This window comes from Equus przewalskii, chromosome 5, assembly GCF_037783145.1.
Source record: "Equus przewalskii isolate Varuska chromosome 5, EquPr2, whole genome shotgun sequence".
Classification (NCBI taxonomy): domain Eukaryota; kingdom Metazoa; phylum Chordata; class Mammalia; order Perissodactyla; family Equidae; genus Equus; species Equus przewalskii.
The window spans coordinates 84,355,472-84,427,560 of NC_091835.1; the positions used below are offsets into that span (position 1 = coordinate 84,355,472).

The window sequence follows — 72,089 nt, forward strand, 5'->3', positions numbered from 1 at the left end:
ATGGCAATTTATTAAAATTTAAAATGTATACACTCTTTGACCCAACAATTTCATATTTTTTGATACACAACTGTTACATGCTGAATTGTGTGTTCCCCACCGCCCCCCCCCCGCCCCCGCTGCCACAAAATTCATATGCTGACATTCTAACCCCATTGTCTCAGAATGTGACTGTATTTGGAGACGAGGCCTTTAAAGAGGTGACTGAGGTAAAATGGGGCCATCTGGGTGGGACCTGATCCAGCACAAGTCGGGTACTCATAAGAAGAGGGGATTAGGACACAGAGAGAAGACAGTCATCTAAAGCCAAGGAAAGAGATCTCAGAAGAAACCAACCCTGCCAAGACCTTGATCTCAGACTTCCAGCTTCCAGAAAATAAATTTCTACCGATTGAGCCTCCCAGTCTGTGGTGCTTTGCTATGGCAGCCCTAGCAGACTAATGCAATGCCCTGGCAAAATGCATGCCCATTTTTACAAGGCAGCTGTTTGTGGGACAGTACTCAGAATTTTAGAACTCGACTTCCAGGAATCAGAACAAGAGAGGACAAAGGAACACAGTCCTGCAGCAGACGCTACCAGTGCCCCTGCCTGCCCCCGACCCCTTTAGTGCACCCTGCTGGTCTCCAACCACTGCGCCTGCTCTCCTTGGCGAGGGCTTTCTCGTCACTTCCATGGCAGGAGTTGCGAGGGCATTGATGCTGTTGATGCTTATTACTTCCCACCCATCCAGCATCCTCCAGCCAGTGACTGACGGGTGCTCCCAGAGTGTCCCCAGCTGCACCAAGCTCTAGCTACTCAGCATGGTGGTGGTTTAATTACACACTTCTTCCCAGATGCTTCTCTGATAAATTCCCAGGGTGGATGCATGGCTATACTTTCAGTCTTCAACACAAAAGCATCCTCTCCCCTTTCTCTTTTTTCTAACTTGTCTCTCAAATCCCACTTAGCTGGGTGGCAGAACAGCGGCGGCGGGAGCATGCTTGAGGCCCAGGAGATGCCACCACACCGGGGTGCGCCTGTTGGGGTTGGCCCTACTGGCCCTTAGGCCACTGCCCTAACTTCCTGTCGCAGTTGCTAATTAAAATCTCTTAAAGTACTAAGTTAAAATAATTTTTATTCCACCCAGTGAGCCTCACCTCCTTTAAAATAGAGCAATTTTAGGAAATAAGAGAGAAAATAACACTAATAGTTACAATTATTGAGCTCCAACTGTGAGCCAGCCTTAGTGCTTCACATGCACGAAATTATTTCTCAAAACCATCATTCGAGACAGCTTATGATTACTATCCCTATTTAACATATTCATCAACTGGAGCTCAGAGCTGCTAGGTGACTTGCCCAGGATCACACAGCTAACAAGTGGCAGAACCAAGATTCAAACATCCTCTTGTCTGAGCCAAGAGCATAAGTTCTGTGTAAAATGGACATTGATGGGTATTTCTTTTTCCCAGCTTCTTGGTGATCGTTTTAAGGTTCTTAAAGAAAATCTATTGTGGGAAGACTGTGGAGATTGAATCATTCACCCAGAGAAAAATACGCTAATATCCTCTGACACCTTTGACCTTGTACCGTCGCCATATCTGGACTTGAGGTGACCTGCAGAGGCCAAGGAACAGATGAGTTCTAGAGTAATAGCTGCCCTGGACCCACAGAAAACCAGGAGGCAAAGACAGGGCAAACCTTCCTTAAAGCAGGTTGGTCTGGCAGAGAGAAAATCATTCAAGATTTGTTATATTTTTATTTTATTCTTGGTGAACAAAGAGGAATTGCAGTGGTGACACAGGGTAGTGTGTCGGTGTCATCAACACACATATACACATGCTCCCGCGCACACACAGATCGTGCATACCGCATTTACTGTGACTTAGATGGCTTGTTGATATTAGCGACTGGGACAGAGTTTTACCCAAGGCAACCTGACACAGGAAAGAGGAAGATGCCCTGGCTGGCTGTGTTGCCCTTCAGAGAGGAGAAGAAAATGGAAATTAGTTGTCACAGAAAATTTGAAAGTCCATGCAGCACGAGTGGAAAATTATCTTTTTCTTTATAGGAAATTAACAAAAAACAATAGCTAAATGTCTAGTAAGTTATTTTGTAACTTGCAACTCTGACTTGTTTAAGATGAAGTGGATTCCTACCTAAAGAGACTCTAAGATTAATGTAATTTAACATCATTCAACATGAATGAACATAAGCACTAAATTTGTGAAATAAGGAGAGTTATCAGATGTGTTCTAGGAGCTTCTCCGATCAAAGTATTCAGCTTCTACGTTTCATTTTTATTATATTATTATTTAAGCAGTGACTAGAGAATATACGTGTTGGTATGTTAATCTCTACTATTCTATATTTTTAAATTTCTTCAAATTATAAAAACAAATTTGAATAATTTTTTTTCTTGGTCCCCATATTTTGATCCTGAATGATGAAAGAAACTGATGAGTTCCTAGAGTGTTAATCCGTGATATTTGTAAAGTCTTGGCAGCTACGATTTGCAGTAATAATTTAAGCCCTCACTAGGGTGTTTATTAAGGTTACGCTAATTAGTAAAACCCTTAGGATGTTTCATCTTTGCATAATTACAAGTTAAACTTTGTAACATTATCGGTTCTTTATGGAGTCAAAGTGTTAGTGCTGTCGTGCAAACCTATTTTCAATTTTCTTTGGTTTCTCCAGAATCTTAACAGTTATGACCTGAATAACTTCTTAACGGGAACACCAAACGCTAAGCTACTCACTGTGGGCAAACTTTTCCTGAGTGACACGCCCCAGCTCTGACTGTAATTGAATTTATGAGTGTGAAGCATCTACATTTTCCCATAAGGTGTAGCATTTAGGTTAGTTCATATTTTCTTCCTGAAATTACAAAACTCTGTATTATTTAATTCACTCTTTAAAAAAAAAAAAGCCCATAGCAAACCTAGGAAATCTTTGCTGTTGGCCACATTTTCATTCAGGGACCAAGCCTGTCTATCTTTCCCTTCATCAATGATTATTGTGGGTCCTCTCTCTCCGCCTTGCCTGACTCACACTGATAACATCTCCGATTCAGGGCTCTAACACGGTTTGCATATATCAGGTACCGATTCCTTCCACCTTCTAGAGTCGCTGAGTCACAGCACTGGAGTAGCAGTCTTTTCTGCTTTACCACACAACGGAAATAGACCAATCATTTCGGCACCCCTGCCCCAAGCCGCCTGGGTGTGAGCTGAATGTAGGTCAGCACAGATGGGCTGGGATGCGAGCCTCCGCAAGGTCAGCATGCACTGCCTCCTAGATTTAAACTTAGCCTCTCTGAAACACACTTTTTCCCCCTGTTGTTTTGATGCAAATTTGCCTTCAACACAATATAACTAACATTTTGAAATGAATTGCATTTCAAAGCATATTTGAAGCACCCTTACAGACCCTGAGCCATTGAATCCTAAATCTCACAGATGAGGAACACAGTCTCAGCGACGTTTCACAGCTTGCTCAAGGTCAAGTTGGGATTAGACCATAGCTGATTATAACCCCGAAGCTAGTGGTTCCCAAACTACCTGAATATCAAGACCACGCATACAGGTCCAGGCCCCACCTCCGGGTAGTCCCACGGGCGGATCATGGGTGGTCTCCCTCTCTAGTCTATTATCTGCTATTTGCAGCTTGTTATTTTCTAGGTGGACTTTGGTCCAGAAAGGAAACTAAACCCAAGTACTTTATTTTTACAAGCCAAGGAAGATATGAATGGTATAACAAATCTTATAGCAGCTTCTCTTGGACTGCCTCTTTTCTCCTTTCTGGAGTGGACTTTATCAGAAAATGACATGGAAAGAAAAGCAAAAGGGGCCGGCCCAGTGGCTCAGGGGTTAAGTCTGCATGCTCCGCTTAGGCAGCCCAGGGTTCGCGGGTTCAGATCCTGGGTAGGTGCAAACGTACGTACTGCTCATCAAGCCATGCTGTGGCAGCATCCCATATACAAAATAGAGGAAGATTGGAAACAGATGTTAGCTCAGTGCCAATCTTCCTCAAAAAAACCAAGAAAGAAAGAAAAGCAGAGATTGGCGTAGCGGCTGCGGTGGTAGACTTGTCAACCTCCTCTGGGGGTTGAGTGGGGAGGAAGCCCTGACGTATAGCATTTGCTGATTTCCGTGGCGTAAATACTCCCATCATGGCCAATTTCAAACTACAGATGGTTCAACAACCTGTCACAAAATTTCTGAATATTTAACAATTGGCCCAAAAGCCAGCTCCAACATACTACTGAGTGTAGAATACGTAGGGAGAGACTGAACAATTTCCCAATGTTATCTAAATTGTCCATTACGTGGTTGAATTGGTCATGAACTCCCCAAACATCACTCTATCTGTTGGCCTCCGTGCCTGCCCCACCCTCATGTCTCGCCCACTTTCCGAGGACGCACTCTGATACGGGCCTGAGGCACAATGCAGCACGGAGGGGACCAGTGAGTGGGGCGTGTGGTGGAAGGAAAGTGGACGTCATCTTTAGGACGACTGTTCCTTCCCTCCCACCCGCCTTATATCAGGGGTAGTAGGTGGGGGAGCTGCCCTCTGCTGGAGAGAGGCTGTGGTCTGTGACAGGCCTCGCAGGAGCAGGGTGGGAATGAAATGTGAGATGGGGTGTAAGGAAACTTGGCTCTCTACGAGAGGAAAAACAGGGCAGGGTCTTTCTGGGCCCCCAGTTACCGGAGGGGAGACACTAAGGGTCACATCAGAGCGCAGGGTCAGCAGGAACGTGAAGTTGGTCAGCATGGGGCTGAACATAGCACTGGCCTGCCGCTTTTAATCCCCAAATTAAGCTGGAGGGAAGGCTGGCTCCCCGGAGCCCCGCACGCCCAGGCCCGAGGTCACAGCCGCAGCTAGTCCCCTGACAGCCACGCTTCTGCCTGGACGGGCCTTCGTGCGGCTGACTCATCTAGGGAAACAGTGATGATGGCTGTGTGACAGAGACGGGGCCCCGAGCACGCTAACATGACTAACGCCACCACAGGTAAAATACCAAAGAGATATTCCAAAATCAAACGCAAAAGACTCCGGGGTCACTTACACTGTAGACTGTTTGTTCTTTGGTAAACTTCCAGAAGCCAGAATAAATATTTCCCTGGTGTCTACAACCACCACCAAGGTGCACAATCCATCCTCATGCCCCCTGGGTAGGCAGCGCCAACACAGCCCACATAAGGACAGACTCGTTTGGAACGTTAACCCACTCCCGTTCTGGTTGAATCCATTTGTACAATCCAATGCCCATATATACTTTCTCCTGACTGGAAAGGTAGGCGTTTCATCTCTCTTCCAAGAAGGCGAAGTTAACAATTGAACTCCCAAATGCATCAACCAGAGAACTGAGTCACAGCAGGACCACGATTTTAGCACAAATACTGCAGAGGAGGCAGCATGGGTAGATTTTGAGTGAGAAGATCTAGATTTAATTTCCAGCTATGAGATCTTGGTCCAGCCACTTCATCTAAGAGAGCTTTCGCATCTGTAAAACGAGGATACTTACACTTCAATCTCATGATAACATCTTACCGTGTACTACGCACATTTACCAACTTCTCTATCTGTAATCCTCAAAATCATCCTTCAGGGGCCCTTAACTTAGAGTTCAGACTCCCACAGACACCCAGAGATGAGACAGACATGAACGCACAAAGCCTCCCATACACGTGTATTCGCACACCTTTATCTGGGTTCTCGTCCAGGGACACGTGGGAATCTCAGCATCTGGGGTGAAGACGGAGGAAGGGAGGTGCTAGGTGTGCACATTTTTGAAAAACCTTCCGGTGTGATTCTGAGGTTTGCTCCCCAGTCTAACCTGTGAGATAGCAATTTCAACAAAAAGACCAAACCACTAGTTTGTAAACTTCCCGTGGGTGTGTGCTGTCTGGAGGGGCGGGAAGAGCTGCAGAGGGAAGTGAGGGAACTTCCAGGATGACGGAACCGCGCCTCGCCTGTGGTGGTGTTCCACAGATGTATACATTCTTCCCAAAGTCATTGAGCTGTAATTTTTTTAATGATTGCAGTTTATTGTACTTAAAATTATGGCTTAATAAAACTGAGTACAACATTGAATTAACAATCCCAGCTCCTAAAAGCCAGCAAATCCAATGGAACATTTCTCATAAAAACTACTTACCCACCAACCCAAACGCACGTCCTCCGAGTCGCTCTTTTAATGTGAGCGATGCAACAGCACTCATCCCTCAGCACTGTTCTCTCCCCAGGCCGCCGAGACGGGCTTTTAAGAGGAGGTCAGCGGCACAGCCCAAAGCTGACCCGTCACGCAGAGCCTGGGTAACCACCTCGGCCTCATGAGAACCACACCCGTCACCTAAAACCTGAGACACATTCGTATAGAAGCCAGAACGATGTGTTCTAAAATCCAATCACACACTAATTTCTAGCTTTTATTTGCCTCTCTAGGGCCTCAGTAACTTTTTTTTAACCAACAAACTGTTTTAAAAGGTCAGTGGAATATAAGAAAACCTCCTGAAATCTTTAACAAGAAAATTTATTGTGAATCAATGATTTGCACAAGCACTCTTGACCAAATTAAGCATTTTAGAACAGACTGTTCATTTGTTTTCTAACCAAAAATCACAAATATTCTGTGTATTTTATTTTCAGTATCTTCTATGTACTATTATAAGGATCTTATGTCATATTTTATGAAATCCATATTTTTTAGAAAATTAATGATTTGTAAGATAAAGAGTAAGATAAGAGAACATGTCCTATGAGTGAAGACATCTAGTTAAAAAGTTTGTGTTAAATTTTAAAAAATGAAGCTGTCTTGGAAATTCTGTATTTGTCTTGCATTTGTGCAAAAATACTGTAGACTCAGTTGCATTGCATTTGGACAGCTGCAAAAGTAGTATAACATTTGATTAACCTGTTATGAGCGGAATGTTTCTAAAAGATAATTATTTGTTCCATGTAATAACTTTCTGGAGAAGCAAACAGAAATGAAACACTTGATCAATTTTTTATTTCAAAATGTCTACAAAGTTTTAATTCTCCATTATACAAATAGTTTTTCAAAATTTAGACATTATTCAAATGTAAGCCAAAGTCCTTATACAAATAGAATACACACAAAGATCAAAAATATACATATTCTCTCAGCAAACTTTGTTACATAAATAAGAAAAATATATACAGCTGGTATTTTCCATCTAAAATACAATTATCTTAACATTGCAGCCACATACGAAGGTACTACAGTCAAAAGAAACAGCACAGTGACGCTTAAAGGAACGAGAAATTCATTTTATGACGTCTCCAATTATAAAGGTACGGAGAACCAATCTTAGGGGAGCGTACACCTCACACGTGGGTCCTCATTTTTACTTCACTCTGTTCCTGTTTCAGAGCATTCTCAGGATGGGAGAGCCACAGTCCTGCCAGCGATCCCGACCCTGACACAGTGGTCAGCGTGTGTGAAGAACCATGCAGTCTACGCCTTTGTCCTTCGGCAGAGATGTAAGAGAATGCTTGAAAAGTTAGATTTGTATGAACCTGTGTTAAAATTTTCCAAGGAAGCTGAATTGGCTATTGAAAAAAATCAAACAAATCTTTGAAAGTAGGAAATGTTAGAGAAAAATCCGAACACTTGAAAAGTCTTAACATAGCAAAGCAATAAACAAAAATTATGCCAGTGGTTCCCCAGACAAAAGCAACTCAATCAAGTGTACGTATAATTATGTTTTGCCCCAGAAATTCTCCTTCCTTTTTTGAGCTCGTGCCAGAGTCTGAAAAGCCCGGAGACTAGAAGCTGCAGAGCGAGCGGAAATCTCAGATAATCTGTCCTCATCTGCAATGAAAAATTACATTCAGTGCAAAACAGTCTCTCCTATAAAAATATGTTTTATAACATCAACAGAAAAGTAAAAGCTTCAAGCTTTGTAATGTCAATACTGACTGTCAGAAAAAAAGCAATCTATTAAAATGTAAGATACTGACATTTTCAGGATAGCTTACAGTAATCTTACAAGTTGACCATACTTAGAAATCAAACACTTCAATGTTAAATGAGCATTCTGTTTCCTTCCTGAAATCCCACGATGTCACTGCCTGAACAAACGGCCTATGATTTCAGTATTACTCGGAAATACGCATCATCATACTGTTTGTCCTACTTTAAAACGCACAGCTGCTCTGAGCAAAAAGCTTTTTTAAACTTTTAAAAACAAAATGCCATAGTTTAATGTGGAACTTACACCACATTTCTAAAGTAATCTCACTAAATGTAGAAATAATGTTTGACTTTAAGATGCTACCTTCATCATTACTGAAATTCCTCATTCTGCATAAGCAAACCTATTAGAAGGTTATTTGTAACACTGTTCAGTTAAAAAGAAAACAGAACTGGATTCAAAGTGTCCAGATACTTGCATTTCAAAACATGACAACTTGATTTCTAACTCACTGAATTCGGAAAAATTCTAAAAAATGCTAAGAGGAGAGAAAACCTTTAATGGGTGTGAATGTATAAAACATAAACTATTAATTCAAATTTATTTTCAAGTCCACAATTTATAAGTTCAATAATTTCATGCTTCTTAGGATGACTTAAAATAGTAACTTCGATTGTTCATATCAAGAATTCAAAATTTCTCCTGCCATTATTGGAAGCAAACGAATTTGTCAGAATGAAAACTACAAAGGAGAAAAAAGCCCATTTTCCCTAATCATATTTTCTGAGAATCGAAAATGTACAGGAATATACAGGCATTTGAAAAGAATGATGGCTATAATGCTGGGCCAGATTCCTGAGCCCAGCGAGCCAGGGTGGAAAAACAGAAAGAACAGCGACCTCGCTGGGGCATGAGGCACAGTCTCGCACCAGCTGTCCCCCTAGAAAAGAGGCCTTGGTCTCAGTTCGCTCATCTGTAAAACCGGGATAATCTGACCCATCCCGGGGCTCATGGATCCCATGAAACAACATCCATGGAATCTGCTGTAAACCACGCACACAGAGCCAGCCAGACCAGGCCCACGACAGCACGCAAACTGCCAGACAGCACCCCAACACTCATCTCATGATACCGACTGAGCAGATACCTTCGTCGTTAAAGGCTCCGCGCTGAGGTAACTGGAAATTGTTCATCCTTGCTTTTCCCACTTAAAAAAAAAAGGAGAAGAAATTATCCTTCAAAGCTATCTGAGAGGCTATCTTATTTACAGTAAAACCTTAGTGAAAGGAGTTGTCACAAGTTCACTGATTTTAAATCTTTAATAGAAATCCCCATCAAAGGGCCATTCATTAAATTATAATGTGCTTATTTAGCAAACATGTAAACAAACAAGGGATGATCTCCTAGAAGTCTTATCAATGATGACACTGATCTATTCTAACTTCAGAGAACGGTAGCAGGCTTCTGCTTAAAGATGGTGGGTGGACTACACACGTTTACAAAACTGACATAAACCCACAGGACAAAGAAAAAGAGAGACAAAAACAGCCACAGAGTTTTGGAAAGCGGAGCAGCTGGAAGGGCAGTGAGCATGACCATCCCCCACTGTGGCCAGCGGCCTAGTGGTTAAGTTCAGTGCACCCCGCTTTGGCAGCCTGGGTTCGGTTCCCAGACGCAGACCTACACCACTCATCTGTTACTGGCCATGCTGTAGCAGCAGCTCACATAAAAAAAAAAAGAAAAAAACGAAGATTGGCAATGGATGTTAGCTCAGGACAAATACTCCTCAGCAAAAAAAAAAAATTCAGAGAAATTAAAAATATAGCAACATTTTTTTTAAACTCAAAAGGAGGTGAAAAACAAAAATCGGCAACCCTTTCAAATTAAAATAAAAAGGCAGAGATGGAAAATAGGAGAGCAAGATAGGAAAATAAGATCGTGTTCAACACATCCAATATCTGAATAATAGGAGTACCAGAAAGAGGAAACAGAAAAGGGAGGGGAAGAAATTAATGACTAAACAATTCAAGAACATTTCCCAGAAGTGAGGAACCCAGTTTCCAGATTGAAAAGGTTGATCAAGCACTAGCAAAATGAAAAGAAACCTACCGTAAAATTTCATACTATTAGGTACAAAGAGAAGATCCCAAATACTGCCAGGAAAAAAAAAGCCACATACAGAAGATCAAAAATTAAAAAGAGCAGCAGACTTCTCAACAGTAACAGCGGAAGTCAGAAAAGAGCAGGGCGATGCCTAATAAACTAAAGGAAAATAACTATGACCTCAAACTACATCCAGGTAACACGCGCAAGGTCTGGAGAGGGCCTGGGCCACAGCTGGGGCAGAGGTGCTGGGCACCCAGCGGATGCCTCCGAGTGTCAGGGAAGGAGCTCGAGAGACGCGACACACCCCCAGGTGGGCACCTGGGTACGGCACACCCGAGTGTTCCAGAGACGAGGCTCTTCCGATTTAAGGACATCTATTATGTTAACTAAAAACGAAACGACCTACTTTGTTAACACGCAGCACATACTTACAGCCTTTGCACCTATCACTACAACATTTTCATTTTAAAAGACAAAAACCAAAACCAAAATAATTACCATTATGCTGGAACTCGGGGTCTCTCAGAGAGCCCTGAATGCGACGAGAGGGATGCCAGTAGGACGGCGCGTGGGCCGGAGGAGACTGCCCCGCGGGGCTGGCTGGATAGTCGGGAATTTTCGGAACTGGAAGGGCTGGCTCAGCACATTTGGGGATACTGGTTTCAGAATCCTCCCTCAAAGGCAGAGGATCAATCGTTTTTATACCAGCAGCTGGAGAAGTCAGGAGAGCTACAGCGTGACCTTCTTTCTAAACCACAAAAGGAGATACATATATACAGGTGTACATATATAAACAAACATGTATTTTAACATTTAAACACAAAAAAATATAACCATAAGAGCAGTAGGGGAAAACACAGGGAAAATTTATGTAACCTGCATGTGGGGAAGATTTTATACGCCTAACATGAATATAGACAAACACATTTAGCCATATAAAATATACGTATAAACATTAAAAAAATAAAAGAAAAATGACAAACTTAGGCCAAACATACACCTTATACGACTGACAATGAATTATCATCATTGCTACAAAATACTTCTTTAAAAAAGATAAACTTAACTAAAAATCAAAAAAATGTGGAAGCAATTCATATACACACAAGTTACAAACAGTAAACATATTCCACTTCACGAATAATCAAATAATTTCAAAATAAAAGCACTGAGGTACTAATTTTCCACTTAGAAAATTACAAAGATTAATTTTTCAAAAAATGAACTATGATTGCCAGAGCTGGCAAGGATGGAGAAAATCGGCACTCACACAGTGGGGTTGCGAGCATCACCTTTCAGGGGAGCTGGCAAAACATAGCAAACACATTAAAAATTTGTGGTTTTGACCACACAATAATACTTGGGGAGTATTTACACAAAAAGAGAGAACAATATGTACAAAAATGTAGCTAAAGGATGGATTTCTTTACAGCATTTTCCTAAAAAACTAAAAATAACAATAGGCATCTAGTTTAAAAAAGTAACTATAGATGGCATATCATATCACTATTAAGATTAGATTATAAATGATATTTAATGATATGAAGTGTGTTCACAACACATTGCTAAGTGAGAAAAAACAGATTACAAACCCTTATTTACTATATAATAAACAAATACACTATATACCTATGTAACTCAAAACTCAACAGAGACGTCCCTGAACAGTAGGGTGACATCATTCTTTTCTTTTAGTTTGGTCCACAATGATAATGTAGCACCATCACAAGTCCCTGTATGATTGTACTTTTGGGCAGACGCAACCAGTAAAACCAAACGCAGTTCCCAACTTTCCGGATCATCCCTGTAAACTGTCGCCTTTAGTTAACAACTCTGAGCGTATCAATGCCACATCCACACACTGCTTTCCGACCTTAGGGATCATTTTCTGCCATGACAGAGCTTCTTGTTTCAACATGGAGAAGCCTGGGGTCTCAGCCCACAAACGCACATTTTCAAATCAGGATCTGGGATAAAAACCACAAATCTTCCCTTTTTAACTCCAAGGTCACTTAGGAAAATTCTTCCTCTGATTTTTTCTTTTTCTACGTGTATATATGGAATTTGGGATCTCAGTCAAGTTGGTTTTACTAGTGCTGGAAAGACCTGAATGAACTCAGCAGGCTGGTCTCTCTGTACCTCCTGGGGTTCCCAGGTTCGATCTGACTGATGTCCTGACCTGCGCTGAGCCTAAAGCTCCTGCAGGCCTCACTGCGTGCAGCTCCCCCGCGCAGCCCCTTCTCCACTGAGCATCAGATCACATTCACTGTGTTGCTTCAACTCCCCCAAGGGCGTCCCAGTGCCATCAGCCTAACAGCCACTCCTCCCAGGCTCCCCTTCCAAGCCCGTTCCCTCCCCTCTGCCCTCCCCAGGCTCCAGTCACACCAGCCTTGTCAGTCCACACGCTCGCCGGTGGACACCCGTCCTTGCTGTTCTTTCCACCTGGAAACAATCTCTGCCCCAGGTCTCTGCACAGGCACCTCCCTCATCAGTCAGGTCTCAGCTACAATGTCACCTCCTGGGAGGGAACGTCCTGATGGCCGAAACTGAAGCAGTCTCACCACCCCCATGGAGTTGTGTGCGGTTTTATTTCACTCACAGCACTTACCAGTAGCTGAAATTATCTGTTTACAAATTTGTCTATTTCTCCCAATGAACACATAAGCTCCACGAGGGCGGGGATGTTGTCCTGACCACCAGTGACTCCCCAGGTCCTAGAACAGTGCCTGGCACAGAGTAAGAGCCAGGAAATACTGAACGGAGTGAATGAAAATGACACTCCTGATACGCCCCTCCAAAGACGGCTCTGGTCCCAAGTTCCCCTACACAGTGAATGGCACTGTCATCCATCCTTTCGGGCAGCCAGAAACCTAAAGTCATTCATGGTGTCTCGTCCCTCACTGTCCAAGCCAGCACCAAGCCTGACATGGTTCCCCTCACACCATTCCTTGGTTCCATCCACTCCTACGTATGGCCACCTTCCCTGGTCCAAGCTATCAACAGCTCCTGCTCAGACCTCCACAATGGCCTTGAAAGGGCATCTAGTCTACTCTACCCTTGCTTCCACAGTGGCCAGAAAGGTCTTTAAAATACTCCAATGGGGTCCCATCGCTCTTGAGATAAAGACAGAAACTCTCAACAGTGCTGCCTTCCCAGGCTCGCCGTGCACCTGCTCCCTGCCACCCACCACCCGTCCGTGCCTCTCAACCCCATGTCCTCTCTCTGCACTGGCTCCGGGCACACCCTCCCCACCCTTTCTCTTGCTCAACTCTTCCTCTACATCTAACTCAACGAAGACTCCTTCCAAGAAGCTTCCTGACCTCCAGGAAAAGGTCAGTTCCTTCCAGAAAAGCACTATATACTTCTTTCCAACTCTTACTAGTTTTAATTTTACTTTTGTGTTGTGATTCTCTGATTAATGTGTATCTTTCTCATCAGACTGTAGGTTCCATAAGACCATGGACCACGGCTATTTTTGCTCACTAGCATGATCACATGCAGGTGTTAGATAAGAAACATCTGCTGAATGAATGAATGAATGAAGTGCACACACTCTTGGGTTTTTAATATCACTTATAAAATGGGACAATGGTACTTGATGATCAAACCAATACTGTGAGAATTCTACTCTCAAGTTTTGAGAGACAGTGTTGTTTAGGGGTTAAAAATGTGGGCTTGGAGGATAGACTGCCTGGACCCAAACTCTATTCTCCCCTTTTGACAGCCGTGTGACCTCAGTTTCTTCATCTAAATGAGAATAATAACACCACCTATGGCCCCCAGTCACCATGAAGACTAGACAGGTTGATACACGTGAAGTACTCAGCTCAGGGCCCAGAACTACCTATTATGATCATCCCCATGTAAGTTACCCAAATTGCTGCCGCCCCATAACACTCCCACAATTCAAGGTATGTTGTTAAAAGTTAACAGTGAAAACATCCTGGATATTATGATAATATATTCTTCCTAATTCCTGTGGCAAAAAGAGATACAGAATGATATTAATCAAGGGCAACTGAATAATGGGGATAATTTATTGGAAACAGAATAACTTATGGATTTCATTTTACCATAATATTAGTTTTTATAGGAAAACAAAGGGGAAAAAAATGTGTGTATCAAGGTCACTGATTCCCCTGCCTACCAGCAACCAAGGGGGAGACAACAGAAACCACCACCTGCAGCCTGGTGCAGGCCCGGCAGCGCCAGGGACAGACAACTGACACGCAGGGAGTGCTCACCGGGTTAACAAGAAACGTGCTTATTTTAGAGGAATTTGTAATTAAAATGTTACAACTGTATTCTGTGCACAGTGAGGTGGAGATTGGCATTAAAATATTAAATGCAGCTTTACTCTATTTTAAAGTAATTAATTTTATTTAATTATTAAAGAAATTAATTCCACAATAAATGAAATAATACAAATAACTCTGGCTGCACATGTGCATTAGGGCCACCCACTTCAGGCACACGCCTGTGGCCTAGCTGCCTAGAAGCTCCTCACTTCCAGGTGGCAGCCTGGACTCCCGAGGAGAGTGGGCAGAACCGTCCACAGGGCAAGAGATTCCTAACACCTGACTCTGATCAACCGTCTGACCATACACCTACGGTCACATGTCCTGTCATAAACCGCTGTACACAGAAGGAACAGGAAATGGTTGAGACACTCTGTTGCTCCAATAACACTCACTAAACGCATCCTTAATGAGGACCTGCGGTGAGCTGGACTCTGCTCCAAAGACCGGGCTGTGGGGGCACTGGGCTCTGACCTCATCGCCCACCTCTCCCCAACACCCGGAAGCCCTCTGCTCCGCCCTCTGGAACGCACGACAGCTGTCAGCAAGATCCCTGGGAGAAATGCGACCTCTTCTCTGAATGTGCCTGGTCCGACTTCAGCCACTCACCCCACGATCATGTGTGAATGTGCCTGGTCCGACTTCAGCCACTCACCCCCCGATCAAGTGTGAATGTGCCTGGTCCAACTTCAGCCACTCACCCCACGATCACGTGTGAATGTGCCTGGTCCGACTTCAGCCACTCACCCCACAATCATGTGTGAGCCTGGTCATTACTGGTAACTGCAACCTCTCCATGATCTCGATTTCTGACCACCACCGCCTAACTTTAAAACCAACCCCCACAGGTACCCCAATCCCAACAAGCTCTTAAGTCTGCCAAGAGCTTCCGTCCCTTGGTCCTGTCACCTCTGCACTGTACCTTACTTCTCAAGTCCTATTTTCCCTCCCTAATAAAAGTGACTTCCATGGTCAGTCATTATAATCACTTCCCTGCATATACCTTAACTCCGTGACCTCCTCTCTCACTTTGTCTCACTCCCTCGACACAAGATGAAGCCCAGTTAAACCCAACTCTCTACCTGTCTGGAACCTCTGCAGCCCAAGGTGCCTGGAGAGAAACATACAACCCAGCCTGCCATCAAATTTGTGACCTCTGACCTACAACGGCCCCTGCGTGTTGCCCTGCAGTATCTCACATCTCTCGGGCCCCTCACTCTCCCACCCTCTGAGAAGACCATGTCACGCTTTCTTCTCTTTCCTCAAACCTCCAACATTTCCTTCCCCAGCCTCGTTTCTCCACATGCTGACAAGAGCAATCAGGAGAGACTTTCCAAAAGCTCCCCCGACATCTCCCCATACTTCATCAGCAGCCCACGCACTCTGCCTTCCCTCTGTGACACTGAAGGACTGTGCGAGTGCCCAAGGCCAACCGTTCCCATCGCCACCAGATCCTATGCCCCTTCTCTACCCGAGAACATCTTTCCAACCATCTCCTCTCACTCCCGCATCACCTCACTCTCTCTCAAACTGTTCCCACTGACACACAAATGTGCTCTTAGCTCCATCCAGATCTCATGGCTTCCCACTCCTGCTGCATTCCTCAGCTCCCCCTCTATGGAAAAAGCTCCTGCAAGAGCTCTCTGTGGCAGCTCTTCCCAACTCCTCTCCCCTCCATTCTCTTGGACTCACTTGCACCCAGGCTTCTGTCCCTCCCCACCCCAGAGCCGCCCTCTGTCTGATCACCAATCACCTCCACGTTGCTAAATCCGATCAGCAATTCTCCTACCTTCCAACCCACCATCCCCTCCTCGACACCCCAGGACTCCAGCCTCCTGCTTCCCGCCACCGCACTGGCTGCTCCTCCTCAGTCTCTGTGCTGCTTACTCCTCAACTTCCCAGGATCAAAACATGGGACTCAGATCTGTCTACACCTACTCTTCTCTGTTTATATGCCCTCCCTCCATCATCTCCACAGTCAGTAGACCTTACACACCTATGCCACCTGTATGACAAAGAGCCTCAAACCTGTACCTGCAGCCCAACCTATGCTCTACACTCCAAACTCACAGTCAACTCCCTCAACAGGTCTACCTGCAAGTCTAACAGTCGGCTCCCTCCTCAACACGTCTACCTGCACGTCTAACAGTCAACCCCCTCCTCAACACGTTTACCTGTACGTCTCACAGTCAACCCCCTCCTCAACACATCTACCTGTACGTCTCACAGTCAACCCCCTCCTCAACACATCTACCTGTACATCTCAGTCAACCCCCTCCTCAACAGGTCTACCTGCAAGTCTAACAGTCAACCCCCTCCTCAACACGTCTACCTGTACGTCCAACAGTCAACCCCCTCCTCAACACGTCTACCTGTACGTCTCACAGTCAACCCCCTCCTCAACAGGTCTACCTGCAAGTCTAACAGTCAACCCCCTCCTCAACACGTCTACCTGTACGTCCAACAGTCAACCCCCTCCTCAACACGTCTACCTGTACGTCTCACAGTCAACCCCCTCCTCAACAGGTCTACCTGCAAGTCTAACAGTCAACCCCCTCCTCAACACGTCTACCTGCACGTCCAACAGTCAACCCCCTCCTCAACACGTCTACCTGTACGTCTCACAGTCAACCCCCTCCTCAACACGTCTACCTGCAAGTCTAACAGTCAACCCCCTCCTCAACACGTCTTCCTGTACGTCTAACAGTCGACTCCCTCCTCAACACGTCTACCTGTACGTCTAACAGTTGACTCCTTCCTCAACACATCTTCCTGTACGTCTAACAGTCGACTCCTTCCTCAACACATCTACCTGTACGTCTCACAGTCAACCCCCTCCTCAACACGTCTTCCTGTACCTCCAACAGTCAACCCCCTCCTCAACATGTCTACCTGTACGTCTAACAGTCAACCCCCTCCTCAACACATCTACCTGTACATCTAACATCGACCCCCCTCCTTGACAGGTCTACCTGTACATCTAAAAAGCTTCTGTCGAAACAGACCTCTGTATCTTCCCTGACAAATCTTTTCCTCACACTGTCTCCCATCTCAGTTAAACAGCAACCCCATCCTCACTGCTCAGGCCAAAAATCTTGAGTCACCTTGTTTCTTCTTTCTCTCACTCATAGCTTACCCATCAGCAAATCCTGTCAGCTGCACTTCTGATGTATACCCAGAATTGGACTCCCTCACTGACCTCCACTCTACCGCCAGGGTCCAAAGAGCCATCATCTCTTGCCTGGATGTTGTAACTGACTCCCATCACTCCTCTGACCTCCAAAGGCTTCCCATCTCATTCGGAATAAAACTCAAAGTCTTTGCTCTGCCCCATAAGGCCCCACACAATTTAGTCACCCATTGCCCATGCCACTCTTCTCCTCTTGCTCTCTGCTCCAGCCACACTGACCTCCTGGCTGGTCCTCAGGCACTGAGATACTTCTCACCTCAGGGACTGTGCACTTGCCATTCTGTTCCCTAGAAAGCTTGCCCAGACACACACACGGGTCAGTCCCTCACCTGCTTCAGTTCTGCTCAAGCCACCCTCTCAGTGGGAAGCTCCTGGCCACCTCCTATCACTTCCCTGCTTTAGTTTTCTCCTTATTACTACCACTATCTAAAGACCATATAATTTCACCTAGTTACCCCATGTATTCTCTCTCTCCTCCACTACAACGTGGTTCAACGAGTGTTTCTTTCCCTGCTGTAACTCCAGGGCCAAAACAGCACCTGGAACACACGTGCCACACAGCAGATGCTCCATAAATCGTGTTGTTCTCTTCCTGTCGAGTCACTGCTGACGGGATTTGAAAGTGTATCAGCAGAAACACAACACCCCTACCAGGAAGAACAATTCAATGCCTTCACCATCCTATAGGAGGTTAATAGCATTATCTTCACATATGACACACAGAATTTCCTCCAACCTGAACCTATCATTCATTTAGTACACGTGGCTAAGATGATCTTCTGAAGAGACGTCTTTCCCCACTGTGCAAACACTTGCCTTCCTGGAATCCCTCTCCGCGGTCCCCACGCCATCCTGAGGCGGCGTTCTTTTCCTCTGCTCCAGGCCTGGAGGCTTCAGTTTGGAGGGAGACACTAAAACAGCACCCCCTGGAGAAAGGCACAAGATGACGAGTCTCAGTTACCCCGCATCAGCGTGTGGAGGACGCAGGTTCAACAGGAGCTGCACAGCGTGTGTGGTTACCGACGGCCGGGGTGGTGAGGTCGTGATGAGTCCTCTGGATCCCACCAAGCTCTCTCAGCTTTGGAGTAGGAAGCCTGCCGTCCATTCCCGAGGAGACAGAGGAAGAATCCGACCTACGAATTCAAACCATCAGCTATGAAGCATTTCCTCAGGAAATATGGTCAAAATACTTTGCTATCATTATGCAAAAGTAAAGTAGAAAATTTATAAGATAAGGTCATTTTGTTTCTGAAACACTAACAAATCCCCATGCAGGGAGGAGTGACTGAGCACTGGAAAGGAGGGACGACCACTACCAGGCAGCCCCAACACGGCGGGCTCCCCCATCAGGCCTCAGTGCCACAGGATGAGAGGGATTAGGACCAGGGACCCCAAGCACCGTTATCTAGGGGAGACAACCACTCCCCAAAGCGATGTGTGTATACATCAACAGGACTTAGCTATTTGCAGAAATCACTTAATATTACAAAACACTACCTTTTCTTTTGTGGTATAACCATCTCATATTACAGAATATCAGCTATTTTCCTTAAATCATAAAGTCATTCTTCCAGACACATTTACAAACCTAGCAAATCATAATTAGGACATAAATGAAAATAACCCTAACCCCTTCCTGAGGAGCTCAGTGTTCATGGCGCTCAACTACCAGTTAGTGGTGACAAACACCTGAGTGAATCCAATTATAAACCACATAGAAATGCCTACTTCATGACATTAAAGTAAAACCTGGTCTTTATTAGTCACAAAACCAGAAGCGTAAACCACTATACTTAATTAGCGACAAAACAACATACGTATTAACTGTGTACAATAATGCGTCTACACAGGGATTAATTTAAAACTCTCACCCTTCTTTCACCTCGTCCACCTTAGACTTTTCACGTACTTCCAACTTCTCAAGCTCTCCGGGAGAATCCTGCCTGTCCCCCTCCCTCTGCTCCTCCTCCTCTCTCGGCTGTTCCTGCATGTCCTCATTGGCATCCTCTGCATCCCAGGCCAGGCGCCTTCTAACAGGTGTCGTGGGTGCATCTGACACGCCCAATTTCTCCGTGGTATTTTTCTGGGGTTGGTCCTCCAAGACAGACCTTTTTTCTTCTAGTTTTGTAGAAGGACATTTCTGCAAAGTCTTATGGCTTGTAGGATCTCTGCAGAACAAAGTAAGTTTTATTTTAAAGTTGAGTAGTTTGAGGTCTCTAGTTTACACTAACTTTAATAAGTCCATCATTCCCTTCCACTGTTCACAACTACATGTCTCCCACGGTATTGAAGAAAGAAATCCAATTAAGAGTTCATTTTGCAGTATAATAAAGTGACAATCTAGAGTTTCTATTAAAATATTCCAAAATAAAATATACTTCTTTCTTATTCCTACTGTCACACACACACGCCTACACCACTCCTGACAACACTCATGTGTATGCCCTACACTGGCATTTACACACATAAACTCAGGCCCATACAGTCGAGCTTGTTCAGTAACTCAGTTTGGGTTTGTACACAAACTCAAGCGTACCTATGGATCAAGTAAGTTGATCCAAATTTTATGCTTTAGATAGATTAATCTTTACAAGACACTGTTAAAAAATAGATTTTGTGATGAACTTTTTAAATCACGTCACATAATTCCAATTTATAATTCAATTTGGTATGTATGACTCTATTAATATACCTTATCAACTAAAAACTATTTTATTTGCTACAAATCAATGTGCCCGTATCTCTTACAAACAGTTAAATCATGTTCACTTTGAAACCCAAAACAGCAGAGAATTTTCCCATAGAATCAGGGCCTAAACTCCCTGTTAACCACAAAAATCCATTAATAGATGACAATGGACATGTACTAACGGCTTATGTCTCTAAGTTTTTACTGTTGTTGTTGCCTTTCCCCTTCAGCTTTTAAAGTTTTTCACATCTACTGTATAATCATCCTCTTCTACTCTTAGTTGTTAAGGAATATTATAAAATCCAGACTTTATTTTCCACACAGAGAATAAACTAAAAATAATGAAATGTAATGAGTGGCTACATATTTCCATTTGACAGGAGACAAATTCTGAGTAATTATGTCATTTTCCTGCGTATCTCCATGACCCACAGAAGCTACAACCAGCCACAAGGCACATCTCACCCCGCAAGATCCAGTGCTCTGATGTTGCTGCTAACAGTTCCTTCTGAGCTTGTGGTTGAGGAGACATCCCAAAAGCAGTTGTTATCAGAGAGAATCTGATTCAGATGGTCCCGAGAAAAATGTGTCCCCTGAACTCGCTTCCTGTAAGATGCAGCCTTCTCTCGGAGCTCTTTAACCTGTGCGGGAGAGTCGACGCATGTCATTGCAGATGCTCCTTTGCAAATATCACCAAGTAGCATATCAAAGACACTGCACAAATACAGCCAGAGACCAAGGAGAAAGGAAGGCAAAGAAAGCCACATACGTTCATCAGACTGTGCATTTTTAAGCAGAAATTAAAAGTCAAGCTCAAGCACAAGCAGCTATTTTATTCCAGGCCAGCAGGCAGGCGGACATTTGTAGCAGCTAAGAAAAATACTGACACCTACTTCTTTCTTCCACTGAAATTACACAAGTACTCTATGCATTATTATAGTTTTCAAAAACTCAAAAGCAACCAACCTCCGCATACCACATGGCATTTAGAGAACCCTAGGGAGGAATACAGAAACACACTTAATGACAGGTCAACGCTATAACCGTGTATCAACGGGATCAATGAAATACTTCATAATTCTTCCTTCAAAATATATACCAAACTTGTGAGTCAATATTTTTTAGTATTTGTAGTAATATTTAATTCAGTAATCAAGATATCTTAATATTACCTTGAAAGCCAGTCAGGTTCTCGCACGGCTGGGATGCTGTCGATGACAGGTAGCCTGACCACTATTCCCATTTCTCCAGCTCTGGAAGAGCACTGACATTCCAGAATCCCCCTGCCCGGCCCCAGTCCCAGCTTCACCCACAGCTGCCCTGCTATGGAAGCTGCACCAAGAGTTACGAGGCCTCCCCTCCAAGTTCCTCCACACTCCCTTGGAATCAGCAAACGTCAACTTTTTAAAAACGTAGTAAATATACAATTTAAAAGACTATCCCTCAAAATAATGATTGCAATATATTCAACGAAGTGACAGGAAAAAAACGCTCTGATGAACTATAAGGTGATCTGAATTCTCTAACAGGTGAATAACATTTTCATACAAAAAGGAGCCTTTCGTATTCATTTGAAACTCTTTCATTTTACACATCATACTGCCACCTGCTGGTTTCCCTAAACACAATTCTACGGTGTAAAAAACTCAGTTGCAGCTTAAAATTCTGTTTAAAATCATCTTTATTTATTCTTGAAAACCTCTATAATTTCTTCTACCATAAAGATGGAATAGGAGCTTTAAAAGGATATCCAGATACTGTCTGCTAAAACTGTTTTTGTTTCACTCAGAGGCAAAAAAGCAAATAATGAAACTTGGCATGGCAAAAGCAATTGGAGAAACATATCCTCAGCTCCTTAAAGAGACACTGTTGAAGGCGAAGGATGCCTCTCCAGGGAACTAGCCAGGGCAAAGGACAGCACCTGCCGTGGTGACATAAGAAACCCTATAATCTCAGCAGAGTCCCACTGCTCTGATGAACCGACCTGAAACGTCCCTAAAGGATAATTCCAAATACTGTCCAAAAAACCGAGCCATGTTCATTTACCACTTCTGTCAACTTATACTCTAAAGAACATTACTGGGGCCGGCCCAGTGGCGTAGTGATTAAGTTCACACACTCTGCTTCACTTCACCAGTTCAGATCCCAGGGGTGGCCCTGCGCACCGCTCATCAAGCCATGCTGTGGCAGCGTCCCATGTAAAATAGAGGAAGATGGGCACAGATGTTAGCTCAGCGACAACCTTCCTCAGCAAAAAGAGGACAACTGGGGGTGGATGTTAGCTCAGGGCTGATCTGCCTCAAAAAAAGAGAAAATACTAGTAGTGGTTTTTGCATGTAACAGGTAGAACTGAGACACAGGGTGCGAGTCTGTGAACTCTAAGCAGGGTGTCCTGAATGCACGGGCACCTTGTCCTAAAGTACCTTACTAACATCCACACTGTATTCCTAACAGGTTCCCCATGGACCCATAGTGCTCCACGACCCACGCTAACGTCAGCAAGCCTCAGCACGGCCTCCCCCTCTGCACACCCCAACGGCACTTCTTTCCTTCTCCTGCATTGATCCACGAGCTCAAGGGGAGGGAGGATGAAGCACTGAAACATGGACTCCACCAGCCGTCCTGAGTGTGGACGAAGAGCCAGGTCCGAGGAGATGGCTGGCGCCAAAGATAAGCAAGACGGTCCCTGCCGACTCAGGACTCAGTCTGGGTGAGGAGGAGACCTCGCCCGTGATAGATTATCGTCAGAACCCTGGCACAGTCTACACCACAATAAGCAAAGGAGATATAAGCTGAAGGAGTGGTTCAGAAGGGGTGCTATCAGGCCCGCCATGGGTGGGTGGGGTGGAAGGAGCAGAGGGAGGGGCTGACGCCATCCACACGTGAGGGCCTCGGCACTGGTGAGCCAGGAGGTGGGTGAACTGCCTCTGCGCACATGGTGACCCACTTGATTTGACATCCATTTTTAAAAAGGAAGGAGAGGAGACACTTGTAGAAATTCTGTACAATTTTAGTTTATTCAGTTCCATTTGTTACTGACATTCAAAACTCAATGTTTTAAATTTACTTCATCAGCAAACTTTATTAATAACCTTAGTGTTGATGTTACAATGTTTTACAACTACATTATTTTAAACTTCTATAATCCTAAACTAAGATAAAAAAATAGGAGCTTGATATTTCCGAAAGTAAGGTGTTCTACTAGAAAGAGGAGAAAAATCAATGGTATGAACTCAATATTAAAAACAACCCCTCTAGCCAACAACCACAGCCACTGAAAAGGACACGGACCAACCATTCCAGACTCGATTACACTACACACACCACCCCCGGGTCAACGATGGCCAGCAAATTATACGATACAAAAACTATAAGCAGGATACTTTCATTTCCAAATTTCTTTTCCCAAATTAAGAATTCAACTAAATCGTTTAAAATTTATATGTGAAAAATTCAAACTCAGAAAACTGGGGGAAAAAAATAAAAACTTTTTTCCCCAAAAACCATCCCCCCAAAATCAGGAGTCATCCTACACCCAGTAGTCTCGACAATGACTGTCAAATCACAGAACGTCTCTCAAACATGGGACTTTAGCTTGAAATAAAGTCCTATTTGTGGAAGACACATAAGAAAAAAACTACTTCAAGTAGTGTAGTTTGGATGATTAAAAGCTTACCTAACAATCAAGAAAAGCAGAAACTGAACAAACTCAGGAGTTCCTCTGAGGATGGCACCCAAGACTCACTGCTGGTCGTTACTAAGAATGGTCCTCTGAGCGGGCACTTCAAAGAGTGACAGGCCACGGTCGTGCGACGGAGATAAACCTACAAACTCACCAGAGAGAGAAACCAACAACCCCAGTGTTCTGGGAACGGCTGCTTGGGACTCAGGATAAAACACCCCGTGATCGACTATGAAGAGATTCAAGCAGTACCGTCTCCCGGACAACACAGAAGGAAGCACAGACGACACACGGACTTGAAACTGAAATGTGACCCAAAAAGTGACCTACTATCCTAAAGATAACAAAGCCACTGGCGTCCACGTGCATTTGAAGATGTGAATAACATTCCTTCAAGAAATGTTAGGACCAGGAAAACAAGAAGGCCCTTATGTTCACATACCTCATACAACAAATGTCTGTCAGCAAAAAACAAGTAAGATTTAAGTAAAACATGTCCCATATTAAATGGCTCTGACCTGGTCATCTCAAACTGTTGTCACCATCAATGATCACTGACTTCTTAGCTAAAATTTCTTATTCTTTCCTAACCTCAGTTTACTTTTTGAATTATTTTGCCATAGAGGTTAAGGCAAACTATACCACAAATTTAAATATTTATGACCACCAATAGCAACTAACAAAACAAACCCCCAAGAGTCATGTTACCAACATATCGGAATAGGGAACCTTGAGAAGACAAACTGACAACCACAACAACAATGTTCTTCTCCATCAGAGCAGGACAAGGATGGTCACCTCACCACGACTTCTGACATGCCAATCCTCACAGTCCATTCGGTGTTTAGACCTCCGAGCTCAACACCAACCCACCCTAAAGAAACCTCCGAGACTAGAAGACAATCTTTCTGAAACAAGGAGCTTCCCCTGAACTACACCTCGTGACCCACCGCGCCAGGGGCCGACGCCGAGGTAGTGACCACAGGAGCCCTATGGCCACGCTCTGTCCTGCCTCCGCCCTCGCTTTTCCTCATCCACCAGGAGATTCCTCGACACCGAGCTCCCAGCCAAGGTCTGGCAGGTGAGAAGAGCTCAGGAGTTCAGCTGATGGGATTCCTTACTTCTATCACGGCTGCTTTCGATGCTCGTCCCTTTAACTTGATTTCACCGGGGTGAATATATGAATTTTGCCCCAAATAATACCTGGGACAGCTTCAAGCTTGGTCTTTTACTCTGCCCGTGTTGCCTCTGAGCCGCACTCAAGCAGGGAGGCAGAGAGCAGCAAGAGCAGTCGTGGTGGAAGGAACCACGTCACCTCCCCAACAACCCTCGGAGCACAGTGGTCTCCCAGGACAGAGGCCCCGGAGCTGCCAGCACAGACAGCCCCTGGCTCGAAGCGCCAACACCTCCCCCAGAGGCTGGCTACACGTAACTGTCAGCCACGGTTTTAAGGATGGAGCTGCATTAAAGGTTCATTCCCCATCCAAATTACGCCTCTCTTTAAAGTGATCGGGGAAGGGGGAGGTTTACTAACGTCCAATCTCAACTAAATGCGTGAGTTTAGCTTATTCCCACAGAAAAGCTGGAAACCACCAAGATGTGCTTGAAAAGATGCTAATTATACAATAACCAAAAAAGCTCCACTGTTTACCCTTTGACCCCAAGAAGCCAGTACTAAACCAGCACTGCCCAGCTCTAGGATGACACTTTCCCTCAAACCCTTCTTTAGTCTTCAGAACTTCTCCCACACAGCAGGGCACCCAACACTGGAACCCAAACCCGTCCGCACAGGCCACAGCTTCCCTGCGCTTACAGCCTGACGGCGCGCGCCACAGTGGGGCCACCGTCAGACGACTCATCCTGAAAATCAATCATTCTTCAGTTGAGACGGTGGACATCTGCATGTTATAAAATAGCCAAATCTTTAATGCTACAATTCCACAAACTGACTTTATAACACAATCAAATATTTGATGTAACATTCTTAACTTTAAAGACTTCACAATAATAAATATTAATCTCTAAGGAGGTAGTTGGTATAAAAAAAGTAAACACACTGATAAATTATATTCTAATTCATATCACTCTAAGTTCCTGCTGCTCTTAGCACTATTACTGGTCCACAGTTCCTGAAACTGCAGCCTCTACTAGTAAACGAAACCCATCGTGAGAGGCACTGACCCGGCTCCCGGAGCCTCCGCAGACTCACCTGATCGGGTGCATTCTCCTTCACGCGGGTCCAGGCCCCAGCTTTGTATAAATACTGGGCTGGGCTCAGAAACTTTGCTCTATATTCAGAATTGACCTTCCTAACAGAAATGAAAGGAGAGTAAACATTTCAGCATGGTGATCACATAAATACCACGACATTTTTCTTGTAAACTACATACCCAAGCCTTTGATGTCTCCAAGGAGTAAGCTTCTTTTTAGGCTGCTTTGAGTCTTTTGGTTCCATCTCTGCTTCTAACTTTAAAGGATCATCTGTTTTATTACACTAAAATAAAAATAATTTAAACTTTTTATGCTTAAAAGGCGTTAAAGTGAAACGTAGATGTTATAAAGTATACTTGGACACCGTGTTACAATTCTGTTTTTAGAAATAAGCTTTAACTACTAAAAGATAATATAGAAACCACAAGAAATCAACAAGCAAGTTTTGAAACTAGTATATCTAGTTAGTTTTTTCAAGTATATAGCTAAGGGTATAGTTTCATTTTCCAACAATAAAAATTTTAGATCCTTGGCAAGGAAAGATATTTTTAACTAACAAATAAACAACTAAATAAATACACTTGATGTTACTACCTCTTGAATAATGGTGTTATATTTGCCTTTGATATTCTAAATTTATATTTAATTGCATTACAGTAATTAAATGTAAGGCCCCAATGAATAAGTTACCACATTGCTTTACTGAATAACTTAACTCTAACAGTTTATATATATATATATATATATATACACACAAACACACATATATTTATATATACAAATCATTTTACTTTTCATAATATAATTTCTATTTTTTAGAACCCATAAGTATCAGGTATGATGCTCCAAGAAATTAAAAACAGGACTTATACCCCATTTACCTATAATTTACAGTAATTTTAACCTGATGCTGCAACTTAAATAGCTATAATTTCACACAGAAGCAGGTCTTTGTATCTCCTGAGGTAAATCACGAGAATTACTCTGGCTCTAATTTGGCACACTGGAGCTCCCGTTTAACACGTGTGTGGATGTGTGTTTGCATTTGATTTCCATTATTTAATTTAAAGTATGCATTTCTACCACTGCTGTCAGCCCTGGAGCTCACATTACCATAAGGCCAATCGTCTGACACGAGAGATAGCAGACTTACCTGCTGTAGTCCTGAGCGTCTAACGCACTGTGTTCCAATTAGTCACTTACATCTCCGTCTCCCCACTTGCCCAAGAGCTGCCTCGGGTTCGTGAGGTGCCACTGTATTCTCAGTACCTACTCAGTATCTGGCTCCTACTAAGAGCTCAATGAACTTTTGACATTTAATGAACAAACAAATGAATTAATGAACTACCCAAAACAAAAATCTCAGGTGGTGGTAAATGAAAGAAACCATGTGGAGTCTAAAATCATGAGGATTTTGTTTTGTTTAACGTTGAGAGTAGACAAATACCTTCTTTTCAGGAGATATTGTTTCAAAACTTCCGTTCTCTTTCAAATCATTTCTTAATTTTGGTTCTTTCACTGGAGATAAACCTTTGAAATTTCTTTTGTATTCAGTTTCATGGATGATTGAGTTACCTTTGAATTGTGGAACAAATTTGCTTTTATTGTGGAAAACCTTAAAACAAAAATTACTTCAGTTTAGTTATTTGGTTGGTTAAATATAAACAAAACTTAGTTCTTCTATTGCTTAAAAAGTTTCACAAGGGGAATCATAGCATACAAAAAAGGCAAAATTATATGACTGTTTCATTTCACACCGCTAATTAACATCCAAAGGCAACAAAAGCAAAAGTAGACAAATGGGACTGCATCAAACTGAAAAGCTTCTCTACAGCAAAGAAAACAATCAACAGAGTGAAGAGATCACCTATGGACAGGAGAAAAGATCTGCAAACCAGACCTCTCAAAAGGGGTTAATATTCAAAATATTTAAGGTACTCAAACAACTCAACAGTAAGATAATGATCTGACAAAAAAATGGGCAAAGAGGCAAAAAAAGACACATCAATCAATGGAACAGAATACAAAGTCCAGAAATAAACCCACAAATATATGGTTTATTAATTTACAACAAAGGAGCCAAGAATGTACAGGGGAAAGGACAGTCTCTTCAATAAAAAGTTTTGGGAAAACTGGACAGCCACAGGCAAAAGAATGACACTGGACTACTACTTTTTTCTTTTTTTTTTTTTGAGGAAGATTAGCCCTGAGCTAACTACTGCCAGTCCTCCTCTTTTTGCTGAGGAAGACTGGCCCTGAGCTAACATCCATGCCTATCTTCCTCTACTTTATACATGGGACGCCTACCACAGCATGGCGTGCCAAGCGGTGTCATGTCCGCACCCAGGATCCGAACTGGCGAACCCCGGGCCGCCAAGAAGCGGAATGTGCAAACTTAACTGCTGCGCCACCGGGCCGCCCCCACTGGACTACTTCTTACACCATACACAAAAATCTACTCAACATCCGGAAACCATAAAACTCCTAGAAGAAAACATAGGCAGTAAGCTCCCTGACATCAGTCTTGGCAATGATTTTTTGGATTTGACACCAAATGCAAAGGCAACAAAAGCAAAAACAAGCAGCACTAGAGCAAACTAAAAAGCTCCTGCACAGCAAAGGGAAAGGCGACCTGCAGAACGGGAGGAAACATTTGCAAATCACAGATCTGATAAGGGGTTAGTATCCAAAACAATAAGATAACAACTCAATAGCAAAGAACCAAACAGTCCAATTAAAAAAGGAACAGAGGCTCTGAATAGATATTTTTCCAAAGAAGACTTACAACTGCCACCAGGTACATGAGCAGGTGCTCAACATCACTAATCAGCAGGGAAATACAAACCAAAACCACAGTGAGATGTCACCTCACACCTGTTAGAACGGCTATTATCAAAAAGACAAGAAACACTGGGGCCAGCCCGGTGGCGCAGCAGTTAAGTTCGCACTTTCCGCTTCTTGGCGGCCCAGGGTTCACCGGTTCGGATCCCGGGTGCGGACATGGCATCGCTTGGCAAGCCATGTTGTGGTAGGCGTCCCACATATAAAGTAGAGGAAGATGGGCACGGATGTTAGCTCAGGGCCAGTCTTCCTCAGCAAAAAGAGGGGGATTGGCAGCAGATGTTAGCTCAGGGCTAACCTTCCTCAAAAAAATAAATAAAAAAGAAAAGAAAAGAAAGAAAGAAAAAAAAGACAAGAAATAACAAGTGTTGGTGAGGATACAGAAAAAAGGGACCACTTGTGCACTGTTGGTGGGAACATAAACTGGGGTAGCTACTACGTAAAACAGCACAGATGTTCCTCAGAAAATTAAAAATAGAACTACCATATGATCCAGCAATCCTACTTCTGGGTATATTTCCAAAGGAAATAAAATCAGTATTCTCAAAGAGATATCTATACTCCCATACTCACAGTAGCATTATCTACAACAGCCAAGACATGGAAACAACCTAAGTGTCCATCGACGGATTGATGAATAAAGGCAATGTGATTTTTATATATATATATATATAAAATGGACTATTATTCAACCTTAAAAAATCAGGAAATCCTGTCATTTGCAACAACATGAATGAACCTGGAGAACACACACTAAGTGAAATAAGCTATAGACATAAAGACTCATACTGCCTAACCTTACTTTACGTGTAATCTAAAAAAGTTGCACTCCTAGAAGCAGAGAGCAGAACGGTGGCTGCCCGGGGCCGGCAGGTGGGAATGGGGAGACGGTGGTCAAAGGGTACACACTTTCAAGTGTGCAGGATAAAGAGGCTCTAGAGATCTCAAGTACAGCATGGCGACTACAGCTAATACTGTATCACATGCTTCAAATTCACTAAGAAGGTAGATCGTAAGTGTTCTCAACACACACACCCAAAAAATGGTAACTATGTGTGACAGACGTGTTAATTAGCTTGATTGTGGTCATCTCACACGTATGCATATCTCAAAACATCCCATTGTATGCTATAAATATCTAATTTTTATTGTCAATTATACCTCATTAAAGCTGGGAAAAAAATCCAAAGGTCAACTTTCTATAGTCATCACTATGTTTTGAATAATACTTATTGTCATCAAAATCATGTTTAAGCCAAAAAAAAATAATGAACCCTTTCTCTTCTCCCCAAAGTTCGCTACCTCCCTCATTAGTGTGGTAACAGGTAAGCAAACATCCATATTTTAATAGCATGAACACAGACACTGGCTTCACAAGACAACTCTGCTGTCAGCTCAACAGGGTTTTTTCCTCCTTGACATGAATTTTTTTCTTCCTGCAACAACAGAAAATTCTTAACATTCTGAATATCTGATGTGTTCATTTGTTCAGTTTCTTTGCTTTGCTTGCTTATTTTTAGCTTAAGGCAAGGAAAAAATTCAGGTAATTATTATGTCTCTATTTTTAAATGCTCCCTTTTATCCTTAACATTTCATAATACGGTTTCCATTTTATGGTATCCTACCGCTGATTACAAGGAAAGCAAATGGAAAAGACACAGAGTTCAAATAAGGTATATCATTGCTTCAGAATGCTGACTAGCACACCTTCATTCAGATCAAATGCAGAGTGTATCTTTTGAAGCACCGTATAACCTCGAGGAATTTTCTGCCAAAAACTGTTCTGACTCCTTTACATATTAACAGAAGACATCCTTTCAGAAAACAGGTGTCTGATAAAACAGAACTGAGCAGCTCCTGCAGAGCTGCCCCATCCACAAGCACGGAAGGCCTGTCAGAGCTCTGCCATCCAGACCCTGACACCGATACGCTTTACACTTAGAGCATTTGCTTCCAAAAAAAATGCTTTGCAACCCTCACTAATGAAAGCAAAACTACTAGTGAAGGTTTATTGTACATTATACTTCTGATCCTATAAAAAAACATTTCCACACAATGCTTTTACTGAAATATGTAAAAATCGTCAATAGAGCTTTGATTTGAACCAGCTCTAGCTTAAAGGTGAAATACCCTACAAAAACCAAATAATCACAATTTTCAGGTTGTAAGTAATTTTGTAGCTACACCTGCTATCCAAGAACACTTGTGAGCCAGCAAAAGAAGTAGGGATCCTTTTTACTATGCTCATAAAGGGTACATATCGCTTTATGTTATTTTATATGTTCCTAAAATGCTATATAAATTTCAATTTTTTAAAAAATGAGTAACAAGTCAGTCCAAAGCTGCCAAAATTTATAGGATCACTGGTATTTTTATCTCAGTGTAAGATGACTGATGCTATTGTCCTGCTGAATCTAATTACGCTGTCAGTCCTTAGGGGAGGATAAAGTATACAAGGAAATGGTGAGATTCGGAAGAAAATTAATGCAAGGGTGTGAGAAGCTGTGAGCTTACAAAGAAAAACACAAAGACCAGAAGACAGAGGAGACTGAGCTGTGCCGGGCCTGGGGACTGTCTAGATGGAAGCACTTCCTGCCTGGGCCCTCGAGTAAGACTGGGAACAGAGATGAGAGTTAAGAGCCTAAGAAGCGTCTGGAGGACGACAGGAGGAAGAGAGCAGAGCATTTAGTACTAATGGCAGGCCAGCACCGAGACTGTGCCAGGGTGAAATGAAACCTCAAACCACATTTAGTTATCACTATCGCTTCTGAATTTTATACATAGAGTCAAACTGACAATTCCTACTACTATTCATTTGCTACAAGGACAAAATTATGTATCTGTGTTACTTTCAACATATTCTGTATTTATTAAAATAAAGATCCAAAGCAGTCAAGCCTTTCTTGGAAGACAGCAAACGTGCAATATACTGGTCAACTAAACACAACATTTTAGAATAAAACCAATTTAATAATTTTCTTAATAAATAAAAGAATCTCACAGCATGCAGAAACTCACCAGTGCCAAGTTTCCATTAACCCGTCTCATACTTAGCATATGTGACGGATCTGCAACACTGATCACCAGTAGCCTAGGGCGGTACAGTATTCATGACTATAAATCATAAGGCTGGGATGACTTTAGCAGAACTCTCGTTTTCACTTTCCTAGAACCTGCCTCCAGGCCCACTTAGTACCTAATTTCTCCCAGCTCTGGGTTCTACGTAAATCTGCATCCCCAGGTCAGTGATACTCAAAAAGGCATGACACCCGGGAGAGTACCTGACGGGCCGCAAAACCTGGCGCAGTTTCTCTCGGGGTCTTCCAAACAAACTGCCTTTGATATTCGGAATTTCTCAAGACACTCTGTGAGGGAGCCACCGCCAAGCCAGACTTCTTCCGCAGGAATCTCTCCAACTGTTAGGAAAAAATCCCAGTCAACGTCATTAAAATCGCTATTCACTTTTTTTTTTACTGTAGCAAAAAACATACAACATGAAATCAACCCTCTTAACAAACTTTTAAGCATACGGTACAGTATTGTTAACACGCACACTGTTGTATGGCAAACTTTTTTCAATTGGTAAATAATCTCCCTTTTGAGGTGTCAAACTATTTAAAATCCCTTTCTTTATCCTGTGAAGGAATTATCGTGCAGCCCAGCAAAAGGCGACAGCCCTCAGTCCCTTCCTAGCAATTACTCACAGTAAATCTGTTCCTAAAACACCACCGCCGTGCCCTTCCACACGGTGCTCTGGACCCCTTCCGCGCCCACTGGACTCACGCGTCAGCTGCCTGGATCCCCCCGTACCCCTGGCCCTTGCGACAAGGCACGGATTCCTCTGGGACACCTCGAATGCCTCTGTGCGTTCCAGCAGCAGTGGACACGACAGGGGAGGCAGCAGAGCGGAGAAAACGTGGAGGCGGCGAGGTGTCCGCACGGGGCCTGCGGCTCTGTTTATGTGCCCACAGGGACCGTCCACAGGCGGGCGGGGGCGTGAGAGAGCAGAACCGCAAGATCTTTGAGCTCCAGCCAGAACTCGCCTTCCTTTTGCATCTTGTCAATTGAGATTCTGTCTGTTGTCTCGCTGGGACACAATAAAAACTGAAAAGGGCCCACAGAGAAGTCAGCTCCCCACCCCTGCCAGAGGCAACGGCCTGCTCCCCGTCTCTGTGTCAACCTAACCTCTCCCTGGGGACTCAGGTGCTGATACATGATGAGCACAATCCAGAGGCAGGCTGTCCACCCAAGGAAGGGCTATCTCAGTACAAAGGGTGACTACTAAGACTAGAACTAATTCACAGGAACTAAAGTCAACAGCCTGTTATCAACCATTCTGTAGACAGTAGACAAGAAAACAATGGAGAAATTTTAAGCACAAAACGTTATTATTACTGAAATGACGATGAAATCTACAAAGAAGTCTATGCTTTTGAAAAGAAATACAGCGACTACACCTACCCCATTATCTATGTTTTCTGAGAGGAGTTTGGTAGAATGTTCTGGGTCCACATTTCCGTTCACTGGTGTGTGGTCTGCTGCACTGTCCTCCTTATTTTCCACAGGGTCGGAAGCCCCTTCCGCTCTGGAGTCTGCAGAGTGAGACCTGGTTCTCTTGGGAACCCGGGAGGCATCCAGCGAGAGACCCTCATCTCGGTTCACACCTTCTCTTCGCTCTGCCTCTTGTGTTCCCAGGGCTTCGGGCTCTGCGGATGCAGCCGCGTCCTTCTCTGAGACAGCTCCGTTCCACTCAAGAGACTTTGAAATCTGTGGGTCATGGTAAGGGACTCTTCTTTTCGAAATAAAACTTGGCTCTTTGGTGATTCCTACAAAATACAGTAAACAAAAATGGCAGCTACCCAAACACGAAGTCACAAATAAATTCGCTGTTTGTTACAAACTTTTAATAACACCTACGAGAGGAGAAATGGAATTTAAAATTCAGTTGAGATGCACAGACAATATCCTTCGAGTTACAGGATAAAAAAATAAATACAGCTTTCCCACATAAAATCTTTAATTTTGTTTTTAAAAAGTATTAAAAGCCTGGGCATAAAAAAAAAATTAAAAATCGAGGTCACAATGTTCCAGTTATCCTAACACAATCGCAATGTGACAGCCTGGCGAGCCAGCGGACACGCGGGTTTCTAATTACTTTCCTGTGCTACTTAACGGAACAATGGGCCCCGTACTGTCAAAATTTGGAACTTTTCACAAAGCTGCTCTTATGCAGAGCAGACCAGGATGAGAAGGGATGAGATGTCAGTATGCTGGATCTTGGTTCTACGCTTGCCTTGATTTCCTGAGAATTAAACAGAATGATCCCTTTTAACAAGAGCCAAGATCCTATTTCTCTGTATTTCTTCCTGGCAAGGAAACATCCTAAAAACTAACCCTCCACCAAGTAAGAGGACTCTGCAGAGCAATGGCCTCCGAGACGCTGCCCTGGCCGGGGCCGTCCTCAACTAGAAAGAACACCTGGAAGGGAAAGGAGGACAGGGGAGAAGGGCAGAAACCCAGCACAAGCTAACACCCTGGTCTTCAGCCCGCGTCCTGGATGTTTCAGCCGTGAACCCGGGGTCCCCACCCTCAGGAGCTTCCCTGCACCAGCCAGGGGTCTTCACCCTGGGTGAACACCTGTATCTGGAGGCACAGAAACACACTCGGGGTGGGGACTCCTGTTCCAGACCCGCACTTCCCTAGGCGCTCTTCCCTCACGCTGACCTGCCCTAGCGCTGCACCTGCAGTTTCATTCCCACCATGCCTTTCACCACCACCCTGTTTCCACTTAACAAACGAAACACACACTCTCAACCAGCCCCAAGGCAGAAAAAAATCCCAGAGGCGAGGAGGACCAACAAAGGGACAACTCAAGAAAGCCTAACTCCTGAGGGATGAGTGAGAGCAAAGCAAAGAAGGCGAGAGCAGAAAGAACGGAAGCAGCCTCAGCCAGCCAGCTCCACGCCTTCCAGCCACCTGCCGGAACCAGAGGGTCCGCACAAAAAACGCACACACGCAAAGCAACACCTTTATTTGAAGTGAAAAATAAACTGACTGTTTTCTCACAGAAAAAATAATTCTAATTTGCCTGATTAGTTTGCCAAGAAGACTGACTTTACCAATCATATATATAGTGAACATTTGCCACAAATTGAATGAGCCATACTGACAGCTCCAGTCTTAAGAAAGTACATGCAAAACATACACACAATATTCAACAGATCAGAAGTCACATCCTTCAAAACTATTCGTTACACTTAAGACCAAAAAATTAAATATCAACTTAAAAATGTGAAGGGATATAAAGGTTTTCTAAGTTCTTTTAAGGGGGTATGAGAGCAAAAACGTTTGAAGACCACCGCCCTAGATTTCCCTCTGCTTTAACAGTGCAGAAGAGGCAAGGGCAATGCTCAGGTGGTCTGCCCTGTCTCCTGGCACCAGCAGAAACGCACCACGCGAACAGAACTGCAGCCAGGCCCAGGGAGCGCTGGCCTCCCGCCGCCCTTTCTGAGCACCCCGGAGCTATCGCTCTGCCCCCTCCCGTTACCTAATACTCCCAGTTAACACGCCTCCCCAGACGGGTGCCCCGTTCCTAGTGCACAGACCCCAAAGAGGCTCTGCTCCCACCATCTCATTCCATCACCCCCACCCTCAAATGCAGCTGATCCGAGCTCAAAGGCTACGGGGGCAACTCTCTGCTTAACCAGTTCCCCAGCATCACAACATCCCTCCTGGCCCTCAGTGGGCTATTACATGTTAAGAGAGATTCATTTTGGATTCTTAACCTAATGAAGCCTCGAATCTGTGGAATTTCTGGTCATCTGGGGAGGATTATGAGCTCTCCCTGCCCAAGATGGGGACACCCAGTGTCCGAAGTCAGGCTCTGGGGAAAGGACCCTGACGCTTCAGAGGAACCCAAAAAGAGCCACCCACTCTCGCCTTTGTTCTCCAAACCCAATCCTGGAAACACTCTCCTCATCTCACTAATCTCCCAGGCTTGGGAAAATTACGCTTACTTCCTATAAATCTTTTCTTTCAAACACCTAACATTTGAGGGACTTGCATATGACACATCGGGCACTCTCAAACACGGCACATGTGGGCACCAAGCACTCATCTGTGTGTACACACCCGGGCCCTAACAGGCAAGATCTCATTTAACCCCTCCCAGCAACCCCGTACAACGGCTTTCCTGAGTCCCACTTGGTGAAACAGGCTGAATGTGCCCAAGGTTACACTGCTAATGCGCAGTTTGTTCAATCACTCACAAATTGGGTTTACTAAGTACCAGACTGTGTCATGGCTCTGGGTCAGGTACTGGGTGGGACCAACGTGGTGCAGAAGACAGCCAGCGCCCTGCTCTCAGATCTTCTACTCCAGTGAGGGAGCAGGAAACCAGCAGGTGGAATACAGCCCGTCTGTCTCTGTCCCCTCCACCATGCTCTGGGGAACCTGGGCCCGGGGCTCTGACTTCCCGGGGACACTGGGAGGAAGCAAGTGTGATGGCAAGGACGTGGCCTCTGAACAACACAGAGTGGATCTCAAATCCTGGTTCTGTCACTTACCAGCTGTGACCCTGGGGCAAACTACGGTCTCTCTAAGCTTCCTGTCCTCGAGACGTCGCGAGTTCTCCCCCCCAGGCCTGTCCACTCAGCGTTCCCGTCTCAGCTCAAATACCACCTGCTCAGAAAGGCCTCTGCCGACCTCAGACTCTAAAGCACTGGCCTACAACTTTATACAACAGCCTGAAATCCCCCAGCTTATGTACTGAGTTACTTGTTTACTGTTTTCCCCACAGTTAAGGGTCTTTGCCTGGTTCAAGGCTCTCTCTCTAGAAGCTGGGAGCAGCCCGGGCCTATGGAAGACCCTCAGTCAATATGCATTAAATAAAGAAGTCAACCAGGGCAACTGAACAATGCTTCACGATATTTCAGTAAATGGTTCTGCAAACTTACCCCAGGGTTTATTCCAGTTATAATGACTTACTTTGTTCAACTTACCTAACTGATCCGATCTAAGTCCTGCCCAGGGGTACCTTCGCCCCACCGAGGGATTACAGGACTCAGACAAATAGGACTTCTTCCACAGGAAGTTTCTCTGGTATTCACTCAGCCCCTGCAATGCAAAGTACAATTCGAGGGCAACGCAGTTAGAGCGCTGTTTTAACGGAGACACGTTACAATTCCCGAACCTCTAAAGGGAGCTGAAAGGCTGAAGACCCATAATGCAACCCAGGAAAGCTCCTTAATCAGGGCTAGTGTTTACCGGCCCTGTGCTGAGCCGCTGCCGTGGGTCCTACCCTCTAATCCTCACCACCGCCCGAGGCGGGTGCCACCTGGCCTCCCCGCCGTCTGATTCCACTGCCTGCGCGCTGTCTGAGAGCGGGTGACAGTCTACACCCTCCGCACTGTCATCCCCCCAAGTTCTCCCCGGGGACGCAACACTATTCATGATGCCCAGGACCTTCCGCAATTCTGTAAAGTCAACCAAAGAAAGACAAGTTGCCCTCCCATCCTGGACACAAGCCCCCAAGACAAAGAGCAAGTCAGCGGGGCTCGCGCCAGCCACCCGGGACTCCTGCCCCACCCCGCACAGGTGCACGACAGCAACGGGAGCACGTCTCACACCCCGTCTCGGCCTCCCCAAGGCCGCGTTTCTCAGGGCCTGCCACGGGGGGAGGGCCGAGCGGGCCGCCCCCTCCGTGCCCCCGGGCCCCTGGCCCCGCGCCGTCCGCACCCCGCCCCTCCCACGCGGCCCGGGGCAGGGCGGCGGGCCGGGACGGCAGGAGCACCAGGCGGCCGGCCCCGCCCGCCCCGCCTCACCTTGAAGCGCACCGGCATGTCGCCGGAGCCCCGCACTCGGACGGTTAACGGGCCCGAAGCCCGAGGGCGGGGCGACAACACCGGTTCCCTAGCAAGCGCCCGGGCCGGCGTCCCCGACTACGCGCCGGCGCACTCCGCGCTTCCTCCCGGGGCCCTGTCGCTCTGCCTTTCCCCGCCCACTATGAGCCTAACACCCAATAGAGACTCGGAGCACGCCTGACCGTCATCAAGACTCGGCCAATCAGGGCCAGAAAGGGGGACGCCCGCCTCCCGCGCAAATCCCGAGGACGAATGAGGACGGCGGCGGGAGGCCGGCCAATGAGGCTCCGGGACGCGGGGTGGGCGGGGCCCGCGGGAGCTTCGTCTTGGAGGCCCGGCCAGGTGTGCGGGGCCGGGTGAGCTGCCCAGGGAGTGCGGGCCAGGTGTGCCGCCCAGGTGTGCCGTCAGGTGTGCGGGCTCCCGTGCAGCGACGATCTGCGTGCGGCGGGGCTCGCAGAGGGGTCGCCGTTTGGCTGGCCAGGGCCTGGACGTCATAGAGTGTGAGAGGGTGTTCTTAATTCCAAAACGCGCGAGGAACCGAATGTGTCTCTTTCTGAACTGCAAATGTTCAGGTCTCTTCTCCTGAATATCAGTACCTACCACCGACAGCCGTGCACACTACTTGTCGCATCAGAAGCGATGGGCCAAAAGATAAATGTAGCCGAGGCAGGCCAAAAAAGTGTTTTATTGACTCTTGAAAGACAAACCGCTGGCTTCCAGTGATGCTCCTGCCTCCCACAATCCACCCCCCCCACACACACAAAAAGATCTACATGTAACTCTTAGAAAATATTAATGATGCTTATGAGTCTCAACTCCCAAAGCCTCAGCCTTGTCTCTCCTCTCGCCCTCTTTTTAAAATGAAATTACATCTCATTTTAATAGACGGTTGCTGTCATCATGAATAAACATCTCGAGATCCTGCCATTGACAGAACACTGTGCTGACCCCCAGGAGGGGAAAGAAAGAAATTGTCCAGACAGTTCTCTAATATACTTGAGAATGAACACGTATTTATTCAATAGTAGTAAAATGTATCGTGTGCTGAATTTCCAAAAGAGAGGGATAAACGATAAGGGCTGTGGGAGCTAAAGGAAGGAGTCATCCCTCAAGGCAGAGAGGATTAGAGAGAGCCTCAGGAGGAAACACTCAGACTCAGCCTGAAGACTAGAAGGACTGAAATAAGTAAAGCGGAAAATGGGGCGATCGAAAGCAGATGTCTGGAGGGAACACTGCCAGGTTTCTCCAGGAACAGTGAAAGCAGTGCCTTTTACCTTTGTCATTTGTTGGCTGAAGAAAAGTACACCCTCTTTAAACAGTCAAATATTAATACAAAACCTTGATGCTCTCCTTTAAGCATTTTCTGCCAAGACATGGCTTCCTGAATCCTAATGGATGTCACTGCTCTTCCACATCATCGCTGAGATACTGAAAAATTCGTTTGAAGGAGCCACCTGATATCTGAAACAAAGAGAATATTAAATTAGTCCCTCTGCAACTATGCAGCCAGGGGGCCTTGATAAATGTTAACTGGTGATGACAGCATCTCTGTCGAGTAAATTAAGAGTAGCAACAACAAGACACAGTGGAACATAAACAGTGGCTGCAGGAAGGCAGCCCAGATCTTGCCGGGTAGGGAAGATACAGCCCTGGTGGTACACGCAGCTTTGGTAGCACACGGTATTAAGGTGGAACTGGTCGAATGTAGCCTGTCTGTTAAACAAGGGCAATGATAGCGGTAGCAGAGCTCTGCCAAGCAGGGAATAGATGACAAGGTCAACAAACAGCAGAAGGCAAAAGCTGAGTTGCTGAGATGTGTTATAAGGACTCAAGGAAGAAGAATATTTCACTTTGTTATTTTTAAACAAAAGTCTACCCTATGTATAAGGCAAAGCTGTCGAAATGAAAAAGGGGGCAACTTAGTATGAGAGCTGGTAGCCTCTGTTTCACCAGCTCTTACACTCTCTGATACCGCAGGAAATCGATCTGGTACCCTACAAAGTTCCACCCAGGTATTTTGGGAAGTCCACAGGGGTATTACTGTGTGCTTACAGCCACTCATGCAGTGTGCCCAGTGGCACTGCCCATAGCTGTGCTTTTTCAGTAGCCACGCAGCTGTAGGTGTCACTCTTGCTGCTGGCCACCCCAAGACTCCACTGGGCAGAGCATGAAGCCTCCTCAGACTGCCCAGCCCTGTTGGTGATCTGTGACACAGGGCCTCTCTACCATTTGTGTGTCACCCTCCATTGAATGAGCACCAAAGGATCTTAAAGAGCTCTTCCATTTGAACCTTAACCTCCCTTCTCTCCAAAGGCCTCCAGGTGCATTCCATGGAGTCAAGGCCAGAAAGTGACTCCTCAGGTGATAGATAGATCTCATTCTGTGCTTACGTGTGCTTCTCTCTTCTACCAGCTCAGGTGCTCTTACTGGGACAAGGGTGTCATACCTGCCTCCCTCTTCCCTTCATTGATTCCTCTGTTTTCATGCAAATAAATTTCTGTTCATTGCCCGCAAGAGACTAAATTGGCACAATCTATAAATTGCAATTGGCAATCTTTTTGACCCAGCAATACCGCTTTTATAACTTTATCTTACAGATTTTCTTGCCCCTATGAGAACAAGGAACAAGGAAATGACAGAAAGAAGGAAGCAGGGTGGGGCTCAACGTGAGCACCCTGGTGTTCTGAAGATGCTTTTTTTGTTTGTTTTTTTCTAAATTTTTTTTATTTGTTTGTTTTTGGTGAAGAAGATTGTTCCTGAGCTAACATCTGTGCCAATCTTCCTCTATATTGTATGTGGGATGCCACTACAGCATGGCTGAATGAGCAGTCTGTAGGTCCACACCTGGGATCCTGACCTAGGAACCCGGGGCCGCCGAAGTGGAGCATGGGAACTTAACCACTATGCCACCGGGCCGGCCCCCTGAAGATGCCTTTAAATCCAGGCCAGAACATTTGATCCAAGACTGGGGACTAACAAGCAAACAGGATGAGGGAGCTGCCTTTAATACCATCCTGGGGAACACCTGCCCTGGGGGGGCCTTTCTCTCTCTCTTTTGTTCTGTCCAGGTAGCTGAGTCCAGGCCAGACAATCTGATCTGGGGAAGATTTTAACTGACATTTGCTGAAGATTGGGTCCCAAAAAGGTAAATTACTTGTCTCTCTTTTTTTTAGCTTGTGGCTTCAGAAATCAGAGTAAAGCTGTTTTGGAAACCACGTTTTATCAACACTGTGACACATCAGCGTGCATTTGCGTATACATAATTTTCTCTGAAATACCTTAGAAGGTAGCTGAAATTCCAGTTTCCGGGCTCACTGGTGCTCTTGAGCTCTGTGCCTTCCTCTGGGGTCTCACTCACATGGGCTTTCCTTGGAAAATCTTGAGCTCAGCCTTTGCCAAAAAGCAACCAGTCCAACAACCACGTTCTTTGGCATTTTTCCATAGGTATTAACTGCTTTTTACTCATAGGAATGAATTTCTGATTGCACAACTGAAAAAAAAATGACAAAATCAAATCAGTGGATTCTGTCTCAGAAGCTGATACTTCACATTAACGCCAGTAAGAATCGAATAAACAGGGTCTGTGATTAAGACTTCCCAATGAGCCAAGCGCAGTTTGCCGGCCAGACTTTCAGCCGTGGGATGCCTTTGTTGACAAAGAAGGGTCTGGCTTTTGAAACAGCGGGGCACCTTTTGGAGGAACTCCAGGTTCTCTTGACAACACGGACTTTTTTTTTTTTCTTTTTTTGGTGAGCCCGAGGAACTCCTTGCCATACAAGGCCATGGCTGAGGGAAGTAATTCTCAGTAAGGCATAAACCGTGCAAGCCTCACATACCATAATAATATGCGTGCCTCTGCTGAACAAGACTCAGGGAACAAAATCTGGGGGCACGGAATTCCTTCATTTTAACGCCTTCACTGTTGATGATCCAGTCACCTAAGAATGCCTTCCCTTTTATTCACTGACGATTCCTTGTTTTAAATCACCATTCCTACAGAAGCACCCACAGAGACACAGATTTTTCTAGAATTGCCAACTCTGCAGATTGGGAAGCATTAATCTCTGGCCACTTAAAACTAGATGTCACGTCTTAAGGTCAAATCAGAGGCCACTACCCACAAGCCTTCCTAAGAACCCTGTAAATCTCTACCCTGTGCCAAAACAGATTTTGAAATACTCTTTTATCACATAGTTAATGTATATGCACCTTAATAACTGCAGGTCAAGACCAAATACCTGCCATTATTCTTTCTGAAATCACTGTTCTTGTAATGCTATATCAAATATCAATAAGGGACCAAGAATTTTTCAGAACATAAGTCAGTTTTTCTCTCCTTAGTGATTTATCATTGTTGGTTCCCTTAGGAAACTTTTATTTAGATTTTGCTGGAGCAATGAGTTCATAAAATCTTAGTGCTACATTGTTCATCCTTCAGTCGCTCGACTGCTGTTAAGTGAATTAATGATGTTTGACAGTGTAGAGAGTGATAGGCCCAGCTCGTAAAATACTGCACATATAAATTCAAAGTCGATTCAATATCATCGAGCACGACCTATGGAATAGGTGTTAGGAATCATGCTTGTTTCAGTTCATCATCGCCACGGCAGATACTGAGGCTGTCTCACTCCAAACCCATTCCAGCTTCCTTCTTATGTACTACAGAAGCTAGAAAGCTAGAAATCGCTTCGACTCTAGACCCTTCACAGCTGAAGTTCAGGTGTAACTTACATTCCGCTGATGAGAAGCACTTGCATAAACAGGATTAGATGGCAGAAAGGCAAAACACAGGCGTCTGTCGTGATGGCGTGAATCACGGAGCAACAGCAGGAGCCTGGTTCTGAGTTAGGTTCCTGATCACGGCAGAAGCGACAGGGTTCTGGAGCCAGTAGCTGTAGCTTGTCAACTTAGCAAGGAGTCTGCTGGTTCAGCAACTTCCTGACTTGAGTGAGTCTGCTGTGATGTGGCCCTAGAATTTACTTCTTCAGCCCTCCCAATGATTCTGTAAGCTACCTAGAGAATCGGTGTCCATCACCTATTGCCACAATAATGTTGTATAACAAACATCCCCAAATGTGGGGGCTTAGAACAATGACCATTTATTATTGCTCATGAACTTATGGGTCAGCTGGCCAGTCCTACTGGTCTAGGTTGAGCTTGGCTCATCTCACTGAGCTTGCTCACATATTTGTGGTCAGCTGATGGGTTAGCTGGAGGCTGCGTGGTCTCAGATGGCCTCAGCTAGGACCACTCATCACTGCTCCACATGGGCCCTCCTCTTCCGGCAGGCTGGCCTGGATTGTTCTCATGGAGTTCTGAGAGGAAGAGCAAAGTGCACAAGGCCTCTTGAGGGTTAGGCTCAGAAATGGGTGACTGTTTCTACCACATTCCATTGGCCAAAGCAAGTCAAAAGGCCAGTGCAGATTCAAGGAGTAGGAAAATAGACTCAACCCCCTGATGGGAGGAGTGACAAAGTAACATAAAGGAGGAATGAAAGATTGGGGCTATTATTGCAATAAATCTGCCTCGACACTGAATACCCTGAAAATACCCTTTCTGTTTTGAATAGTTAGAATAAATTATGTTCTCTGCGATTTAACTCTGACCAATACAGTGGTGGGTTAGACATTTTGATTTGTCTCTATTCCCTCTCAAAACTCCATAAAATGACAGCAAATGAGTAAAACAGGTATAAACTGGTGACGTCAAAGAGAACAGCAGAGGAGACAACTGCACAACAGAGATGTCAGCAGATACCGGCGAAACGGAGCGCAGCGTCTGACACAGGCTGCATTCCCTGGAAGGCGGACTCCAAGATGAAGTTGCATGTGCTGAAGGTTTATTCAGTGAGGGCCCTTGGGATCAACAGCTGTGGGAGGGAGAGTAAGGGAGCAGAATGGAAAAGAAGTCCAGCTCCCTGGCAGGCCTGACAACAGCCTCAGCCGACCCCATGGGCAAGTCCAGAACTACAATGGCCTGTTGTAATTGTCCTGCATTGGGCCGTAATGGACTTCCCTGGGAAGGACATGGTCTTGGGCTCAGTGGCTCTGCAGTGGGGTAATCCCTGCAGGGCTGACAGCAGACAGTAGTCCCTGTGGCAGCAGCAACTCTCCCTCCTTTTTCGGGACATGGATGTGCATCACTGTAGGAATCTTCCTGCTAAGCAAGCATCAGTGTTCCTAACAGGCAGCATGTATTTGAAGCCACAGACAAGAATACCTCTGTTCCCCTGGGGAGTTAGTCTCAATACAGCTACGAGAGCCTTAGTCCTCAGACCTTCAGGAGTGGGGCAGGGCACCTGTCAGCTCTGGTGCCCTTAGTTCCAGCTCTGAACTCCCAGAGACAAAACAGTAGACGGGGATGGCGCTGTGTGCCTTCCCTCCCCTCCTCCACCTCCCGCCTCCCGGAGTACACGGTGTTGCACGTCAGCCCCGCGGCAGACCAGCCGTGGCCTGTGCTTCCAGAGATTCTGCACGTGTTGGTGCCATTCACACAATTAGGAGATCCTGAGCCAGGGGCCAGCAGGACGTTCTGCCTATGAATTCTGCAGGGAAAGGCAGGGCGGGAAGTGGAGCTGAGGGTAACCCAGAGGGGCAAGAGCAACAGGAACTAGACCTGAGAGGCTGGCCCAGGACGTGTCCTTTTACCTCCTGATGTATTAAGTGATTTGGGCTCAGCGAGCCAAGGAGTGGAAAGAAAGATTTCTTGGACTCTTAAGGTCTGGTAGTAGTGCTGCTTTATTCAGAGACTAGCATGGAGCAGCATGGGGACAGGACCCATGGGCAGTGGAGAGCTGTAGCATAGGTTGAGGGCAGGGCTAAATTTATAAGGCATAGGTATGTGAGTTATTTCTTTATAAGACAAAGGAAAGCTCATGTAAAAAAATCATTAAAATGGTATCAGTGGTTATTGGGTGGTCCTATGACTTTGGATACGAATCAGGTCGGATCAGGTCAGGACATCCTATGCTTCCGGGAGGATGATATAGATCGGTATGCAGGGCAGGACGCCTTGGCCTTCTCTCCCTGGGGCAGCCTTGATCCTCATCATAAACCACAGTATTACGGAAAACTGTCACTACTCGGGAACTAAGAAGAGAAACAAATATTGGCTCCCTAAAGTTAATTGCAAGTATAGTCATTTATAAACTGGCTACTGCCACTTATGCCTAATTACCGTGCAGCACAAGAACGTGTACATGTCATCACGGGTGTGTTCAATAAACTGACTGGAAGCTAAACTCTGCAACCATATGGACAGGACGGCCATTAGGGTTTGTGATCCAAGCTCCCCACACCCTCCCCGCCTCCCGCCGCCCATAACCTTAGAGGGCATGGAAGCCAGAGGGCAACCGAGTTCTCCTCTGACGAGAGAAAACACTGTGGAACAAATCCATGTTTCAGATAACCATACTTTTTACAATATAAGCCTATTTCTTATTTGAATTGTGCTATTCTCTTGATCATGGGCTTTTATTGTTAAGAAAGCGAGTGTTGTCCACTTCCAGGACACGCTACATCTTCACTGATTGCAGTGAGCATGTTCAAATGCTCCATGAATTGAAAAGCGTTATGGAAAGGGGAGTTCTTGTTATCAGCTGTTAAGAATGCTCTCCTTTCGTACCATTCCTCATCCTCGCTCTTCGTAAACAATGAGACTCACATAGGTTAACATTATCAGTCTCAAACTTATTATGAACAATGCCTTTTCTGATTATTATTATTATTAATATTTATTGAGTGCTTGCTATGTGTCTTGAGACTGTATATGCTGTATCAGAATGGTTCCATCAGGAAAGCAGACCCGCTGTAAGTGGTGGAGGAATAAGGGGCTTCCCATGGAATTGAGAGCTTACAAGGATGTGAGAGGAGCCCAGGAGAAAGAGCTAGAAGGTGGCAGCCTGGGGAGTGGAGTCGCTGAAGTCTTCAGCCTGAAGCCCTGGAGGGTGGGTGGAGAAACTGAGTTCATGACCGAGTCCAAGAATCCTGCCATGACTGTCACAGACTAATTGCCCCGAGAAACTCAAGGGAGGTTTCAGAAGCATTTAACTGTTTAAGAGATGCAATCACCAACCACCCTGGACCAGACCAGCCCACCAACCACCCTGGACCAGAGTCAAGAGCCTCGCCTACGACCTTTGCCTCCTTTTGAATGCTAAGATCTCCTCTCCAGGAGGAGCTCAGGGCCTTATTACCTCACCTGCCATGTATGTGCAAGCATGTTTTCTAACTGAGCCCATGCAAGCAAATGCCCACCTCTCCCTTTTGAATATTCATTCCCCATCGGAAACAAAAGGCCCCTGCTGCCCGGTGCTAGGGGACACCATGACTTTAGAAATGATTCCATGTGGCCTCCTCTTTGCTACAAATAAGTGCTACTTTGTGTGACAACCAGTTCTGGCTGAGAGTCTGATTCTAACTGTGCCAGGAGGTGAACCCACTTTGGGTTGGGTGTCATCACCCCAGAGTGTGAGCCCAGGGAGAGGGTGGCAAGCCCCTGTGTCCGAAGCCCTGAGGAACCTCGGCAACTGTGGTTTCCCCTCGCTTCTGCCTCCCAAGTCTTGTACGAGTCACAGACTCCAACCCGGAACCAGAGAGGAAAGAGGACTCTGGGGAGGCAGCTCCCAGCCTTAGAGAGGAGTAACGTGGGTGGTGCCAAGTTACCAGCAGGCCATCAGCACACAGATGACCCTAGTATCTCAGAGCTAAGCGTCGCCATTACCATTTTTGGCAGCCAGAATTCCAAGATGTTGGATAACTTGCCTGAGGTCACAGGCTAACAGGTGGCAGAGCTAAAACTCAAAGCAAGTCTGTCGACACCATGATCACACTTTCAACAATTGTTTTCTAACGGCCCTTCCAAATCTAAATAAATACTGATTGTCTGTCATAATATTGCTCTTCATCCCATTTCCTGTGTCTGCGAGTACCAGAGGCATGTGCTTTGACTCTTCTAGAACTTCTTGGGTAAGAGACACAGACCTCAGAAGTGAAGTGATGGGCCTCCTTTGGGGCCGAGCTGGGACGCTGCTGCAGCCCTCGGGACCCAGAACTGCTGGGCAGTTTACAGAGCCACCTTATCAGACAGTCTCCTGCTTCCTCTGGGTGGCGAAACATTACCGTCTGCGCCCCTCACTTCTGCAGGCTTTCCCACATCATGCTCCACGCTGTGCCACCTCAAGCCCTCCTGCTGGGGGACGAGGGGAGAGTGTGCTTCCCGTGACCTCAGGACAAGTGAGAAGAGCTTCAGGGGAGCCCGTGGGGAGCTTGACATGTGCTCCCTGGGCTGTGAAGCAGAAAGGCTATTATCTAATTCCTGCCTGGGAAACGCGGTTGTGAAAAATTACAGCGACAGCCGCAGGATGAACGGCAGAATGATGATATGCAGGTGCATTAGGGACAAACTACACCTCTGCCCACAGTCAGGTGAGAAGCTCTGAGTCTCCTGTGGGCCGGGCTGGACAGATGGGAGGAAGCCAGCCTGGGGTCGTGTTCGCTTCTACCTAAGAGGACCGTCTGGAGGGGAAATGTGACCCACCATGGATTACCAGAGAGCCAGGTGCTGAGGGTGGGATCGTGGTGGCTGTGGCATGCTGTCCCGCCCAGAACAAGGGGGCTGCAGTCAGAGGCCCTCAGTGGGCACGCCTCCAAAACATCCCTCGAGGGAAAGAGCCAGCAATTGTGCACCTGTCACCCTGGAGGACATCATCAGATAACAGACTGTTCAGCCATCAAAGGTCTTTTTCATTCCTCCCCTCTCCTTCTGAGCCTGGACCTGGAAAGGTCAGAAACAGCACCTGGAAAACGGAGGAGTAGAAGTACAAGGGAAGAGAAGGAAGTAGAGAAGTCAATTAGGCCCCTCTCCCCACCAGGCACGAGGGTGGTGGCGGAAGACAGAGGGAAGGAAAAGGGAGCTGGATCAGGTTTTTATACCACATGGGAACTTCAAAAATCACCAACAGGAGGCTGTCCTTACTACTATAATTGACCAAGGGATTCTTTTCCCCTAAGAGTAGCTGAGAAGTTTGGGGCCTAGCAGAGATCGCAGCCGGGCAAGGGATGGAACAGGGGAAGATGGGCGAGAATGAAGCTGATTCCTGCCTCACCCTATTCAGGCCCACTCAGAAGTAAAATGATTGCACCAATATAATAGGAAAAATAGGAGGACATAAAAGAACTCCTGGCAACTAAAAATACTATAGAAGAATCTTAAAATGCCATATAGGAGTTAGAAAATAAAGTGGAGGGCACCTCCTGGAAGTTAGATCAACAAGAAAAAAATCCATAAAAACAAATAAAAGACAATAAAAATCAACAGTCATGGAGAAGGTCCAAAATCTGACATTATAATAGGAGTTTGAAAAAGACAAAACGGGAAAAAAGTAGAGAAAGAAATTACCCCCAAAAAATGCAAGAAATCTTCCCAGAATTGAAAACATGAGTTTCCCAATTAACAGTCGTCACCAAGCACACACATCCATTCATTGAGCAGCTACTTGAGAGCCCCATCGAGGTGCGAGGCTCTGCTCCAGAACTACAGCCGAGGCCAAACCAGCAGAGTCCCTGCCAAGGAGCTCGAATCCTCCTGGGAGGAGACAGGCAACAAAGAAAGAAAGAATGACACGACGTGTCAGTCCTTCAGCTGGTGACAGGTGTTATTAAGGAAGATAAACCAGGATAGAAGATGGAATAATGGGTGGTGGGCAGAGATTGCTGTTTCAGATCAGGTGGTCAGGGCAGGCCGCTCCAATAAGGTGCCAGTTGAGCAGAGGCAGAGAGAGACGCAGACATGCTGGAAATGTAAGCACAGCAAGGGCTTGTTTACTGATGCATACCAACTACCTAGCATAGTGCCTGGCACACAGTAGGCACTAGGGGAACATTTGTTGAATGAACGAATCAAGGCATAGGGAACAGCATATGCAGAGGCCCTGAGATGAGCACATCCTTGACCTGTTCAAGAACGCCAGTGTGGCTGGAGCACAGGAAGCTTGAGGGAAAAAGTAATGACCTTATAGCCCTGATAAGGATTCTGGATTTTATTCTGAGACATCAGAGTGTCATGATACAGTTGACATTGTAACAGAACTACCCTTGCTTCTGTGAGGAAATAGACTGGAAGGGGACAAGGGTGGGAGCAGGGAGCCCGCACTGATCCAGGCAAACGTTATTGGTGACTCAGAGTAGGGTAGTATTGGAGATGGTGAGAAATGATTGGATTATTGATAAATCTCAAAGACAGATCGGACAAGACCTGCTGACGAATTAGTTAGACGTCATATGTAAGAGAAACAGAAAAGTTAGGGACGAAGCCAAAGTTTTTAGCCTAAACACCTAGAAAGATGGAGGGGAAACCATTAGATGCAAGGACCAGATGCACAGGTGAGAAATTAGAGGTTATTTTGGATTTGTTAATTCTGAGATGCCTAAAAGACATCCAAGCAGAGATGTCACATGTATTTCTTTGTTAAATAAATAAGTTTAGGGGGAAGATGCATATCCAAGTTTATCCTCCTCAGTACAATGCATCTATCTCAAGGGCCAGACAAGTGACCAGATTTTAAGGCCATTTGCAACCCTGTGACTTGACAGCCAGTGGTCCCCTCCTCACAGCTTATCCTCATAGAGGAAAAGCTGTCGATTCTGTCCTTCGACAACTCCGACAGGATCCTCTCTTCCCCAAGTGCATTCTCTTCCTTCTGCACATTGCATTCTCCCTCTCTCTCCAGCTTCTTGAGATATGTTTCTTTTATTTTGGAAGAAAGAGAGAAACACTCTTCATTCGACCATCGTGTTCTTCTTTCCTCTTCATTTCTCTGAAAAACTTGGTCGCTCGCCCCTCCAGTCGCCAGTGAAGCGCTCAGTCCTTGACCCTGATTCCCATCTCCACACCCCTCACACAGCAGCGCTCCCAAGGCCCAGTCTGCAGCCTGTCGTCTGGTCTGCTCACCTTCACTGGAGCTGCTCCATTCCCCATGGTTGGTTGTCATATGCGCCTCCCCCGGATTCATTCGAGGCCATCTGCTCTCCTGTCTGTGTGCTTTCTCCCTGGAAAGCTAATCCCTGCCCATAGCTGCAGTTAACACCTCTGTGCTGATGTCTCCCAACTGCTGTTTTCAGTCTTCACTTCCTGTCAGAGTCAGGACTTCCTAAGGGTAACGAGGCAAAGCGGCGGTCTAGCAGGAGTGCTGGAAAAGCGGCGGTCTAGCAGGAGTGCTGGAATCAGATGCTTGGGTTTAAATACCAGTTTAACTATAGAAACGTGGAGGGCCCCCTTCATAAAATGGGAACGATGGTGCCGATCTCAGGCAGTTTCCATGAGGATTAAATGAGTTCACGTGTGTGAAACACTTAGTGCCTGGTACATGGTAAGTAATGAAGATTAGCTCTCATTATTGGAGATCACATTATCCCTGCGAACTGAATTCAGACGACACCAAACTCCTCATTTGTTTCTCTCCCCCTTTAATCAGTTCTCCTCCGGTTTTTCTATGGTATCTCCAGTTCTCAGACCCACAGATGTGAACATTTGTAATAATCTTTGACTTACACTCTATGTCACTTCCTTTACCCAATCAGTTGACAGATAGGTCTTGCTAACTTTCCTACTAAGTTTTCCTTAGATGCCATTTCAATCTTTTTCCTTCCTCTTGATCCCTCTGCTGTGTCCCAGACGGGCCCCCATCTCCTCACACTGACACAGCCAGAGCACCCCTCCTCATCAGCCTCCATGGACTCCGCCTCCAACCCCAGAACCCCGGGCATCTTCTCTAAGTCCCTGCTGGAGTTCTCTCCTTCACTCAGAATCTTGTCATTCTCTTCTGTTTCCATTCCCATCAAAGGAAGAATTGTCCAAGTGGTGAGAACTTTCTAGAACCTCCATAATGCAGCTCAATTCTGTGCAGTCTTATTTCCCTCCACCACCTGCTTTGCCAGCTCTGTCTCCCACTGCCCCGAGACCATCTCACGCGATTTCTGGCCACTCTGCTTCCTCATGCTGTTCTCTTCTTGATGCCCTCCTCGCCTGTCGCCACCCACCTCAGTCTTGCCTCTTCTGCAGCCCACCTCAGTCTCAGCCTCTCCCCCAGGAGCACAAACCACTGCTCTCATTCCTTCTGTTACTGCAGCACCTAAAACCACCATTCGATCCTGATTACTAAGCGGAGTATATTATTCCATGTAGTTTCAACTATGTGTCATTTTTTGTGTGTATTAGATTATAAGATCCTAAACCACAGTGTCCCTGCTCCACCCCTTCCCTACCCTACACCTAGAAAAGCCATAAGAAAATGATAAAGACTCAGAAAACCTTGGTGATAATATAGATAATAACACAAACTGTGCTATATGCCAAGTACTCATCCAAGGAGCTTTGCATGTATGAATTTGTTTAATCCTCATAATAATTCTATAAAGTAGAAATATTATTATCCCCACTTTACAACTGAGGAAAGTGAGGCCCAGAGAGGTTAAGTAACCTGCTCGTGATTGATCACTGACCCAGAGGAGTCTTCACATGCGGACGTGTGTGAAGCAACGCACAACGTAACCAAGGGAGACTACATTGCAGAAAATGCAACGAAGACCCAAGGAAAGGAAACCCGGACTCCCCCTCACTGCCGTGGTACAAAATAACTGTACGTTTCTTTTTAAAAAGATGCAATTAAAAGATGCAAAACAAATGAATCACAAAAGAGCCCTGAAAAAGACACCTGGTTTCACCCCCCACCCCCCATTTTACAAGCGCCATCACTGGGGTTGCTTTGGGCGCTCACCTGACAAGAAGCATCAGTCCGTTAGGACATAAGCAGCCACATAAAGTGGCCGCCGCACTAGTGGCCTAGGAGGACGCACATGGTGCAGGGTGCTCTGACAGTCGCGTGCCCTCCACCTTGTCTCAGGGAACAGTTCTGGGTATGCACGAATCCTCGAGTGCTGTGTTAACTGTCAGTTTGGAAAGCAGTCAGGTGTTCCCCAGAAATGACAGCTCGTTGGCTCCGACCTGGACCCTCGGTCTTCTCTCTCCAGGACGTCCGTCCCTCTCGGGCTGGACGGGCTGCACACTGAGAGGCGCACCGCGAAGCTGGGCTCTCCCCCAGCTCTCAGCACTGCCGCGGGAAGGGAAGACGGGAACTCGTCTCCTGCCACGACTGAGCTGTGAGCTGAAGAGGTGAACACGTCCGTCATTTCCCTGTGGCCTCGGTAGGAATTCATCCCTCTCAGCTTTTTGTTAGAGAAGGAAGAAAAATGATGGCTTGTCCCCTCAGAAAACTGCCCAGGGAGAGGCTGGCTCTTCAGAGCATCTGCCCCGGTTGCCACAGTTAGCAAACCTGGTTAAAAAGTTCTTGAAATAGTTATCTTTGCTCACAGCAGTAGTTAAAAAATGAAATGAGAATTAAGAAACTTTGTAATGTGATTAATATTTTACACCCCCTCATTGGTATTCAAATATATTTTTTCTAAGCTCAGATGTTTTCATATGGGTGTAAACTTCAGATTTAATTTTACTGAAGACAATGAACATCACTCTGAAACACTAGTTATCTATACGTCATTCTACCTCCAGCAAAATATTTGTGTGTGAGGATATGCCAGCTACCACACAGTCTTGACCGGCGTTCAAGTGGATTATTAGCAGTCTTGCCTCGAGCGTGTATGCAGCCTTAATGGCTTCTATCCCCAACTCCGCTGCAGTGACTTGAGGCCCCCCCAGAGTCCAGAGGCAGCCGGCCAATGAAGCCCAGAAGCTGCAGGAAACCACACATCGCGAGAGAAACGTGTGCGAAGTTCAGCGTGATGGAGGGGTGCGTCCATGCAACCATGGTTTTTAATCTCCTCTCTGTGAGTGCACGTGCCTTGTATAGTGTGTTCAAAAGAAACGTGATAATAGCTAACAGCTGGACTCTTCGTAGCACTTTCTTATCAAGTCCCTCTAGTTTGCAGCTTCCCAGAACAAAGGCTGTCCCCAATGCTTAAGTTCGGAAGCCAGATATATAAACTCAGTGTAATGAACCCTGTCGAAATTTCGTTACAAGTTGGTTTGCACCGTGAGATATGTATGGAACAGCTTTTGTATACAGCAAAGACTTGCTTTAACACGCTAGAGCTTTCCATTTGTTGACATTCTCTTAGCTCTGGGAATTGTAATTTCTCTTTTGTTTTTATTAAGATAGCTGCCATTTAGCCAGCTGCCGTAAGGATAGCCATCTCCGGCTCATTTCTTTGGAGCTACGATTCACACAGTAAAGTAGAATCCATATCTTCTATGCACCTTGGGTGATAAACCAAAAAAGATCCTGTCCACAAGTGGCGTCACGCCTGTGTGTTCTCTCTCATAAGAGCCAATCGCCAATGAAATCTTGGACTATGAATAAACATTACAGTCCTTCTGGAACCCACAAATGCCAAGGCATTTGCTCCACAAGACAGCCTGGAACCAAGGGGTAATCAAGCCTTTCCTTGGTCCCACTGGACTGGGCTATGAATCACCCCCCTTTCTTATCCAACTGGCACAAATAGCAACTGAACAGCATTTTGTCTCCTGAAGAGTATAATTTCCTTAAATTACCGTAAGATACTAGTTGTTGAATCCGCTTGCAGCTTTTAAAAGGCCAGACATCTCTCAGGAAGGCCAAACTAATCTCAGGGAACCACCTACATATGTAGAAAGCCCATGGCATATTCGAAACCTCTTAAGGGGATGGAGCATGCAGAATTGTCCTCACTGTCACCTGCCTGGGAAACTTGAGCCGATGGGACCTGCACAGCAGGCGGTTCCAAGCAATGACACCACCTTTTGTTCCCAGGTTCGTATCATTGCCTAAATCCTTCTGTCACCTGCCTCTTCCCCAGGGGCTGAGCTATAGAAGATTGTTACATCCCTCAGCTGGTCCATCTGGTTCACTGAAAATTATCTCACACGTAGTGGCGAGTCCAAAGATGGGAAGAGTGGCACAAAGTGGTCTAATTTCTCTAAGTGCCCCCGACTTCGTGAAAAAAAGCACTAGCAGCAACTGTGAGGGAATAGTTCCTTTCAGAGCATTCAGCTGTGGCCTAAATTAGGGCTGATACTTATCCGGCTTGTTCCTGGTGTTTTATTCAGGTTAAACTTGCAATGTTGTCTTCCACTGGAAGCGACTTTCCTTCTTAGTCTTTATAACCTGGAGGGAGTGAAATCATTTAGGCATACACAAAAGGTGACAATGCATCCACAATGAAAACAGCGGGGAAATCTGTATCTTTCCCTGTAGATCCCTGCTGAGTATCTTAAGAGTCAGCGGGATTGTGGTACTCGCTCATTTTTATCCCTGGGTCAGATCTGCAGCCCTCCCCTCCCCTGGTCTGTGGCTGGAATAGAGTTTCCCAGACTGTAGGCTGTGAAGAACGCACACTCTGCAGCCACCTGCCTAGGTTGAATCCTGGCTCTGCTACACCAGCCGCATGACTTTAGGCAAGTTCCTCCATCGCCACGTGCCTCAGTTTCCCCATTTGCAACATGGAGAGAATAACAGCGCCCACTTCAGGAGATGCTAGTGGGGATTCATTTAGTTAATCTAGGTGAAGTATCTGAGTAGGAACTGGCTGATCCTGTTACATATTATCACAACTATATTCCACACATCACGCTCCAAGAGACGTTCCAGGGGAAGCAAGAGTCTGTGGTCAAATCAGACTGGAAATGCCTTCCACTAACAGATTTCATCAACTACAAAGCTGTCGATCAGGTGCCGCTAAGAAAGAAAGAGCAGCACCAACTGCACTAGGGCATGCACTGCCCCAGGCCTAGGCAGTGCTGACCTCAGCTGCATGGCTCCCTGGGCACGTGTGGGCCATCCCTCTGCACTTACCTCAGTACCGAAATACAGCCTCAACTACTGGGTATCTTCCTTTCTAAAGTTCTATCAAGCACTGGCTTATTGCTTTGCAAGAAACTGCCGAATGTCAGGAGCCCTGCAATAATGAATTTGTGCTGCTCTAACATCATGCATACGCCCCACTGCTCTGTTTCCATCCTTTGGCGTATACAGTAACTTTTCATTTCAATGCCTGATCATGGAGTGACCTTTATGAAGACATTTTAAAGAGCACTTAAACATCACATATGTTCTAAGAATGTACCTAACTCGATTGACATGACAACAGGGACAGCTGTGACCAAGTTCACACATGCCCAGGCAATGATCCCCAGGACACAACTGTGGCCTGCTGGCAGCCGCTATAGGACGCCAGCATCCATGAGGAGCGTCCAGCTTCAGAGATGACAGTGTGTGAGAAAAGCTCTGCTTAGAGCTGATGAGGTATTTGACCCCTTGAGGAGCTTCCCAATGCGTACGAGCACATGAAAGGCGGGAGGGGCCCCGCCGCAGGGAACCATCTTCCCTGACTTGAGCTGCACGGACCGCACGGCCCCCTGTGCAGGTCACACCTACCATGTGCCGTATGGTGTGCTGAACTAGAACCTAACACATCAGAGCATTACAGAGTGATCGGAAGGGGTTTCTCCAGCCCGTTTAGAATCGAGCAGCAGCAAACAGAAGGAAGACTGACCCTGATGGGGGTCAGGACACACTACCCCAAACAGGGTACCTCGGCGTGTTGAATACTTTACAGCAGGAGCAGGAAGGTCACCCTGACCTCCCCTCCCCACCCTTCTCCCCTGAAACAGGTCACAAACCCCCGTTCAAGAAGAGCCCTCCACAAACGCGGAGGAAAGGAGCACCTTATCTCCGAAGACAAACGGACACGGAGAAGAATTCTAACAAGCGGGCGACGCTCAGTGCCCAGTTCACTGCACTAACCTCGTACCCCTGAGCCCTCGTGTTTCTACAACTGCCGACCCTCATCAAACTGCACATAAAGACAGACGGGCTAGCTGCTTCCTAAGGTCCTTGTCTCCTTATGGCGGATCCCAAATCACATAAAACTCATCTTCAAAAAATTTGTGGAGCCGGCCCCAAGGCCAAGTGTTTAGGTTTGCACTCCGCTTCGGTGGCCCAGGGTTTCACTGGTTGGATCCTGGGTGCAGACATGGCACCACTCATCAGGCCACGTTGAGGCGGAGTCCCACACAGCACAGTCAGAGGGACCCACAACTAATATATACAACTGTGTACTGGGGGGCTTTGGGGAGAAGAAAAAAAAAAGAGGAAGATTGGCATCAGATGTTAGCTCAGGGCAAAGAAAAGAAAGGAAGGAAAGGAGAAAGAGAGAGAGAAAGAGAAAAAGAGAGAGAGAGAGAAAGAGAGAAAGAAATTTGTCTGCTTTTCTCCGGTTAATCTGTCTTAGTTTAATTTTCAGACCCAGCCAGGGACTCTAAGAGGGTGGAGGAAAACTTTTTCCTCCCCTACAACCCTACTGTGGGATCAAAGAGAGAAAAGTAGCCCCCCAAAAGAACCCCTGGAATTCCTGGTGATGAGTCAACATCTCCGTGCTCCTCAAAGACACGGCCTTGCTCCCTGCCCAAGCTTCCCATCAGGACGAGACCAACTCCTCAGAAGTGGTCCAAAGCCAGTTCCATAACAAACATTATTGAGTCCTCAACATGCATCAAGCTGTGAGTCCAGCACCAGAACTAGAAAACGACTGTGGAAGCTTCATTTCGCCATCTGTAAAACTGCAATGATAACAACACAATGATAATAGTGTACGTATGCGATGTTGTACACATGCAACGAAGGAGTGTGTGCACAGCACGTAATACAGCGCCTGGCACGGAGTGTTGCAGGGCCCCTTCCAGTAGGCAGACGGAAGGGAAGTGAAGGAAATGCTGAAGGAGCATGGGCCGCCATAAGCCATGAAGGCCCCTGCCACTCACCTGCCCCTTACTCTAAAAGGGCAGATGGCCATAGAGGCCACCAAGCAAGTAGCTTATTGTCCTCTGGTTTAGTTTAACTTCAGGTTCAACTCATTCCAGTTCCTCTGCACCTGCAAAACCAAAGGAACTGAGTGAGGCCTCGGCCCGCCTGGTGTCCGCTCAGCTGCCCCTGCAGAAGCAGACTAAGTGGAGCCGAGAGCTGACATGATCCACCTGGAGCTTGGTTTGGGGTGAGAACTAGCATCTAGAAGGTGGTTTAACAGGGGAGAGAGAAGGTGCACACGGGCATGGAGAGGTGAGCAAGAGGTGGGAGTCCACTCCAGGCTTTCACTACAGCCCCAGAAGGGCAAGCCAAGGGAAGGAGGGCCCCCAAGCATCGCCCGACAGTCCAAGGGGCCCTCCGAAGTGGGTGCCATCCAGGACTTCCTGAGATACCTAGGCCCACTTTCCCCGGGGCCTGAACTCGAGTTAGAACTAGACTAGGGGCAGAGGTTTTAAAGAAAGGGATACTTGTCCCCAGGGCTCCCACGTCACAGCCAAGCTTCCAGGCCTTTCCATCCAAGAGGCTTAGCCAGCCGCGCCTGCAGTTTTGAAGTGCTTCTCACACACTCACAGCCACTCTGTGCAAGATGTCATGTCATGACGATGCTTAGCTGCTCAGATGCTTAGCCTCCTGCTGGGAAAGGGAAACTCAACCCAGAGAGAACGTTTCAAAGCGGATTATTTGGAGGATGGGAAAACTATGAAATCAGCATAGCTGCTTTTCCTGTCTTTTGTCATAAGTGACTCAGAAGGAGGGGACAAATTCGAGCAAAGGGGGACAGTTCGACACTGAAGAAATGACCGCTGGCAGAAAGTTGCAAGAGAGCTGGTCCTGACCGCTCGTCGAAGCAAGATACCGCTTTCTGGTACTGTCAGGTCAGCCCTCTGTATTAGTTGGATAACTGAAAGCTATTTGGTGACATGGAAAAACATTTAAAATATTCGCTAGGGAATTCATACGCTTCATTGCTTCAGATTAAGGGTTGTAATGTAATAAGATAGCTTGTCTTCATGTGCCAAATCTCTCTCAAGAGAACAAAGAATATCAGATTTTCAAAAATCTAATTGAACCCATTTACAAAATGTTAACTAATAGAGGCAACTGGGTATAATATCCATCTGATAGCCCGTAGATGGATAACTAGTGTTATTGATTTGATCTCGCTTGTCTTCCAGAATTACAGTTAGAGCCATCCAGTTACGGTGACTTCTTAACAGCTGAAGCAAGACACGGAAACTTCGGTAATTGGTGGCGATAACAAAGTTGATAGTTTTGAGTTGGCTTAGCTTCTCCAAGCACATATTAATAGGAATAGGAACCACTTGTTGAATCAGCAAAGATTCTTCCTTCCTACAAGGAGGAAAGGAAGAGCAAGGTAGAAGACAGCAAAGGTACAGAAAGATACGCTGCCCAGAGTCACAGCCATGGGACTGAGTGGGGGTGAGACAAGAGAAGACAGACGTAGGAGGAGGTAGGGGGCTGCATTCAAGGAAAAGGTTAGCAGAGAAAGCATTTGCAAACCAGTGAGGGAACTTACAGATGGTGAGAAGAGGGAGTTCATCTTATTTTAGTGGCAGCCTCTGGAACTGCCTGGAGGATGGAGAGAGGCCCCAGAGAAAAAGATGGCATATAGCATTGGTTTCCATGGCGATGACTAACGGTGTCACCATCAGAGCATAGGAATGAGAGTGTAATAATAGCATCTACTGACATATCCCTTTTCATCCCTCCCCAAGCGCTTAGTATTGATTTATTAACTTTCACAACACCTGTGAAGTAGAGAGTATTACCCGTTTTATTTCAGAGATTAAGAAACCATAACAGGAGCAGTCTAAGTGGACACAATGTCTGGAAAGTCATATTGCTGCTAATCTTTCTCCCTACAGTATAAATTTTCAAAATCACCGATATGAAAGATGGCTTCATTGGTTTCTTGAAAGGTAATGTGAGTATTTTGAGCTGATCATTTTTGGAAAACGTACTGGTAGTGTATGGAGGAAAAACCATTTCTAACAATTATTCATGTTTCTCCTTTGCTTATAAAACAATAAAAAACAGAAATATCTGCCTTTCAACAGCTCAGCATTGCTTTCCAAACTTTTTACGTCAAGGATTACTGGTCCACCTTCCCCACAGGTCAGTTTCATTGCACTGGCATTCTTTCAGGCTTTCTCTATTTTTTCTGGGCTTTGTTTCACTTTCGTCTTCCGTTGTGTCTCTCTCCCCCTTCATCCTCTGTCCCACAGCCGCCTTCAAACACCCTCAGAACCAGGGCTGAGACCCGAGACCCCATCACTATAAAATTCCTGGCAGAACCGATTAACTGGAGACGAAATTTGAGCAGCAGTTGAGGCCACTTTGGAATCAGACGAGCTGGGTTCTAATTCCACCTCTGCCACCTACCAGCGTGGTGACCTTGGACCAATTACTTCTCTAAACTTAAACTAAAATTATATCAGTATGTACTTCACAAGGTTGTTGTGAGAATAAAATTGGATAATGTGTATAGAGCAGTTAGCAATTATCATTCCTGGGCTGTGAAAGCCCAGGATCCCTCCCTCGGTGGCTCTCCTTCCACTTTCTCTTGTCCTAGTTCATAGGCCCCACCTGGGCTCTGACGCCTTTGACACTAACCTCCTTTTGGGGGTTTCTCTCTGTTCTTATAATGAGGACAAATAGAAGGCTCAGAAAAGCCATGTTCATGCTCAGTGTCTGATAGAACCTCAGGCCATGGCTGAGGGGCTGTGGAGCCAGAGAGCAAAGTTTTCTTTCTGCATGTCCCTCTTACAAATCATGTGATCTTGGGCAAACTGCTTAACTTCTCAGACCTTCAATTTCCTCTGCTGCAAAATGGCATCACGATACTTCCTAAGTGCTTATGAGCGTCTTGTGAAGGTTAAATGTGATTTTGAAGATGAAGATTGCCTCGTGCAGGAGCACAGCACACAAGAGACGCTCAGGGAAGTGTGGACTGAATGTGACCACGGATTAAAAATATTCCCGACCATTCTCACTTTCCTCAAATTCAACAGTAACTAAATACATTCTGGTATATCCTATGATGCAGTTACTAAAATCACGTAATAGAAGAACATTTATTGACATGAGAAAATGCTCATGATCTGTTACAAGGGAAAAGAAGTATTTTACATCATTTTTATTTTTTCTTTTTAAAAAACTACAATCACACAAATAAGGAAAAAGGAGCTGTAAGGATTTTTGCCAAAATGTTAACAATGATTATCTCTAGGCGGGATGGTGATGTGTGTGTGTGTGTGTGTGTGTGTGTGTGTGTGAGTGAGTGATTTTCTGTTTTCGAAGAGTTCTGCATGAAGCGTGAATCCTTTTCCTTTTAGGACAAAAAAGTAAAAGTGAAATTTAAAAAGGAAACTCTGGCAATTTTTAAACCGTATTCTGTGGTGATTCTTAGGCACATAAAGCGTGGCCATGGAGGAAAAGCAATAGTGGGAAGAGGAAGCAGGCGCCCAGACGTGGGGGAGGGGAGAAGGAGGAAAAGAGGTGAGAGGGAGGGCACGTGCTGTCAGGGCTAAGACTCAGAAAGAGGCTTGTCTTCTTCCAAGTGTTTGTTGCAGGGACTGCCACAAAGCCTGAGGGGTGTGGGGATATGGGGTATGTCCCAGCCAGCTGGCCACTGACGGTTAAGTTTCACCAAGGAACTGAGTCAGTGGGCTTCTGAGCCCCGGCGGCTTTGAACTGCTGTCTTTTGTGTCTCGGGTCCACAGAAAGAGTGATGTTCTTGCCTGCTTACAGAAAAGCTAAAGGATGACCCAGATGGCCTCCACGGCTTCCAAGCCAGGAGGCTTGGGTTTACTCTCTTCCAATGAGCAATAAAGCAGAAGCTAGCACCACTAGGTGGCATGCCCCAAATACTATTCCACTTTGACACTGGCAAAAAAGGTGGTGTATCAGGGAGCCACAGACACCCTGTAAGTCAAAAGCATTGTTAGAGGCCACGAGGTGAAGACACTGAAGGTTTTCAGTTTCTCCCTGTTAAAAATAAATGAAAACAATCACCACCGCAAACACTCCTCTCCAGAGCAGTGAAGTCAGTGTGTGTTTTTGCGGACACAGCTGATGGCTCCTTGGAAGACTTGCCACCCGCCCCCATCAGTGTGTATAACCAACAGCCCCATCCTTGGCCAACCCAAGTAAACAGGCGCCCCCACAGTACTCCAAAAGTGGAGTAGGTCTCTGGTGTCATCCTAGAACAAAGTCCAGCCACAGCTGTAAGATTAGCATTAGTTGAGCGAGGACAAGAAAATTCCCAGTAGAATCTATTATTGTTGAAGAGGAACAAGAACGATTTTCAGCCCAAAGTGAACATTCCCCATTTGCCCCAATCAGCATCTCTTTCTAAACATCGGTGCTGCTGCAGAACCTCTACAGCTACCTAGAGCCATCAGTCATTCACACCTCGCCGTGGGTTAGTTTTCTCTGCTGCCTTTTCGCCTAAATGTTACATGTTATTAGTTATTCTGTAAGAATGGGATTTTGATCAGATGGCTAACAAGAAGGAGAATTTTGGAGCACATGAAAGGAGCTCCCAGAAAGAACAGGACAGGGTGGGACCTTGAACTTGAGGGCTCTGCTTGTGGCTGCTGAGGCTCGCTCAACTCCGGGCATTTTTGAGGGAGGAGAGGAGAGGAGATGGAGAAATAATTAAAGGGAAGTGCTGAAAGGGATGTGGCCAGACACATCTTGCATACTCTGCAGATTTGCTAGGACTGGCTGGATTATACGGCCCTAGTGATGAAATGTGAAGAAATATAGGCAATTTAGTATTTTCTGATTATGTAAGTCTAACAGGAAATTCCCCCAATTCCCTGTTATTTAAATAAATTACATTCATGAGATGTGACCGTGTATATAAGGACAGAGTTTTTTAAAGCAAACACACTATGTACACACAAATGGGTACCACCCCTTTCAAAGTAGAAACCTTAGGAAGCTGATCCCTCATTTTAATGATGGAAACCATTTTGGGAGTTCTTTTTGAATTGATTTTAGCAACTGACACATATCTTTTTTAAAAGCCACAGTGCTAACAAAACATTATTCTTTTTAAAGATGGATTTCATTTGTTGGTAGGAGCTAAATCTGGCAAATAGAAAGGACGATCAATAAGAATGTTCCATTTCTGGTCAAAAATGAGATGTGACTTTGAAATATTATTAGAAGTAGTTGCTCAGTTTCCTCATTTATGAAATGCAGATGATAATAGTACCTACCTAATAATGTTGCTATGTGATTAGATGAGATAATGCATGTGAAAGATTTCCATGGTACTGATACATACTATTTACTGAATAAATAGCAATAACAGAAGTAGCGGCAGCCACAATAACATGTGGCTTATGAACTCAAGGAGGCAATGAAGAAGTAAATGGCCTCCCAAAGTAGCAGCTTCCAATAGCCACACTCGTCTGCATGTGTGCTCTGACATATTTTTTAATCTTCTTTTTTCCTTATCAGCCAATCCTTATTTAAACTCAGGTCATGCAGTTTCCAAAGAGCTCCTCCCGTCAGTGCAGAATATTCAAACAGGCAGTTTCTGCATCTGTGGTTTTAAATTATTGTCCCAATACATTAGAATTAATTAAGATGCCCTATTCTCAAGACATGTGAAATTGTGTCTTTTGTTAATTCACAACAAAGATGTACCAAACTAATGCAAATTATTTTAAAACTGCTACAATAGATCTAGTCAGTCAATCAATAGGTAATTATTGACCATGAATTTTGGACTGTATGGGCTGGCCACTGCGTCAGCCACCAGAGAGAGGACGAACCAAACAGACATGGCAGACCTGCAGGAAGTGCTGGGATTCTTAAAACGACTTCTAGCTAAGGGAGACACACACATACACAGCATCATCTCTGGAAGAACACTCAAGACACTAGCAATAGTGGTTGCCTCTGGGAGCAACCATTTTGTACCATTTTGTACTGAGTTACCACGTGCATGCATTACCTTTTCAAATAAATAGAAGCTAACAATTAAAACTTTTACATAAACCATAAAATTTAGTAGTTCACATCTATGACTCTGATCCATCTATTCTAACTATGTGAGCTCTCTGCGCTTTCCTCTTAACTCAGAAAGAAAATTAAATCATTCGCTGCAATATAGTACTGCTATTGATCCCCAGCCCATTAATTGCTCCTAATTTCCCTTGTAAGCACACAACAACAGCTGTGCCATCAATCAATGCATGTGCGACAGTGACGGCCTGCTGAAACGCTTTGCTAAATGAATTTGGTTGTGGTGGGGTTTGCAGAGTCTCGCTGTCTGGCTGGGAAACTATTCCATAGCTGGCCAGTGGGGTCTGCAACCCACACAGCAGAGTGTCTAGCATCCTCCTCATGCATCAGCAGCACGTCTCCCAGAGGCGCGAAGCAATGACCTTCCTCTGTGAACGCCGAGGCTCATTTTCCTCCTTGAAGCGCATTGCTCTGTGCTTGACTCCAGAGAGCAGTCCATCCTTCAGCTTTAACCTTGCCAAGAAGTGCGTCAATCAATCTATCAGCAAACATTTATTAATCATCTCCCACGTTCAAGGCACGATGGTGGATGCTTAGGGGGATGTCAAGAAATACAAGATGTGGTTTCTAACCTTTAAGAGTTTATCGGCTAGTTTGAGAGAGAGAACGTATAACAATTCAAAAGGTGGAATCATAAAAGGTGGAATGCTACAAGCGACAAATTAAGAGGTGATGGGGAAAGGGAAGTAACATTTATCAAATGCCTGTACCCTGTGCTGGGGCTTCACGTATGCTTTTCACTTAATCATCCTGCCAGCTCTGCTTTTAACTCCATTTTATAGACCTGGAGATGAAGGCAGTGGTCTGAAATCACACAGACAGAAGTGGCAGCACCTGCATGAAAACTGCAGTAAGCCTGATTCCAGGGCTCTGCTCTTCTGCCTCCAAAGCTTTGCCCTTCCCAGTGTACAGCTCAGCTTCCTGAGAAAATAGACGCTCCAAGAATTCATTGGAATGCATATCTCTTTGAGTGGTAACAGAAGACACTGTGAGTAGGATGTGAAACTTGAGGAAAGCTTTACAGGGGTCAGAAAGCCAAGGACGGGTAGAATGTCATAGGGTAAAGGGCAGGGGGAAGGCGTATTTCCATCTGTAAGAAAGGGCCTGTGCTGTGGTGTAGACACGGCAAAGCCCAAGCTGGTGAGAAGAGCACGTACCTGACCGTGTTACGTGCTCTTACAAGCACTCATGTACGATATGGTCCTGGGAGCACGTAGGCGCTTCAGGGACTAGCCTTTCATGAATAAGTGAGCTCTTCTTGCGAAGTGGTACCCCTGGGCTTACAGTGGGAATGGCTGGGCCCCAGTGTCTCAAAACCTTTTATGTCTCTTTAGGGATTCTTGGTGTATGTCAGGGACCCATGACACAGGACCAGCAATTTTACCTGATTATAAGTAATGAACATATTAAAACAAACACATAGGTATTTTGGAGTAGAATCCAACATTGACATTAGTTTTTTCAATACAAGACCTTACTACAATGCGTTGCTTGTAATGGAGGCAGCACAAGCTCAGGGCACTGGCCCAGAGCACTGGGAATAACAAGTTACCCTCCTCTGCCATTGGGGTTACTCAGGGGAAGAGCTGAGAAGTGCTAGTGGTAGACAAGACACATACACGGCATAGCACACGATATTGTGGCGCAAAAGGTGAAGGTAAAGCGGGTCGGTAATGACCCGCCAGGTCTCCAGGCTCTGGTCTCGCTCATCATCCATACGCTCACAGTGTTTCAACCTCTTGTGCTGACTAGTTGGTAAATATCTCATTAGGAACACTTCACGTGTCGCTTTGTCGTGATAAATCATCCTTGACTTTGCTTTGTTTCACACCCACATCTGATCCATCAGCAAATACTGTTGTCTCTACCTTGGAAATGTACCCAGAATCCAACAACGTCACCACCTCCGCTGCCAGCACCCTGGCCCCCAGCTCATCTTCACTCCCCCGCTTGTTGCATCAGCTCCTCCCTGGCCTCTGCCCTCGCCCCCAGACTCTAGTCTCAACAGCAGCTGGCTGGGTCACCACATACCCCACATCAGCTCACGAGAGTGCTCTGCTCGAACTCCCAGTGATGTCCTGTTCCACTCGGAGTCAAAGCCCAAGGCCTCCGATGGCCAAGAGGCCCACCCAGTCATTCCTGACCCCCTCCTCTGCTCTCCCCACCCCCACCATGCCCCCATGCACTTGCCTCCTTACTGTCTGAGCAAGCCAGGCGCCTCCTGCGTCAGGGCTCTTGTACTTTCTCTTCCTTGTCCCTGGAACACCCTTCCCCCAGACATCCACTTGGCATTACCCCACCCCCTCCACATCTCAGCTCAAATGTCACTTTTTCACTGAGGCCTGTCCCAACCTTACGAAGCCCCAACACGCCCTGCTGGCAGCGTCTGACATGCCGCGTACTCAACTTACTCATCTACCTCCTGCCACTAAAATGTCAGTTCTGCAGGGCACAGATTTTTATCATTTCGTTTGCTCCCGGCACCTTGAACGGTGCCTGACACATAGTTGGCGGGCAGCAAATAATTGTTGCGTGAATGAATCTGGTAGTCTTTGGCTCAAAAAAGCTTTTTTTTTTTCATAAAGCACAGATCAAACTCAACTACCTGCCAAGAGGCAAAGGTAAATTGCATTTAAATAAAATTTAAATAAAATTTAAATCAAGTTTCAGAATTTGTATACTATAGTCTCACTTTTACCTTTTTTAACTATATGTCTGGGTATTTATTATTGAACACTGACTATACGCTAGCAGTTTGATACACACACTGCACACGGGTGTCACATACTCTCATGTAAACGTTTTGACTGCAGGAGCAGAGTTCTGGAAAACATACCAAAGTGTTAGAGAGCAGGAGTGAGTCTGGGGGAAGCGAGAGAAGACTAGCTTTACTTTACACACTTCTCTGTTAGTCGAGTGATTTACAATGAAAATGTATTCGTTTATAACTTTAAAAAACTAAAGATCAGTCTGATTTCTACTGAAAACTTTCCATTTCCATGTTAACTTCTGGGAGCCTGGCCTCCTTTGGATTTGGGGCCGGTGTGACTTTACGTGGTTGTACTCTCGGGGAATCTTTCTTGGCTGCTATAGAAAATATCCCCAGCGCCAGTCCATCCAGAAGGCAAAGGCTTGTGATGCTTTCTTTTTTCCTCCAGGTTGCATATATTTTTTTCAAGTCTTCTTATTCCAATTGGCATGGTTATGAAATGAGAAAGATGACATACGGGATTGCCACAGTCCCCCTTTTGGGCCTATCTTTGTGTCTTAAGATTCCTCCACCTCAGCGTCTGCAGTTGCCACATCTGTAGCATCCCAGCATGGCGCAATCGCCCTTTGCACGCGGCAGACCCACAGGACACCGGCCCCGCTGCAGTTTCACAACACGCAGGGTCTTTCCGCTTCAGCTGGACGGATGCCCAGAAAAGCTGGGCGGAGGATCCTGAAGCTCTGTACACAGACAGCAGCTGTCAGAACTGAAAAGGCTCCACCGAGGCATCAAGGGGCACTGTCTGCGGGGCGGTGTGCCTGGGTCCCTCTGGCATTTGCTGTTTAGTTGGGCGATTTGGACTGCTGTTCACAGGACAATGGAGACTCCAACGCCTGTCACATCTGGGCTGTCACTGCCAGGCTTGTGGGAGCTTCTTGCGCCTCTCCGTGACCCCACCCTTTCCCAGGCTGAGCCACAGGAAGTCCAGAGGGAGGAGAGCAGGCCGTGTGAGTTGTGGGAACCACACAGTCTCCCTACAGCTGACCAAGATTTCCCCACCCCACACACCCCAGAAACTGGCTCGGAACCAGCTTACCTCCCCCTCCCCAGCCCTCTTGCCCTGAACGGCTGACCTGGGCGATGTTTACACTCATTTTCTCACACTCAAGAAGGTCTGAGCGCAGGGACCGCCTGGCTCACACTCAGACTGTGCACGCTCAAGCAGCCTTGTGTTGAAACAAGCCCACCTCCACTCAAGTCAAGCAAACGAGAAGACTAGATAGCATTTTCAAGCAAACGAGAAGACTAGATAGCATTTTACGTATTTCTTTCTTTTCTTTTCAATGGTAACAGTGGCTGCCAAATCGCTGGCTTCAGTTGACTGCTGCTGGAGCGTACAGCCTCAGCACAACCTTTCGGAAAGGGAGTTTGACAACACGCATCAAAGCCTTAACGATATTCATATCCACCAGTAACTCCACTCCAGGAATTCAATCTAAGGAGACAAGAGCTGTGCATACAAGGCTGTCCCTTCAGAGGGTCATCCACGGGGATGGAATACTTTAGATAATATTTTAGAAGGCTTTTTAAGAGCATGAGGAAGTGCTCATGATAAGTGAAAAAACCCTTATATTAATGTAAAAATGTAGCTATGTAAAGATATGCATGTGTACATACACATAATATATGTACCTAAGTGTTCTTGTGTGTGCAAAGACAGAGCGAGCACTTCCTTTCCTGTCAACTGCCCTCTCCCTTGTGCCAGCCACCGCACTCTCTCCCGGCTTCCTTCCTAGTCACTGGCTAGCTGCTCCTTTGGCCTTCCAGGCTGCATCCTCCTCCTCTTTCCAACAGAGACGTTTTGGAGGCCCTCAGGTCTCAGTCTTCAGACTTCCCCTCCATCTGTATTTCACTCCCTAGACCAGCGCATCTCCCTTCCACCCTCTCCATGCTGATGCTCCTCAGTGCAAATCCCCAGTCCCATCCTCCTCCCTGGAGCTCCCGCCAAACACCCAGCTGCCTGCTCCAGTCTTCATGGGGGTGTGAGATTTCCACTCGGTCTTCTCCTATTCAAGATTGAATTCTTGATTTCCCCCACTACCCCTCCCACACACACACCTGCTTCTCTCTCATTGTTCTCCCCCTCTGTAAACAGATTGTCATTTCACCAGAAACGGGGCTAGAAACCTGAGCATCCTCCTTTTCATGCCAACCTTCTCTCACAACTTAGACCCAATCCATTAGCGAGGCCCGTTGTCTCTGTGTTCAAAATACACGCCCAATGCAACAACCTCTCACCATCTCCACCACTCAGCCCTCAGCCCGGGCCACCAGCATCTCTGCCCTGGTCTTCGATGAGAGACTCCCCGTTGGTCTGTCTCCACACTGCCTGCCTACAGTCCATTCTCTACACAGCGACCAGTGACATCTAAAAAAATAATAACTCAGATCGAGAGCAAGAAACCCATAACCAAAACGTAAAATTTATCCAGGAATGATGAGATTATGGGCTGTTCTTATTTTCTCTGCCTGCTTCTCTATTATTTGTCAAATTTGCAACGATAAACACATTTCACTTTTACCAGCAAGAAATCAAAATGTTGTTTTGAAAAACCGAAAATCATTACAGGTTTCAGTCCGAATGTTAGGAGTTTATCTTCCATGAATCAGTTCCTGTGGGCCAGCCCCAAGGAAGCTGCAGAGCAGTAATGAGCACTCAGCCTTCAAATGCAGCACAAGGAGTGATGGAGGAATGTCCCGAACCAAGGCAGCAACTACACAGCACTCCTGACACCACTTCCCCTTCCTGTGTGCATAGCAGACATCAATAAACCATTGCCACCATTGTCCACTGAGCTTAGATGCAGGCTCAGAATCCTTCTCAACACAGAAGCAGCCACTATTATTCAGTTAGGATTGGCACTTAAGGAAACGGTAGTCATCTGTAATAAGCATTCTATCTGAAGACTGAGAAGGAAATTATTATGCTCCCTCTTAAGTGAATATAATGCACTAAACATTTCAAGTCATTTTTACATCTAAAGTCTCCTAGATCTTTGCAAAACCCCTTAGAGTAGTGGGGTAGATATTTTTATCCCCCTTTCAATGGGACTGAGGGCCACAGTGGCTAACAGCACCCACAGAGCTCTAATCTCCTCATTGCCCGACTCCTGTGTGCTTTTCCATGGTTCCCATAAACCTCTGCAGGCCACGAGGGAGATCAGAGGCACACCCCGGACACTGACCACAGCAGAGAGGGAGGTGGGGGCAGAAGTGGACAGGCAGGTAATGAGTAATTCGTTACCATCAACAACTTTGAAAATAAATAGTGGAGAAGCAGGCAAAGCGAAGTTCGCAAATTTCATAACAAAAGCCATCATCATCCTCAGGGGCAGGGCCTCTGGAGGCCAAACATGTTTGTTGGTTACCATAGCAACCACAACAGGCCAGCCATCCATTTGACCTGTTCTGAAGAAGCTCTTTATTCGGAGCTCCAAGCCTGCAAAGAATAGATTGCTCAACTGGCTTTAGCATCTTTTCCCACTTTCCTGTCACCTTCTCTGCAGTCATACACAGGTGTGGTGACCAAGAAAAGCAAAGTGTTTACACGACTACCATGAGTAGAGGACGGACTCCCACTGCCGACCCCTTGTCACCAGGAACCAGGCAAAGAAAGGGTTACTGAGGATCTGGTCCTTCAACATCTAACACGCTGTGGATGGGTTTCCAGACAAGAAGAAACTATGTGTTCTGTTTTGCAGAAATTGACGTCCCCACCTTGCAGATGTTGCTGTCTTGCAGAGAAACTTAGACTTTTGCAGCAACACCCCTGCAAAATGTCCCAGCACCAAGAGTCCTAAAGTTACCCCAAATTTATTAGCATCTTACATTCTCCTCCTCTGGGAGGGTCCAAGCAGCCATTTCAGATCATGCGATGTATATAGTAGTGTGTTTACCTGCTACACATGTGCATGAATGAGCACAGTTGTTACACAGTTGTTACTAATGAACCTGTTTTCCTCCACGTTCTCTGTATAAAGTCTCCACCGCACAGAGCTCAGAGAGACACTGCTTTTGGGAGATGTCTCCAGTGTTCTCCATGGCTTGTGCAAGCAATAAACCTGTTCTTCACTTCCTTCTGCCTTGGTTGTGCTTTTCGGCTCTGCACTCACCAAGAGACGGACTCATTGCGTTCGGTTCCACCCTATCTAAAGGAAGCAGCTTACTCCGTCGGCCACTAAGCAATTCTGATTGCCATTGGAGATAGTGTGGCCTCTGTCCTTGGCAAGCCAATTAAGGGAAGTCCCATGTAGGAAATATGTGGAGAAAACACCTCTTCCCAAAGGAATGGGCATAGCCATTTCTGAAGTGGGAAAGACGAGCAAGGAGAGTCATCTTTCGGGGACGTGCAGGACCTGTGCCAACACTGGCAAGTGGAGAATTGTCTTCCCTTCAGTGTCCCCTGGGGCTGCTACCCTCCTAAGGCATTCTCCCAACCCCCACAATCAGATCCCTGATAGTCTTTTCTCACCTTTATGCCTGTTGACTCTAGTTTTAGAATAAAATGCTGTATCCTTTTGCAACATGCAAATGAAAGGGGCCATTCTCTGGCCAGGGAATTCCTTCTTCTGATACCACGATGAGAACGACACTGGTACGGGCTCGCCAGGCATTTTTTAGGAGCAGAGGTGGCGTGGGGGTGGGGCAGTATGGAGCCCTGGGTTGTGCTGTCAGCCTGACCTCCTTCAAACCTTAGTCACCCTCCCAGCCTTCTGCCCTAGCAACTGGGCTTCCTGATCCCAGCCGTTTCACTCTGCTGAGAAGATGCCCCTGCCCTCCCCAAGCCTCTCCCCTGCTGCTGGCAAACGAGCCCCTTAGACCTTCAGGTGTGCTGCGTGAGAAGGGTTCCACAGCAGCACACAAGGCTGTTGGAAGCGTGACGACTGAAGTCAGAACACCAGGATCGGAGCACAGCACTGGCCCCCTCCTCTCGCTGATTATGTGCGTGCACTTTCTGTCTAACGTCCTCTGCAGGATAAGAACTGCTATAAAGTGGGATGTGCTCATGTGATATTAATGTAGCACTATCATGGAATGCCATCAAAGCCAATTATAGATGCTGGAGAAGCAAAGCGAGATGAGAAAAACAAAGTGTGGTGTAGCTGAATAAAAGAAATAATCCATCAGTAAATTGCTTACAGAGTTCGCCTAAGTGCCATGCAGCCCAGTAACAATTAGGCCTTCTATCAAATATGTGCCAGACCAAGTCTGCTGTAAATTTAATTCAATTACAATAATTGGATTTATGCAGGGCCGTTTGCTTACAATAAAAAAAAAAGAAAGAAAAGCACCCTTGCACCTCCATCCCCCTCCAGGAAGGGGGCCCGGCATCTCTGATGTGAGGTCTCCTGAGTCTGCCAGCTGCCCGATGTCCACTTGCACGTTCTATTTTACTTTGTGCTACTCGCACCCCTGCCAGCCCCCTGGTTTCCAGGGATTCCCAGATCTGGGCAAAGGAAATAGGTCCCTCAGGGACAGCCAACGATGTAGCTTCCTGAACTGACAAACGCTGGTTCAAGATGGCTGGCATTCCCTAGTGGAAACGACGGGGAGTAAGGAGACCCAGCAGCCAGGAGGCGGATGAGAAGGGGCTGCTTGCACCTGAAATGGTCGATGACAGGAAGAGGTGCCTGTGGAGGCGCCTAAAGCTGCCGTCAGTTGTGGGACTGCTGAAGGATGAGCACAAAGATGGCCGCAGGGGTCACAGGCCAGGGGGAAGGTGTCCCCCACAGAAGGCCGCCGGGTGACAAGCAAGCAGTGGCCTCGCAGGCAGTTCACCTCTCCGGAGCTCTCCCTGGAGGAGCCTCATAGGGCCTGTGTCCTCACAGCAAGATCTCAACCAGACCCCAAACGGCCTTAGATGAATCAACCAGGCTGGACACAACTCCAGGCCGTCAGACCAGGGGCAGAGTTCAAGGGGGAGCCGTGACGCCACCTTGCACATTAAGCCCACAAGATATGAACGATCTTCCACAGGTCACCAAATCTGTGTCAGACCTCTTGTCATCCCAGAGATGGCCACACTGGAGCCCCCTTCACAAGGGAAGTTGCCCAGCTGGGTCACTCGCCAGAGGCTGGACATCCACAAGTCAGGGATGGGGATAAGGAGGGGACTGTAATCATGTTTGTGGCAGGATAATCATGGGATCCTAAAACAGTGGGCAGGAAGGAGCCTGGTCCTCCTTACCCAACAGGGAGAGTGGGGCTCAGGGGGTAAGGATAGATCCGTGCACAAGAACTCACCATGTGAGTCATCTCGAACCCACCCCGCCCCCAAACACACACAAATATTGCAGTTCTACTCCACCAATGCAAGGAGGCATATCTGTCACAGCAGAGCTTTCAGTGGCTTCCCACTGTCCTTGGAGTGAAATCCAAACCCCTGAGCAGAGCCTACAAGACCTGGCCCAGTAGGGCCCTGCAGGCTGGATCTCAGCATCCGAGGTAGCCACCTCCTTGCTCACACTGCCTCAGCCACTCAGGGCTCCTTTCCATTCCTTTCCTGCCTCGGGGCCTTTGCACTTGCCATGTCTTCCACCAGGACGTCTGACACCACCTTTCTTCATGAACATCTTTCTCACCCTCGGCTCCAGTTCCACCTA

The 72,089-nt window shown here is 46.0% G+C and overlaps 1 protein-coding gene across 5 annotated transcripts; it reads right to left on the reverse strand.

The window, feature by feature from the left end:
* Positions 1-6,970: 6,970 nt before the first annotated feature.
* On the reverse strand, positions 6,971-38,279 carry MDM1 (Mdm1 nuclear protein). Of its 5 annotated transcripts, XM_070619687.1 has the most exons (16): positions 37,760-37,915; positions 36,938-37,052; positions 33,399-33,763; positions 32,219-32,353; positions 31,956-32,028; positions 27,544-27,711; positions 26,276-26,379; positions 26,095-26,194; positions 21,170-21,199; positions 20,669-20,844; positions 19,386-19,682; positions 18,535-18,647; positions 18,331-18,440; positions 10,525-10,774; positions 9,068-9,127; positions 6,971-7,817 (listed from the first exon to the last, which is right to left on the reverse strand). In XM_070619687.1, exons 5-16 carry the CDS (start codon positions 31,992-31,994, stop codon positions 7,705-7,707), a joined length of 1,560 nt encoding a protein of 519 aa, XP_070475788.1. In that variant the 5' UTR covers positions 31,995-32,028; positions 32,219-32,353; positions 33,399-33,763; positions 36,938-37,052; positions 37,760-37,915; the 3' UTR covers positions 6,971-7,704. The 5 variants fall into 5 exon arrangements, with proteins under 5 accessions (XP_070475788.1, XP_008530619.1, XP_070475789.1 ...); XM_008532397.2 differs by lacking the exon at positions 31,956-32,028 and having other exon boundaries at positions 37,760-38,279; XM_070619688.1 differs by lacking the exon at positions 21,170-21,199 and having other exon boundaries at positions 37,760-37,880.
* Positions 38,280-72,089: the final 33,810 nt, after the last annotated feature.

Coding starts and splice junctions, on each gene's coding strand:
- MDM1 (XM_008532397.2), bottom strand. Junction 32,354..33,398: donor CAGAAAACATAGATAATGGG/GTAGGTGTAGTC, acceptor TTTTCCTAACAG/TTGGAGAGATTCCTGCGGAA. Junction 26,195..26,275: donor TGGAGACATCAAAGGCTTGG/GTATGTAGTTTA, acceptor CATTTCTGTTAG/GAAGGTCAATTCTGAATATA.